This window comes from Helianthus annuus, chromosome 11, assembly GCF_002127325.2.
Source record: "Helianthus annuus cultivar XRQ/B chromosome 11, HanXRQr2.0-SUNRISE, whole genome shotgun sequence".
Taxonomy (NCBI): domain Eukaryota; kingdom Viridiplantae; phylum Streptophyta; class Magnoliopsida; order Asterales; family Asteraceae; genus Helianthus; species Helianthus annuus.
In genome coordinates, this window is record NC_035443.2 from 160,766,138 (window position 1) to 160,838,226 (window position 72,089).

Below are 72,089 nucleotides of genomic sequence, written 5' to 3' on the forward strand. Positions count from 1 at the left end.
AGTTAAGGATCATACCTGAGGATCCAAGTTAGGATCCTAACCTTTAATCGAAATTACCATAGGTAAAACTTTAATGGATAATAAGGATTAAGGATCCTTAATCGTTTAACTTCGAAAACCTGAAAAAATGGAATATAACTTGGGACTAAGCCAATATAAAAGATAAGTTAGTAACTGGGGACAAGCCCAAAGGATAACTGAGAATGATCCCGGAGGATCACTGGGGACAAGCCCAAAGGATAACTGGGGACGATCCCGGAGGATCACTGGGGACAAGCCCAAAGGATAACTGGTGATGATCCCGGAGGATCACTGGGGACAAGCCCAAAGGATAACTGGTGATGATCCCGGAGGATCACTGGGGACAAGCCCAAAGGATAACTGGGGACAAGCCCAAAGGATCGTATGTAAACTGGAGTATGGCCCTTTCTGGCAACTATCCAAACTTAGTGACATGAAAATGTCAAAACCTTAGCTAACGTGAAAACGTTAGAAACCTTAGGAACGGATGTATGGTGCGTCCACCATTATACGTAGGATCCCAAGTATAGCCAGTACGATGAGGTCGCCAGCCCCGAAAATGGGTACTGATCCCAAAGACATGAACTATATCAGGATCATCGTGCGCTGCTGGCGGAAACTGGGGATAATCCCAAGGATAACTGGGGTTGGACCCGAGGATCTGTGATGCTTTTGAAGATCTTTGATGATATGCTGGAGATACCTGAACTATCATAACTCAAATGGTTTGTGAGTAGAGGATGAAGGATACATGATCCTTATCCTTAGGCAAAAGGTAAGAAAATGCAATAGTTTTAGGATAAGCATATTACCTGAGTAGGGATCAACGATATCTCCAGGATCCTTCAAGGATATTTCAATGTAAGGATCACATGCAGGAGGGATCATGTTCACATGAAATATTTCTTTAAGTGAACAGCATTCCAGGCTCTTGGTAACAAGTTTCCTTCCATGGTTAGCAACCTGTATGCCCCCTTTCCTGCTTTAGCTTCAATCAAGTAGGGACCTTCCCATTTTGGTGCTAGCTTCCCGTCAGCAGGATTGATGGTGTTTTGAAATGCTTTTCTCAACACCATATCTCCGACTTGGAACTTCCTTATCCTGACATTCTTGTTGTAGGCACCAGCCATCCTTTGTTGGTAGCTTGCCATCCTTATCCTAGCTAGATCCCTGTTTTCCTCAATAGTATCCAAATCCTGAGCTAGGATTGTAGCGTTTTCTTCAGGATCACGAGCACTTGTTCTAGCGGTTGGGATCACCATCTCTGTTGGGATCACTGCTTCTGCCCCAAATACTAAAGAGAAAGGTGTTTGGCCAGTGGCATTCTTGGGAGTTGTCCTATCAGCCCATAGCACATAAGGTAACTCCTCTGCCCATTTTCCTTTCTTGGATCCTAGCTTCTTCTTCAGATTGTTGATGATGATCTTGTTGGATGATTCTGCTTGACCATTGGCTTGTGGATGAACTGGTGTTGATGTTATCATCTTGATTCCCCAACTGTCACAAAAGTTAGTGGTTCTCCTTCCAATGAATTGAGAACCATTATCACATATAATTTCAGAGGGGATGCCAAATCTGGTTATAATGTTTCTTTTAATGAAGGATATGACTTCCTTTTCTCTGACTTGAGCGAAGGCTTCAGCTTCTATCCACTTGGAAAAATAGTCAGTCATGGCAAGCATAAATACTTTTCCACCAGGTGCTTTAGGGAGCTTGCCAACTATATCCATTCCCCATCTCATGAATGGCCAAGAGGATGGTATGGGGTGTAGTAATTCAGCTGGTTGGTGAAGGATATTGCTATGTCTTTGGCAAGGATCACATTTCTTAGCATACTCTACAGCATCCCTTTTCATGGTTGGCCAGTAGTATCCTGTTCTAAGGATCCTTGAGAATAATGCCCTGCCCCCAGTGTGGTTTCCACAATCTCCTTCATGGAAATCCTTCAACACCTCTTCAATTTCAGGATCCTCGATACATCTCAAATATGGTCCTGCAAGAGATCGCTTATATAATACATTATTCAGAATTGTGAATTGAGATACCTTAATCCTGAAAGCTCTAGGATTTTCTCCCATCGGGATCTCCCCGTGTTGCAAATATCCCATGATCGGTGAGATCCATGATCCTGAATTAGGTTGGGCTTCTTCACTAGGGATCATTGCAGTATCCTCTTCTATTTCCATGGCCACCTGTTTTTCAATAGCAGGAGCCAGGATATGGATGATAGGGATACTTATATCTTCTGGAATCTTCAAAGATGATCCTAGGTTGGCCAATGCGTCAGCTTCCGTGTTATCCTCCCTTGGTACCTGTGTTAAGCTAAAAGAAACAAAAGAGAGTGCCAATTCTTTGACTATCTCTAAATATTTGGTTAGTTTTTCACCTTTAACAGCATAGGATCCATTAAAGTGATTGGTGATCAATAATGAATCTACATATACTTCGAGATACTTTACCCCCATATCCTTAGCAATTTGTAAGCCAGCAATTAAGGCTTCATACTCAGCCTCATTGTTAGTTGCCTGGAACTCACAAGCTATAGAGTGGGGTATTATGTCCCCCTGTGGCGATTTTAGTAGGATCCCTAGCCCTGTGCCTTTGATGTTTGAGGATCCGTCAGTGTGTAGGATCCAAGGATCCTTGGTCTCATCCAGCTGCTGGACCTCCAATTCTGCTTCCTTTTGTAGATCACTACTGAAATCAGCCACAAAGTCAGCTAGTGCTTGAGATTTAATGGCTGTTCTTGGTTCGTATCTTATATCATGGGCACTAAGCTTCACTGCCCACTTAGCCATTCTCCCTGACATATCCGGTTTCCTGAGGACATTCTTAATTGGAAAATTAGTTTTAACAATAATAGTATGAGTTTCAAAATAATGCCTTAACTTCGTGGATGCCATGATTAATGCAAGGATGAGTTTTTCGAGGTGTGAGTACCTGGATTCGGCATCAAGTAGACTTTTACTTACATAGTAGATAGGATATTGTGTACCTTCGTGATCCTTAACGAGGACAGCACTTACAGCGGTTGAGGATACCGCCAGATATAAGGATAACACATCTCCTTTTTCCGGTTTTGCTAATGCTGGTGCTGAGGACATATACTCTTTTAGGGCTTGTAAAGCATTTTCATGCTTCTCAGTCCATTCGAACTTCTTATTCTTCCTTAGGATATCGTAGAATTCTTTGCACTTTTCTGAGGATTTCGATATGAACCTGTTCAAAGCTGCTATCCTGCCTGTTAGTCTTTGAACATCCTTGGCATTGGCAGGAGACTTGATATTTATTAATGCTTTGATTTGTTCCGGGCTTGCTTCAATGCCCCTCTGGGTTACCATGTATCCTAAGAACTTTCCTGCCTTAACACCAAAATGGCATTTTGAAGGATTAAGTTTCATGTTGTAACTATCAAGGATATCGAATGCTTCTTCCATGTCCCTTAGGTGATCCTCAGCTTTCTTTGACTTGACCACCATATCATCTATGTACACCTCCATAGTTTTTCCAATTTGATCTTTGAACATCATATTTACCAGCCTTTGATAGGTTGCACCTGCATTTCTTAGTCCAAAAGGCATGGCAATATAACAATATAAACCGGTTGGGGTCATAAAAGCTGTATCCTCTTGGTCAGATGGTTCCATCTGGATTTGTTGGAATCCAGATGATGCATCCATAAAAGTTAACAGTTCATGCCCCGCTGTTGCATCCACCATGGAGTCAATGTGGGGTAATGGGAAAGGATCCTTGGGACATGCCTTATTCAAATCGGTGAAATCGACACATACCCTCCACTTTCCGTTTTTCTTTTGGACAACAACCACATTGGCTAACCATTTAGGATACTTTACCTCTCTGATCATACCTGCTCGAAGTAGTCTCTCTACTTCTTCTTGGATAATGGCATTCCTTTCTGGTGCAAACTTCCTCCTTTTTTGATGGATTGGCTTGATAGACCTGTCAATGCCAAGTTTGTGAGTAATAATATCCTTAGATATACCTGTCATATCTTCATGTTTCCAAGCAAAGGTAGATTTTCTTCTTTTGAGGAAGGATATCATGTCTTCTTTCATCTTGCCAAGGATCCCTGATCCGATATAGATTTTTGATTCAGGATCACTAGGGTCCAAGAGGATTTCATCTACATCTTGTTCCCTTGCCTCCAAGACGTTCCTCGGAGGATACTGTAATTGCTATTGCTCCCTTGGCTTCGAGGTTGGCTTCATGGATGAGGTATAGCAATCCTTAGCTTCTTGCTGGTCACTGTCGATCTTGATTATCCCCCATGGGCTAGGGAGCTTCACACATTGATGGTAGGTAGATGGAACTGCTTTCATGTCATGTATCCAAGGCCTGCCAAGGATAACGTTGCAACAAGATAAACAGTCAATAACACAAAATTTTTGGTAATTATGTAATCCTTCCACGTAGATTGGGAGTTTGATGTCCCCCAGAGTTTTCTTCGTTTCTCCACTGAATCCTACAAGCACGGAGGATCTTGGTGTGATGTCTGATTCTGGGATTCCCATCTTCTTCAAGACATCAAGCTGGATTATGTTCACTGAGCTCCCTCCATCGATAAGGATCCTGCGGACAAAATGGTTAGAGATAAAGAGAGTGATAACTAAACTATCATGATGAGGATCCTGGATGTTGATGCGATCATCCTCATCAAATGTTATCATCTTTCCTTCTGAGACGCTTGAGGTTCTAATAGGCCTTTCTCCATTATCCATTTTTGATTCTTTTGCATGTCTTTTGGCCGCTGAGAAGGATGTTCCACAAATGTCTGATCCTCCGGATATGAAGTTAATCACTTGTGCATTTGCCGGAGGTGCTGGAGCCTTTTCAGGGATCCTTTCAGGATCCTGGGTCCTTTGCTTTTTTCTTCCCAACAATTCCTTTAGATGCCCCTTGCTTAGCAGGTATCCAATTTCTTTTCTTAAGGCTATGCAATCTTCAGTTAGATGGCCGAAATCCTCATGGTATGCACACCATTTGGACTTGTCTTTAGTCCCGGATGGTTTATCATTCTTCCTGGGCCACCTAGCCTTTTCACCTAGATTCTGCATTGCAAGGATTAGTTCGTGATTGTCAACGGAAAAACAATATTCTGAGATTGGAGGATATTCTTCATCATCCTCTTCTTGGTCGACAGCATGCACATTCTTGTTCTCGTTTCTATGGTAGGATTTGAACTTGTTGTTTTTGAAGGAGGATCCTTGCTTATCTTGTTTTGAGGATCCTACTTGTCTCTCCTGGATCCTCTTGTCATCCTCTAGCCGGATAAACCTGAGTGCTCGAGTTCTTACTTCATCTAAATTCCTGCAAGGTGTCATAACAAGATCATCATAGAATAATGAATCCTTAAGAAGTCCCATTTTGAAGGCTTCAACAGCCGTAGCCATATCCAAGTTGGGAATATCCAAGGATTCTTTACTAAATTTAGTTATATAATCCCTTAATGATTCGTTATTATTTTGAGTTATCCTGTACAAATCACTAGTTAATTTTTCAAATTTTCTACTACAAGAGAATTGGTTATTGAATAAATTAACTAAATTAGCAAATGAAGTAATAGAGTAAGGGGGAAGACTTAGCAGCCACTTAAGAGCTGATCCAGTTAGAGTGGATCCAAATCCTTTACATAGGCATGCTTCCTTTAACTTTTCTGGGATAGGATTGATTTCCATCCTTTCCCTGTATTGTGCTATATGCTCCTCTGGATCCGTCGTGCCATCATACAGCTTCATGGTAGGGATATGGAACCTTTTGGGCACCTCTGCATCACAAATTGGTGGTGCAAAGCGTGATACCTTGTGGCTTCCATCTGCAATCTCTGGGATAGGCTTGACTACCCCTGGAACACTTGAGATCATGTCCTTTAGTTTCTGTAATTCCCTGGCCATAGCGTGATTGGTACCTGTATCCTGCATGAATCCATGGTTAGTGGTAGGATAATTATTTAAAGTGTTACCTCCCATTGGGTTCAAGTTAGGGAATCCGTATTGCTGGGATTCTGGAATAACGGAGGGACCAGTGGAAGCAATGGTCTGCATTGGAATGAAGTCCCCTTGATGGACATCTAGATTCCCTGCTTGCAAACTTTTTAGGGATCCTGGCATCTGTAAGGATCCTGGTATCTGGGATGATCCTGGAACGAAGGAGGATCCTTGAACCTGGGATGATCCTGGAACAAAGGAGGATCCTTGGCCCTGGAACGATCCTGGAATAAAGTAGGATCCTTGAAACTGCTGTGCCCCCGGATAGGCTCCCGGATTCATGAAGGATCCCATATACTGAGGATAGGATCCTGCTGGCTGAAAATACGAGCCCGATGTCTGAGTCATTGCTGCTGACTTGAGATGTAATCCTCTCGTCTCCCCTGTGATCTGTACGTCTGGGATCCCTGATGGCTGAGAGGTGACCATTGGAGTCTCAAAACTCAAGGATTTTGGCATCAGTGGGGAATGATCCTCTGCCGCTTTCTTTTGTCTTTTGAGATCTCCAATCTCCCTGAGGATCCTGTCATTAGTTTCATCCTGCCGCTGCATACGATCCTTCATCTGCAAAATTAAAGCAAACACATCACTAGTACTGGGAATAGAAGAATTCATAGCAGAAGAAGATGGAGGTTTAGAGAAAGAAGGGGTTGGTCTCTTCTCAGCATTTCTCTGGGATCCTGCCGGTGGAGGAGGTAGAGTGGTTTGTGCTGAGGTGACTGCAGACATCGCCGTGGAAGTGTTCTTCAATGATGAAGCCATGTAACTCTTTGAAATGATTTTGAACAAAAGATTTTCTTTATGAATGAAGCACCAATTGCCCCACGGTGGGCGCCAAACTGTTTTGGTCAAAAATCACACAAGGATAATGTAACCAAACTTTATGTAAACGGGGTATGATGCTTGGTTAGCTATGAAAGTAAAGGATCACTTCCGTGATAAAGATACAAAGACACAGTGATTTATACGAGGAAAAAGCCCTTGATCAATGTATGATCTCCGGCATAAAAAACCTCGGGTGATGGCAACTACCGATCACCAACTTCAATATAATAAAAATGTAGTTACAACTTCGGATGATAATGAGCTGAGTACAAGGATCACTGAGTGTCTAAGTGTTGAGAGTTGTGTCGTATGTTGTGTGTGTTCTTCCGAATGAGGAAGATGGGTATTTATACATGTGTAGGTAACTTATTTTAGGTAGATAGACCACTAATCAGCTCATTACCCCTTTAGAAATAAAGATAATCTAGCCTAAATTGCTGCCCTTAGATCAAGCCATGTTTCCATATCCGGCACAACGTTCATCTTCAATTCAGCTCTTGCCATATTTAAAAGCGCGTCCCTGGATCATGATATGTAGGGCATATCCTGCTAGATATTCCTGCAAAATAATATTGTAGTAATCGAAAATGACCGTTAGTACTAGGATCACCTCAATGTCCCGTGATCCTGATCCTGAGGTCCGGCTGAGGATCACTGCTGCCAAAGAAATAAGGATCACTGGTTAGGATCACGTATAAGGATCATTCATAGTAAAGTGACCAAGAAATTGAACTTCGCGAATCTAGAAATCGCACTTTGAGGACTTCGCATAAAGTTTCTCTTTCTTCAGTAGTTCCAAAATGGTTCTGAGATGTTGCTCGTGCTTTTCTTTCGTTCACGAGTAGATCAGGATATCATCGATAAATACAATCACGAATTTATCAAGATATGGTTTGCATACGCGGTTCATCAGATCCATAAATACCGCTGGCGCGTTCGTCAGTCCAAATGGCATCACAAGAAACTCGTAATGCCCATAGCGTGTTCTGAATGCAGTCTTTGGTACGCTTTCCTCTTGTATCATCCAGATCGAAGATCGATCTTGGAATAGTAGCTTGATCCTTGCAACTGATCAAATAAGTCATCAATCCTCGGTAGTGGGTACCGATTCTAGATAGTGAGCTTGTTCAGTTCTCTATAATCGATACACATCCGCAGAGTTCCATCCTTTTTCTTCCCGAACAATACTGGAGCTCCCCAGGGCGAGAAGCTTGGCCTTATGAATCCTTTATCCAACAACTCCTGGAGTTGTGTAGATAATTCTTGCATCTCGGATGGTGCAAGTCGATAGGGTGCCTTAGCTACAGGAGCGTGTAATACCCTGAACCTTAATGTGTTGGTTATAAACATGTGAAATATGTAATTTATATTTCATATATTGTTAAACGAGTAAGATGATGGTGTGAAAGGTGAAATATCTTGACAAACCTTGTATAGTATAGGAGACCGTATAATATTAATAATAAAATATATTATTTTTGACCTTACTCCGTTTTTAATGAAACTTAGGTTAAAACGTAGATAAAAATATGCTCGTTCTAATAACATATTCGTCGTTTTATAAAACGTCATATTTTAAAAGTTATACAAGAAAAACAAGTGAAGCAGCTGAATTAATATAACTAAGCTAGCTAGCTAGCACGTCAATTGTCCCACATCGCCCAGAAAGCCATTGAGGTGCTTGCTTGCTTCACATATATATAGGAGTTAAATTGTAGGATTTTAGATACACCAAAATTTTAACGGGAACGCTCTAGTATTGAGAATCCCGAGTATACGATACCCCGTTGGGTGTTGTTAGTAGTCGTTTTTTGGAGCACGAGTAGTGTCACACCCCGAAATTATCAGAGCTGGCGTGACTGGACTGGTATCTTCATTGCACAGCGGAAGTATTTGAGCTAAGAATTCTAAACAGTGAACGACCGCTAAGTACTCGAATTCCCATGGGTTCTTCTATTCCAACCGTTCCGTAGTTTGTAAAATGCACCCTGAGAAAGAACATGCGAAAAATCAACATAAAGTTGAGCGAGTTCATAGTTTGTTTGTTTTGTATCAAATGCGTTTTAAAACACTTGAAATCTTGCATTTGAAAAAAAAAAAAAAACGGTTTATGAGATCTTAATATCTCAAAGCATTTGAAATGTCGTCTTTGTATATCGGTAACGAAATGTTTTCTGTTATGTTTATAAACCGATATATGTAACTGTTGAGTTTGTAAACCAGTAATGAAATATTTTCTGTCATATCTGTAAGCTGGTATTGAAACGATTTCTGTTATCTTTGTAAACCGGTATTGAAATGTTTTCTGTTATCTTTGTAAACCGGTATTGAAATCATAGTATGTAGGATACCTATGGAATCTAAGGATCAATCAGTGTGTAGCTAATACACTGACCTATGCCATAAGTAAGTAACCAAACCGAGACAACTTTGTTATCAATTGGGATCACAAAAGCACTCATAAAGGGTTAACAAACCCGGAGTGGAGCGCGCCTCAAACTCGATAGATCTATACCTTTTGCACCTTGGTCACTACGTGATTAATGGTTACTAATGTCATCCTCCTACTTACGCACAGTGATCTGTTATCATCTAATTCCATAGCTACACACCTAGTGTTATTGGGCCTTTGCCCATGTCATTGGGCCTTTGCCCATGTCCTTGGGCCTTTGCCCATTTCATTGAAACTCATGCATGTTTCGAAAACCTTGTATTGTTGTAAGAACCGGTAAGTTTGGATTAAACCTTTTGGTAAACCATTTGAGTTCGTTGAAATCCTGTTACGAAATGGTTTAGAAACATGTGATTTTTGTTTATCGAAACATTGTGTTTTTGCAAAACTTGCATGTCTTTCCACCCCCGAAAACATTTATAAAAATGTAAAACAGAAAAAGTGGGGGTTATGAACTCACCTTGACATTCCTGTGCAATGCTAGCCTAGCGTGACTCCGAAGTGTTGTTCCAAGAACATGAATTAGCTAGCGTGCACCTATGACATTCCTACGAAGGAATACTTATGAGTTTCTACATAAGACAACGTAGATAAACTACGTGTCCGAGCTCTACCGAATCGTTAACTCAACGGTTATAAGGTAGTGTTAGTATTTTGATTTGAAATAAACCAAATTATGGTTATTCGATCCCATTTATAATTGGGATAAACGCTAAGTCTCGGAAACAACTTAGTTTCCGAGTGAAGTAGGATATATATATATATATATATATTTATATATATATATAGATATAAATATAATTACCAAGTCGTGTTAGTCGTCGTGAATTTGAAGTACGTATGTGAATATATATAAAGCTTGTGGTTATCGAATCGAGTCGGTTAATGATATCATTTGTTATGAATCTTATGGCAAGGTGTCGTACTTCGAGTAAAGACGTTTAAAATAAATATAAATAATTATATTTATTTTATAAAAGTATAAGAATTTCGTAAGCTAGCCGCTCGTGTTTTGTCGAGACGTTATAACTTTGTTTTGTAATTCATAAAACGTCGCAAAAATAAATATACTATCATATTTATTTCATAAACGTCATTTGAGTCGCGATACGTTTTTATTAGCGTTGCGACTATAAAATATATATTTATTTTAACGAAAAGCGGGCAGAGTTTCCTCTGTTTTTGGATTAACCCCGACAACACAAGTTGTCATTATTTTGTCAAAATTCAACAATCAAATAGTATTTCAACGCAATGTAATAACGTTATATATATATAGTTTTCGTCAGAAGAATCAAAACACGACTAATATCTAGTCGAAGCGGTTCAAGCTCGGTCGCGTATCTATATATGAGATCTATAACTATATGATTAGAAATTTCGCGTCGATTAAATTTTTACCGGATCCTCGTGCCACTTCGTCGAACCGCGTAGGCACTGACCAAACCCGAATTGAACAAAAATCTGGCCCGTCGAACAGCACCCGAACCGCGGCTGACCAGTTGACTATAGTTGACCCAAACCGCTGACTAGAATCCATAACACCCGAAACTGACGTTTGACCAGCTGTTGACCCGAGTTGACTCGGGTTTGACCGAGTTGACCGGGTTTGACCCGAACCTTCTCGTTGACTGCCTTTGACCAAGACCCGAAACCGAGCCGAAAACCCGCAACTGACCGTTGACTGTGTTGACTCGCGCTAACCCGAACCGAATCTGACTTTGTTGACCGCGGTTTGACTTGTCAAAAACTGAATCAAGATTCGAGCCGAGACCCGAACCGTGACGCACCAAGTCTTGCCGTTGACCACCGCTGACCCGCTTTGACCAGTCAACCTGATGTGTTGACTGGTTTTGACTGAACCCGCACCCGAGAATGATCGACACGTACTTAGAGTTTTACATATATAGTGGCATGTTGATCAGTATCCATCCTATGATTAAAGCTTTGGAGTAAAGTTACTGTGTCCCAAAGACCTTGCCAACATGATTCTACAAGAATGATAGTGGTAGCTAGCAATCATTATCTTTTAACAAAAATCAAATAGAAGGAATTGATTAGACAAGACACATGAACGTGCATACAATATATTAGGGACAGCTTCCATACGAGTATACGACAGCTAAACCCGAAACCTGGACCGAAGACCCCAGTCAAATATTACCACCATCCCTGTCACCGGCAGCCATCATCATCTAGGACATCATCATCAATATCCTGAATCGACATCAAAACAGGCCGGAAGATGTGGATCGAACAGGATCAAATAGAAAATGAAAAGAAGTCGAGGAGCTTACCGGAAAAGGAACCGCGGTTACCGGAGCTTGCCGTTAGTCGCCGCTGCTCGCCGGCCAGCCCTCATCATCATCCTCATCATCGATATCAGCTACGGAGATTGCCGCCGCCGGAGACCCCTGTCGCTCGTCTGCCCCTCTCTCTTCGTTCTCGTCGCCATATGCCACCACCGGTTGGTGGTGGCCGGTTTGTTTTAGAGCGAATGGGGGCTGGGGTGCATGGTTGTGAGAGAGGGAGGAGGAGGAAAGATGTTTGGTGGGTGTGATTTACTGGTAACTGGCCGAAAAATCGGTCGGTGTTTACTCCGGTGACCGGTGTGCAGAGAGCGAGATGAGATGGAGCGTATGAGTGCAGGTGAGCTTGTCTAGGGTTCCCAATTAAAATGGCAGGAGGAGAAAAAGAAATGCTTATATATGTAAACTTTTTTTTTTGTATATAAGATATGAAACGTGTACATGTTTAGATATTTTGTAAGGAGTCAAAATCAAATGATGGAATTTGGTAAATAATGGAGGCATGGACGTTGGAAAGATGGGGAAGCAAGATATGTTGTCTTTGACTTAACACATTTTAGTACTCAAGTATATTTGGTATGGTTCCAAGATTAAAATAAAGCATTCCTCAAATTTACATGTGATGAAATAGGAATATGGAAACTACATATATAGAGGTGTATGGTCGATGGTAAGGATCAATAAGCAAGATCATGTTTTGGACTTGTGGGTTCATACAATTAAGTATGTAGGATGTGTTACTTAATTTGGTTGAATGTAAGGTTGGGTTTCATTATGTGTATAACATACTCACTTATTTATACCCATTAGTTACTCGTTTTTAATAGAAATATTAAATATAATCTCCATAAAAATATGAATGTGTCGGTTGTATAAAAATTACTATGTTTGTATTCGTGTCGTGCTAATCAGCATAACGCAAATATAACTCTTAATTTACGCGATAGATACTTCAAATAATAACACATATATATTTAAATATATGTTTATAGTGTTACTCACTTAATAATACAATAGAGTGGGTTCCCAGTATTTAAACATTTATCACCAAAGTTCATGCTTGTCGGTTTAATTCGTTCCCGTTTGCGCTTTGTACCGTTCGAAATCATGTTGGTTCCTAAAACCACATTCATAAGTATAAGTTTTATGTATAAACTTCGTATTTGTTGTCGTTATCAGTATTTTGTCCGGCGTCAGTTCGTTACTACTTATCGTTCCGCAGTTTTTCCGAAAATCACCATACGCGCACTGTAGCGTCATATAAGCGCCCCTAGGCATTCTAATAGCCTAATTAAGTTAATTCGTGCCTTGATCACTATTTATTACCACCTGAAATGTTTGCTATTCACGTAATTAGCAGCCGTTAATTACCGGTTGTCACATTCTCCCCCTGTTGCAGAAATTTCGTCCTCGAAATTTAGACTACGTTATCTCCTTAGACTTGTGTCGTTTCGCAGGTAAGTCCAAAAAATTCCAAAGTGAATGACAACTTGATTGAATCAAGACTTATTCAAATTACGTGAATGTAAAGACATTTTGTATCAATAAGAACCCAATGGTTCAACTGACTTTGTTCTAGAAATCAGTGTCAAGTGAACGAAGTGTTGTGATACTATCACCAATGTGACTATGTTTACGAGGTTCAACAAAAGAGGAATTTCAACCAATAGAATTCCAAATGAACGTTCGTAATATGCAAACCAATTTTGGAACAATCGAATTTTCTACCAACGGAAACTTGCGTTGGTTGTTGAATGATTGAAAACTTGAATCAACAAGCTCAAATAAATAGAATCATGAAATGATTTGTCAACTATTGGACCAATAACTGAATAAGATAAAATTAATGTGTTGACATTGTTGAGTTGCAAGGATACACCGAAATGAAATACAACCGAATTTAGTGTACCATCGTCTTAATACATAGTTGCATTAAGACTATTTGTGTGATTAGTCAAACAAAGAGCATACGTAGTTTCGCATGAAGCGATTGATCATGATTAGCACAAGCTACAAGTTTATAGCAACACCACAAGGTGCCGTAGTGATTGAAATAATTCAATAATAGCGGTGAGCAAACAAGTTCACCGTGTTTGAAGTCAAATGAAAGGTTCATCGGAGTAAATCTGAATATTTATTTCAAACGAATCTCGTAGGATTTTCACTGAAAATGAAACAAATAAACAATGTTTTCGAGTAAAGATGAAAAGCAATGAATATCACCAAAATGTCCGCTCAATGATGAAAGATCCGTTAAGAGGCACACCGAAATATGACATGAACTTGTGTACCATTATCTTAACACACGATTGTGTTAAGATTGCTTTAATATCATAAACCAATAAAGCGGATTTAATATCAATAAACAAATAAATAAATAATTAAATCCGTACATGATGTGAGCAACGAGATTAGCGCAAGCTTCAAACTTGTGAATTACGCCACCACAAGGTGATCGTGATCAAGGAAACGATTCAATGAAGTCAAAGACCAAACAAGCCTGTTATGGTTCAAAGCAAATGAAGTGCTTGTTTGGATTATTTCGAATATGATGGCTTCAATCCATCATATGGAATCTTGAATCGAATATATATAACGAGCAAGTTCAATCAATTGAACTTGGGTTAAGCGTAATCCAACAATGATTACATGTATCAACAAGAAAGTTTTGCCATGGTTACAACGAAAAACCATGTATGTAGCTTGAAAAGAAAGGAGTTTCAACAAGTTTCGTTAACTCGATATCAAAGAGTCAACATTATGCAATAATGTGGTTTAGCTAGATCACAATGTAAGGAGTGAAGATAGCGAAATAATATTTGAACTTGATAAAGCAACAATTTCAAGTGAAGCCACATGCTTAACAAACAACGCATGTGTAACATATGAATTCGTCAAGAATGACGCAAATGAGTATTCGCTATTATGAAAGAAAATTTTCGTGATGCAAGGATCATTAGGGGGAGTAGAAATATGAAAGTCTACTCGCTATATGCAAAAGTCAGAATTTCAATAAAGAGTAAATTGCTAAAATCGTCCCTGACGTTTATTCACATTTGCTAGATCCATCCAAAAAAGGTTTTTTTCTCATAGGAACCACTGAGGTTTCAAAAAAGTTGCTAAATTCATCCAAAATGACTAACACTCTAACAAAACTAACTTGATTGAGGGGTAATTTAGTCATTGTCTTAATATATTTAATTTACTTTTTTTAACAATTATATCTTGAGCTTAAAACTTCATAAATAAAGTAAAATAACAACCAAATACAAGTGACAATCAAGCAGAATACTTGCTTGGAAATGAAGATGAAAACGTTCAAGACCTGTTTGTTTGACAATTACGGCACCACGCGATCCAGATAGTCTCGACTAGGTTGGGCCGTGCCGAGCCACCGCTGAGGAGAGAGGTGGTTGAGTACATGCTAGACGTTTCTTCGCACTTATGGAATGTACGAAGAAGCAAAGCGAACTTTTTTCGAATAGTAAATGTGGCTAGTGGTTTCGTAGGGTTGATCAAATGGTTCGACTCGATATGCCACTGGACCAACCCGCTCACGACGCTTCTAATACTTTTCGTGATACTAATACTGTCGCTGAAACTAATCCTACCTACAGCTTTCCTATACTTATTTGTGGCTGGGATCTGGCGGTACCGACGGAAACCGAGGTACCCTCCTCACATGGACATCTGATTATCACACGCGGATGCAGTGAACTTCGACGAGTAAGACGGGAGTTCGACACGTTTCCAACTTCTAAAGAGCCACATGTGGTCCGAATGCGATATGATCGGTTAAGAAGTATTGGTGGTAGGATCCAGAACGTGGCGGGTGACTTGGCGAATCAAGGCGAGAGGTTCCACTCGTTGTTGAGTTGGCGTGACCCAAGAGCGTCCGCATTGTTTGTGACATTTTGTTTGGTCACTGCGATCGTGTTGTATGTGATACCGTTTCAAGTGGTCGCACTTCTTTTCGTGTTTTATGTGTTTAGACATCCGCGGTTTCGAACCAAACTGCCTTCGATACCTGCAAGTTTCTTTCGAAGGCTCCCATCTGGTGCAGATAGCATGTTGTATTTCACTATTATTTGTATTTCACTATTTCCTTTATTAGTGTTATTGATTTGGAATGAGAAACATGATAAGTCAAGTTGTAATATTTGTTAATCTAATCTGATGTGTAGAAATTAAATTATTTCAAATTCTTCTTTTTGGTTTTGAAAAAACTTAAGTTGCTCGACTCTCCTGATGACAATAATTGTTCAAATATTCGGTTCCCATCAGTTCAAAAAAGATTTTGCATTTTCAATTACATAATCAGCTTGAGGAGAAAACGAAAAAAAAAAAAGTTAACCAAATACAAGTGACAATCAAGAAGTGAGGGGGCAAGATATAACTGTTAAAAAAAGGGTAAATTAAATATATTAAGACAATGACTAAATTACCCCTCTATCAAGTTAGTTTTGTTAGAGTGTTAATTATTTTGGATGGATTTAGCAACATTTTTGAAACCTCAGTGCTTCCTATGAGAAAAAAACCTTTTTTGGATGGATCTAGCAAATGTGAATAAACGTCAGGGACGATTTTAGCAATTTACTCTTCAATAAAAGAAGTTTAAGGACTTTACCTGGAACTTCGTGTGATGGTCGGTTGTTAGGTGACATTACCATGGAATGTCGAACATAGCATATCCGCCATAAATGAAATAGGGGGAATGCGAAGACGTGTGACTTCCTTTGCAGCGCCAACCATTGTGAGTCCCTTCAGACTAAGAATCGATTGTCATGAAATCTCGTTTTAACGTACCTCAGCGTGACTCGTGTCATTTGCAGGATCACGTTGCAAAGTGTTGCATTTCGGTTGGTAGCTCTCCCGCTGACAGGATTAGCATCGTTGTTGTCGTGCCCAATCATGTTTTCCCAAGGCCTTGTCTCGAAAGTCGTGTGTGATATACTCTGGCGTCCGCTGACGTATAGTTTAAGTTTCATGTATACTTGTGCACTAGCATTTCGTTCCGCATAGGATGTGATGTGCTCCGACATCCGTTGACGTATAATTTGAGTTTCATGTATTCTTGTGCACTAGCGTTTCGTTCCGCGTAGGTTACCTGCTCGGGTAAGTAAGATAGCATAGACGACATAATATAATGGCGCTTTCCCGAGTTGTTAGTCGCGGTTTCGAAGTGATGACCTTTAACGAATTTTGACATAAGCTCTCATCAAGAGTTTTCCAAAGGTCCTATATGCATGTTATCAAAACTCTCAAGGTTTTGCTTAATGTATGAATATGTTTCATGAACCGTGTATCAAAACAACACTTATGCATGTTTAGAATCAAAAATGTTGACTCATTGTTCTTGGCAACGGTTGGAACCCATATTCGAGTCTTAGGCGCTCTGTATGTATTCAAGTCTTAATGATCTAAGTTCCCAGAGGATAGTGAGGTTAAAGCCTAGGTATCTCTACAGAAACCTAATTCGCTGAAACCTATAGCTCTGATACCAATCTGTCACACCCCGAAATTATCAGAGCTGGCGTGACTGGACTGGTATCTTCATTGCACAGCGGAAGTATTTGAGCTAAGAATTCTAAACAGTGAACGACCGCTAAGTACTCGAATTCCCATGGGTTCTTCTATTCCAACCGTTCCGTAGTTTGTAAAATGCACCCTGAGAAAGAACATGCGAAAAATCAACATAAAGTTGAGCGAGTTCATAGTTTGTTTGTTTTGTATCAAATGCGTTTTAAAACACTTGAAATCTTGCATTTGAAAAAAAAACCGGTTTATGAGATCTTAATATCTCAAAGCATTTGAAATGTCGTCTTTGTATATCGGTAACGAAATGTTTTCTGTTATGTTTATAAACCGATATATGTAACTGTTGAGTTTGTAAACCAGTAATGAAATATTTTTTGTCATATCTGTAAGCTGGTATTGAAACGATTTCTGTTATCTTTGTAAACCGGTATTGAAATGTTTTTTGTTATCTTTGTAAACCGGTATTGAAATCATAGTATGTAGGATACCTATGGAATCTAAGGATCAATCAGTGTGTAGCTAATACACTGACCTATGCCATAAGTAAGTAACCAAACCGAGACAACTTTGTTATCAATTGGGATCACAAAAGCACTCATAAAGGGTTAACAAACCCGGAGTGGAGCGCGCCTCAAACTCGATAGATCTATACCTTTTGCACCTTGGTCACTACGTGATTAATGGTTACTAATGTCATCCTCCTACTTACGCACAGTGATCTGTTATCATCTAATTCCATAGCTACACACCTAGTGTTATTGGGCCTTTGCCCATGTCATTGGGCCTTTGCCCATGTCCTTGGGCCTTTGCCCACGTCATTGAAACTCATGCATGTTTCGAAAACCTTGTATTGTTGTAAGAACCGGTAAGTTTGGATTAAACCTTTTGGTAAACCATTTGAGTTCGTTGAAATCCTGTTACGAAATGGTTTAGAAACATGTGATTTTTGTTTATCGAAACATTGTGTTTTTGCAAAACTTGCATGTCTTTCCACCCCCGAAAACATTTATAAAAATGTAAAACAGAAAAAGTGGGGGTTATGAACTCACCTTGACATTCCTGTGCAATGCTAGCCTAGCGTGACTCCGAAGTGTTGTTCCAAGAACATGAATTAGCTAGCGTGCACCTATGACATTCCTACGAAGGAATACTTATGAGTTTCTACATAAGACAACGTAGATAAACTACGTGTCCGAGCTCTACCGAATCGTTAACTCAACGATTATAAGGTAGTGTTAGTATTTTGATTTGAAATAAACCAAATTATGGTTATTCGATCCCATTTATAATTGGGATAAACGCTAAGTCTCGGAAACAACTTAGTTTCCGAGTGAAGTAGGATATATATATATATATATATATATTTATATATATATATAGATATAAATATAATTACCAAGTCGTGTTAGTCGTCGTGAATTTGAAGTACGTATGTGAATATATATAAAGCTTGTGGTTATCGAATCGAGTCGGTTAATGATATCATTTGTTATGAATCTTATGGCAAGGTGTCGTACTTCGAGTAAAGACGTTTAAAATAAATATAAATAATTATATTTATTTTATAAAAGTATAAGAATTTCGTAAGCTAGCCGCTCGTGTTTTGTCGAGACGTTATAACTTTGTTTTGTAATTCATAAAACGTCGCAAAAATAAATATACTATCATATTTATTTCATAAACGTCATTTGAGTCGCGATACGTTTTTATTAGCGTTGCGACTATAAAATATATATTTATTTTAACGAAAAGCGGGCAGAGTTTCCTCTGTTTTTGGATTAACCCCGACAACACAAGTTGTCATTATTTTGTCAAAATTCAACAATCAAATAGTATTTCAACGCAATGTAATAACGTTATATATATAGTTTTCGTCAGAAGAATCAAAACACGACTAATATCTAGTCGAAGCGGTTCAAGCTCGGTCGCGTATCTATATATGAGATCTATAACTATATGATTAGAAATTTCGCGTCGATTAAATTTTTACCGGATCCTCGTGCCGCTTCGTCGAACCGCGTAGGCACTGACCAAACCCGAATTGAACAAAAATATGGCCCGTCGAACAGCACCCGAACCGCGGCTGACCAGTTGACTATTGTTCACCCGAACCGCTGACTAGAATCCATAACACCCGAAACTGACGTTTGACCAGCTGTTGACCCGAGTTGACTCGGGTTTGACCGAGTTGACCGGGTTTGACCCGAACCTTCTCGTTGACTGCCTTTGACCAAGACCCGAAACCGAGCCGAAAACCCGCAACTGACCGTTGACTGTGTTGACTCGCGCTAACCCGAACCGAATCTGACTTTGTTGACCGCGGTTTGACTTGTCGAAAACTGAATCAAGATTCAAGCCGAGACCCGAACCGTGACGCACCAAGTCTTGCCGTTGACCACCGCTGACCCGCTTTGACCAGTCAACCTGATGTGTTGACTGGTTTTGACTGAACCCGCACCCGAGAATGATCGACACGTACTTAGAGTTTTATATATATAGTGGCATGTTGATCAGTATCCATCCTATGATTAAAGCTTTGGAGTAAAGTTACTGTGTCCCAAAGACCTTGCCAACATGATTCTACAAGAATGATAGTGGTAGCTCAGCAATCATTATCTTTTAACAAAAATCAAATAGAAGGAATTGGTTAGACAAGACACATGAACGTGCATACAATATATTAGGGACAGCTTCCATACGAGTATACGACAGCTAAACCCGAAACCTGGACCGAAGACCCCAGTCAAATATTACCACCATCCCTGTTACCGGCAGCCATCATCATCTAAGACATCATCATCAATATCCTGAATCGACATCAAAACAGGCCGGAAGACGTGGATCGAACAGGATCAAATAGAAAATGAAAAGAAGTCGAGGAGCTTACCGGAAAAGGAACCGCGGTTACCGGAGCTCGCCGTTAGTCGCCGCTGCTCGCCGGTCAGCCCTCATCATCATCCTCATCATCGATATCAGCTACGGAGATTGCCGCCGCCGGAGACCCCTGTCGCTCGTCTGCCCCTCTCTCTTCGTTCTCGTCGCCATATGCCACCACCGGTTGGTGGTGGCCGGTTTGTTTTAGAGCGAATGGGGGCTGGGGTGCATGGTTGTGAGAGAGGGAGGAGGAGGAAAGATGTTTGGTGGGTGTGATTTACTGGTAACTGGCCGAAAAATCGGTCGGTGTTTACTCCGGTGACCGGTGTGCAGAGAGCGAGATGAGATGGAGCGTATGAGTGCAGGTGAGCTTGTCTAGGGTTCCCAATTAAAATGGCATGAGGAGAAAAAGAAATGCTTATATATGTAAACTTTTTTTTTTTATATATAAGATATGAAACGTGTACATGTTTAGATATTTTGTAAGGAGTCAAAATCAAATGATGGAATTTGGTAAATAATGGAGGCATGGACGTTGGAAAGATGGGGAAGCAAGATATGTTGTCTTTGACTTAACATATTTTAGTACTCAAGTATATTTGGTATGGTTCCAAGATTAAAATAAAGCATTCCTCAAATTTACATGTGATGAAATAGGAATATGGAAAATACATATATAGAGGTGTATGGTCGATGGTAAGGATCAATAAGCAAGATCATGTTTTGGACTTGTGGGTTCATACAATTAAGTATGTAGGATGTGTTACTTAATTTGGTTGAATGTAAGGTTGGGTTTCATTATGTGTATAACATACTCACTTATTTATACCCATTAGTTACTCTTTTTTAATAGAAATATTAAATATAATCTCCATAAAAATATGAATGTGTCGGTTGTATAAAAATTACTATGTTTGTATTCGTGTCGTGCTAATCAGCATAATGCAAATATAACTCTTAATTTACGCAATAGAAACTTCAAATAATAACACATATATATTTAAATATATGTTTATAGTGTTACTCACTTAATAATACAATAGAGTGGGTTCCCAGTATTTAAACATTTATCACCAAAGTTCGTGCTTGTCGGTTTAATTCGTTCCCGTTTGCGCTTTGTACCGTTCGAAATCATGTTGGTTCCTAAAACCACATTCATAAGTATAAGTTTTATGTATAAACTTCGTATTTGTTGTCGTTATCAGTATTTTGTCCGGCGTCAGTTCGTTACTACTTATCCTTCCGCAGTTTTTCCGAAAATCACCATACGCGCACTGTAGCGTCAGATAAGCGCCCCTAGGCATTCTAATAGCCTAATTAAGTTAATTCGTGCCTTGATCACTATTTATTACCACCTGAAACGTTTGCTAATCATGTAATTAGCAGCCGTTAATTACCGGTTGTCACAAGTAGGAGCAGGAGTAGGGAACTCTACATCAACGTGCCGTAGATAGTCTTGAGGTATACTCTCGTTTAAGTTTATGTTAGTTATTTATTTTTATTTTTAGTAGTTAATATTAGTTTTATTATTAGTAATAATATATTAGTAGTAGTAGTGTTAGTATTATTTATAGGTACTAGGGTTATTGTCAGGGGCGGGTATTGGGTAGCCTAGCCTTAGTTAGGCATGGACTGATCACCCATGCTTAAACAAGGTAGGGTTAACCAATATCCAACCATGATAATGACTAGTTAGGTGTACCATTACCTAACCTAGGATTATGTAATTGTGTCAGGACCTTGAGACATAACCCAGTCGTACTAGCGGCAGTTAAGCAATTGCTAATCTGGTGAGTCATCATACTTATCTTTTAAACTGTGATAGTATACTCGTCCATAACTGGTAATAATGAGAATGTTGCAGTATGCATGTGTCAGTAGGGGTATATGGGATCCTATTATGCTTAATGAGGTGTGTCACTCTGGGAAGGGTAATAAGGTGTTTTACCCACAGGCACTTCGTGCTTATAAGGTCCAGCGACACACACTCATACCTATGTGACGACCGTATGGGGACACAGCTGGAGGACAAGTATGTCTCTTGTACGGTGGTTTGTGACAAGTCAAATGTGACTTATAAGGTTCAATGAGGCCTAACCTGACTATAATGTGGTCACATGCCCATATTGTGTATGCATAGAATGTAAACTATGGTCTGTCTTTATAAAAATTGTATAGTGTGAGCTCACCAGTATATATCTGATGACGTTTTGAGTATACTTATCTCAGGTGAGTCATGAGGAAAGCTATAGGAACTACTTGACAGTTGTGGAGTTTTAGAAGATTAAGGAGTTCTTAGTTGCCAAAAGTTTATAAATAAATAAAGTGTTGTACTCAGACTATTATAAGTTTTAATAAAAGTTTAGTTTGTTTTCGCTGTAAGTGTATCAATTGTGCACAATCACCCGGGTTACGGGGTGGGTGTTACAGTTGGTATCAGAGCCCGAGGTTTTAGCGAATTAGGTATTGCAGGAATGCCTAAGCTTTAACCAGTAGTTCTCTAAAGATTAAATAGCACACTCAGACTAGGCCAAATAACATGTTCTCAGGAAAAGTACTTGCATAGTCAATTGAGTGACGCTAGAAGAAGTAAACTATGTTGTGCCTTTTTATGTGCTATATATATATGTATATATATATATATATATATCTATGTGACGTATATAGTTGTTATATTATAATGATGTATCATATATACTAGTAACTCTTTATACTCATATTCCTATAGGAAGGAGACAATGTCTGAACATAGAGATGAACAAGGGTCTAGAAATAATCAGAATAACAGAAGGGGAGAGGAAAGTTCTTATAGGACTCGAACTCCCTCTCACAGTGTCAGGTCCCGGTCTAGTACAAGCATGCGTCTAAATACTGAGGATATCCACAATATAGCTGTGGAAGTGGCTAAGGTAATGAAGAATGCACAAACCGGTAATGTTAACCAATCTGGAGAACAACATGAAGAAAGCTTAGCAGCCTCCACGCCAGTACAAAGGGAAGGAATGGGCGAAAGGAAAAACACTATTGCAACCATGCCACTAGAAGGAAAAGGTGAATATTCTAAATCAAAGGAATGTGCTTATAAGCACTTCATGTCCTGTAAACCTCAGTCCTTTGACGGAAGAAAGGGAGCACTAGAAGCTTAAGACTGGCTCAACAGAATGGAGTCAGTATTAGACATATGTGAGTGTGATGACCGCAACAAAGTACGGTTCGCCGTATATATGTTTGAAGCTGAAGCCCTTCACTGGTGGAACATTGTGGTCCGAACAGAGGGAAAAGAAAAGGTTAAGGAGATGAAGTGGGAGGAGTTTATTCATAAGTTTCTTACTAAGTATTGTCCTCCCAATGAGACTGAGCAACTGGAAGTGGAATTCTTTCAGTTAAAAATGGGACGTAAAACCTATCGAGAGTATGTTTCTCGTTTCAACGACATACCTAGACTGGTTTCTTATTTAGCATTGACTGAGGAACAACTGATCAATAGGTTTATTTGGGGTCTACCCTCTGAAATGAGGGTGTTTATCAAATCCAAATCCCGCAAGACTTTTGCAGAAACTGTTGAGGCTGGCGCCGTCATGGCTACCGAGATGATTTTGCGGTAGGCTGAATCTCCCGCACCAAAAAGGAAGTGGGAAGAAAGAAAGGGGGACACCCGGAATAACAACTTTAAAAGGCCTAAAACATTTCCTCAATGTCAAAATTGCAAACGCTTTCATACGGGGGAATGTCGTTTTCCATGTCCAAATTGTAAAAAGACGGGTCATGCTCTTCAAGAATGCAAGGAAAAAAAAGAAGTGTTTCAAATGTGGAGACCCTAACCACATGAGATCTGAATGTCCCGAACTCAAAAGAAATGATAGGACACAACCAAATCAGCCAAAAGGGCGGGCATTTGTACTCACCACGGAAGAAGCCAAGACCAATACAGACGTTATCACGGGTACGTATCTCGTAAATGATGTATATGCGCGTGTGTTATTTGATACCGGTGCAAATAGAAGTCTAGTGTCGACTACCTTTAGACCTTACTTGAACCAGGTGTCCCAAAACCTAGATCATGCCTTTACAGTAGAAATGGCTGATGGAAGTCAAAGAGAGATAGTTGACATTGTTAAGAATTGTAAAATAAGCTTAAACAACCATGTTATCCCTATAGACCTAATGCCTATGGAACTTGAAGAATTCGACATAGTCATAGGAATGGACTAGTTGACACCATATCATGCGGAAGTTATATGTGAGAAAAGGATCGTCCGACTCCGATTACCCAACGGCAAACAACTAACTGTATCGGGAGACCGCACTGACAAGACTAAGAACCTCATCACGATAGCAAAGCACATAAATGCCTAAGGAAAGGGTATGTTGCCTTTTTAGCATATGTCGTAAACACTACAAAAAAGCAGAAGGTCGAGGACGTGCCAGTAGTACGAGAATACCCCAAAGTCTTTCCTGATGAGCTCCCGGGACTACCATCGGATAGACAGGTTGAGTTTCGCATTGACCTAGTTCCCGGTACATCACCGATTGCTAAGTCGCCGTACAAACTAGCCCCAACAGAAATGCAAGAACTCAAGAAGCAACTACAAGAGTTGCTTGACAAGGGGTTTATCCAACCTAGTTCGTCGCCATGGGGAGTACCCATCTTGTTTTTCAAGAAGAAAGATGGGACGATGCGCATGTGCGTCGATTATAGAGACTTGAATAAAGCCACTATAAAGAATAAATACCCTTTGCCTAGGATCGACGACTTGTTTGATCAATTATAAGGGGCAAGCTATTTCTCTAAAATAGACTTGAGGTCTGGATACCACCAAGTGAAAGTTGCACTAGAAGACATACCTAAGACCGCCTTCAGGACTAGGTATGGTCATTTTGAATTTTTGGTAATGCCATTTGGATTAACCAACGCACCTGCAGTGTTCATGGACCTCATGAACAGGGTTTGTAAGCCTTACCTCGATAAGTTTGTGATCGTTTTTATTGAAGATATCCTTATCTACTCTAAGAATGAGGCAGAACATGAACAACACCTGAGAGCAGTCCTTGAATTGCTCAAGAAAGAAAAACTCTATGCAAAGTTCTCTAAGTGTGAATTTTGGATATGTGAGGTGCAATTCCTAGGCCACGTGATAAATGAACATGGAATACAAGTTGACCCTGCAAAGATCGAGGCCATCAAGAGATGGGAAGTACCGAAAAATCCCACTGAAATCAGAAGATTTCTGGGGTTAGCGGGATACTATAGAAGGTTTATTCAAGACTTCTCAAAGATTGCAACACCATTAACCACACTAACCCAGAAAGCCTCTAAGTTTAATTGGGGACCTAAACAAGAAGAAGCCTTTAACATGTTAAAGCATAAGTTATGTAGCGCCCCAATACTGTCACTTCCTGAGGGAATAAAAGATTTTGCCGTCTACTGTGATGCATCTCACTATGGCATGGGATGTGTACTCATGCAAAGAGGCAAAGTGATTGCCTACGCCTCTAGACAGTTGAATATTCATGAACGGAACTACACAACCCATGATTTGGAACTTGGTGCCATAGTGTTCGCGTTGAAAATTTGGAGGCACTATCTTTACGGTACAAAGTGCACTATCTATAGTGACCATAAAAGTTTAAAACACATATTTGAGCAAAAGGAGCTCAATATGCGTCAGAGACGATGGATGGAGTTATTAAGTGATTACGACAGTGAGATCCAATACCATCCAGGTAAGGCAAACATAGTAGCAGATGCTCTAAGAAGAAAAGAGAAACCTCAACAAATAAGAATTCGTGCAACCAGAATAGAGGTTAAAACTAGTCTCTTAGATCAAGTTAAGAATATACAACAAGAAGCCTTAAAAGAGAATCATATTGTAAAAGAAAGAATGATTGGGAGACTGAAGCTACTGACAATGGGAACTGATAATATCCTTAGGTTCAACAATAGGATTTGGGTTCCTAATTTTGGAGGACTGCAGGATACAATCTTAGAGGAAGCTCATAAGTCTAAGTATTCCATTCACCCTGGCAGTGACAAGATGTATAAGGATTTAAGGAGAGATTATTGGTGGCCAGGAATGAAGCGATCTGTTGCCCATTATGTGGAAAAGTGCCTTACATGCCTTAAGGTGAAGGCAGAACATCAAAAACTCTCTGGATACTTGCAACAACCAGAGATTCCAGAATGGAAATGGGAGAAAATCACCATGGATTTTATCACGAAGCTCCCAAGGTCAAGTCACGGTTATGATACTATTTGGGTAATAGTGGACAGACTGACTAAGTCTGCAAACTTCGTGCCAATTCGTGAGGACTATAAGATGAACAAGCTAGCTCAAACTTATATCAAAGAAATAGTCTCACGACATGGGTTGCCTGTATCAATCATATCAGACAGAGATAGTCGTTTCACATCTAAATTCTGGCAAAGTTTCCACCAAGAGTTGGGAACCAAGCTTAATCTAAGCACTGCATATCATCCTCAGACGGATGGGCAAAGTGAACGGACTATTCAGACATTAGAAGATATGCTTCGGGCTTGTGTAATTGATTTTGGTGGAAGTTGGGACACTCATCTACCACTTATCGAATTCGCCTACAATAATAGCTATCACGCCAGCATCAAAGCTGCATCTTATGAAGCTTTATACGGAAGAAGGTGCCGAACTCCTATCTGTTGGACGGAAGTAGGGGAAAGTCAACTATCAGGACCAGAAATCATTGTGGAGACCATAGAAAAGATCCAGCAAATAAAAGAAAAGATGAAAAGTGCTCAAGATCGACAAAAGAGTTATACAGATCAGAGGCGTAAACCCCTAGAGTTCCAACTAGGGGATAAAGTAATGCTTAAGGTATCACCTCTGAAAGGAGTGATTCGGTTTGGAAAGAAGGGAAAGTTGAAACCCCGATACATTGGGTCGTTTGAAGTAACAAGCAAAGTAGGACCAATGGCTTATCGGCTAAAACTTCCTAAGCAGTTGGCAGGAATACATAATACTTTTCATGTATCAAATTTAAGGAAGTGCCTAGTGGACGAAGCCCATCAAATACCCCTGGAAGACGTACAGGTTGACGACAAACTTAACTTCATTGAAGAACCACTACAAATCGAAGATAGGAAGGTTAAAAAGTTACGCAAGAAGGAAATCCCGTTAGTCAAAGTCAAGTGGAACGCACGTCATGGACCTAACTTTACATGGGAATTAGAAAACCTAATGAAAGATAGGTACCCTCATCTTTTTTTAAGTGATGACAAATTTCGAGGACGAAATTTTTGTAAGGAGGGAAGGATGTAATACCCTGAACCTTAATGTGCTGGTTATAAACGTGTGAAATATGTAATTTATATTTCATATATTGTTAAACGAGTAAGATGATGGTGTGAAAGGTGAAATATCTTGACAAGCCTTGGCTAGTATAGGAGACCGTTTAATATTAATAATTAAATATATTATTTTTGACCTTACTCTGTTTTTAATGAAACTTAGGTTAAAACGTAGATAAAAATATGCTCGTTCTAATGACATATTCGTCGTTTTATAAAACGTCATATTTTAAAAGTTATACAAGAAAAACGAGTGAAGCAGCTGAATTAATATAACTAAGCTAGCTAGCTAGCACGTCAATTGTCCCACATCGCCCAGAAAGCCATTGAGGTGCTTGCTTGCTTCACATATATATAGGAGTTAAATTGTAGGATTTTAGATACACCAAAATTTTAACGGGAACGCTCTAGTATTGAGAATCCCGAGTACACAATACCCCGTTGGGTGTTGTTAGTAGTCGTTTTTGGAGCACGAGTAGGAGCAGGAGTAGGGAAACTCTACATCAACGTGCTGTAGATAGTCTTGAGGTATACTCTCGTTTAAGTTTATGTTAGTTATTTATTTTTTATTTTTAGTAGTTAATATTAGTTTTATTATTAGTAATAATATATTAGTAGTAGTAGTGTTAGTATTATTTTTAGGTACTAGGGTTATTGTCAGAGGCGGGTATTGGGTAGCCTAGCCTTAGTTAGGCATGGACTGATCACCCATGCTTAAACAAGGTAGGGTTAACCAATATCCAACCATGATAATGACTAGTTAGGTGTACCATTACCTAACCTAGGATTATGTAATTGTGTCAGGACCTTGAGACATAACCCAGTCGTACTAGCGGCAGTTAAGCAATTGCTAATCAGGTGAGTCATCATACTTGTCTTTTAAACTGTGATAATATACTCGTCCATAACTGGTAATAATGAGAATGCTGCAGTATGCATGTGTCAGTAGGGGTATATGGGATCCTATTATGCTTAATGAGGTGTGTCACTCTGGGAAGGGTAATAAGATGTTGTACCCACAGGCACTTCGTGCTTATAAGGTCCAGCGACACACACTCATACCTATGTGACGGCCGTAGGGGGACACAGCTGGAGGACCAGTATGTCTCTTGTACGGTGGTTTGTGACAAGTCAAATGTGACCTATAAGGTTTAATGAGGCCCAACCTGACTATAATGTGGTCACATGCCCACATTATGTATGCATATAATGTAAACTGTGGTCTGTCTTTATAAAAATTGTATAGTATGAGCTCACCAGTATATATCTGACGTCGTTTTGAGTATACTTATCTCAGGTGAGTCATGAGGAAAGCTATAGGAACTACTTGACAGTTGTGGAGTTTTAGAAGATCAAGGAGTTCTTAGTTGCGAAAAGTTTGTAAATAAATAAAGTGTTGTACTCAGACTATTATAAGTTTTAATGAAAGTTTAGTTTGTTTTCGCTGTAAGTGTATCAATTGTGCACAATCACCTGAGTTACGGGGTGGGTGTTACAAGCGGCTCCTGGAACCAAGTCTATACGGAATTCAACTTGTGGTTGCGGAGGTAATCCTGGCAGATCTTCGGGAAAAACATCAGGGAATTCCTTTACCACAGGGATGTCTTCGAGTTTCGGCTCCTCAGCCTTCTTATCTACAACGTGAGATAGGAAAGCAACACATCCTTTCCTTAGGCATTTATGTGCCTTCATGCAACTGATGATTCGTAGAGGCGCGTCTCGTTTTTCTCCATGTACGATGAGTGTTTCACCATTCGCCAAAGGGATGCGAATGGTCTTCTCATGACAAATAACTTCAGCTTTGTTCTTGGAGAACCAGTCCATTCCGACTACTACATCGAAGCTATCCAATTGAATAGGTAAGAGGTCGATGCTAAATCTTTGTTCGCCAAGTTCTAGTGTGCAGCCTCTAACAACTTCGCCCGATTCAACAAGTTTACCATTGGCTAGTTCTATGGAGTAAGGAATATCCAATCTACTAGACTCTATCCCAAGCATACGTTTAAATTCCACCGACATGAAACTATAATCGGCACCAATGTCAAATAATATGGATGCAAAGTGATTGTTAATGAGAAACGTACCGGTGACCACGTTAGGGTCCTCGCGTGCGTCCCTTGCTCCAATCACAAATGCTCGAGCCTGAGCATTGTTTCTCTTTGGGCAGTCTTTCATGAAATGTTCATTGCTTCCACAACTGAAGCATCCTTGGTTTCGCCCAGCTTCATTTCCAACTCGGTTACCATTGCCATTTCCATTTCCCCCATTGTTTCCAGCACCGTTGCGGTTTCCACTCCCGTTCCTGTTTCCCTTACCCCATCAGTCTTCAGTGCGGTGACCCAACTTTCCACACTTGTCACACTATGAAATGCGGCAAACTCCCTCGTGATAACTCTTGCACCGATTGCATTTGGGCAAGGTGCCCAGGTTTCCCTTAGCTGGAGCGTCATTCATGGCTGCAAGAGATTTCGCCTCCTGAGGCGGGTTGGGGTCACGCTTCTTGTTGGAAGCCTTGTTGTTACGAGTTGCTTGATTCAGGTTTGCATGTTTCCTTTTCTTGTCCCCAGACGACTCAGCATGCGTTTCAGACTTTTCTGTTGGGTTCAGGGATAGCTTCTTCATACGAACACAATCTTCAGTAAGGCTGACAGCCAGAGTTACAGCCTCGGTGATTGTTTGGGTTTGGCTGAAGTTACCATGCCGCGAAACTCTAGGGCCAGTCCCCAAATGTAGCGTTCAACGCGCTTAAATTCGGGAGTCACCATGTAGGGAATCACCCTAGACAAATCATGGAACCTTCGAGTATACCCAGTGATGTCAGCACCTACCATAGTCAAGTGCCAGAACTCCGTCTCCAACCTTTGGAGTTCGGCACGAGAGCAGTACTTCTCTCTCATTTTCTCTTTCAGTTCATCCCAAGACATGCCATACGCGGCATCATCACCCAAAGTTTGAACTTGTAAGTTCCACCAAGTCAGAGCTTCATCGATAAACAACCTAGTAGCAAAAGTGACTTGTTGATCCGCTGCACACTTGCTCATGCGGTTAGTGGCTTCAGTCTTTTCCGTCCAGCGTACAAACGCCACTACTCCTCCAGTGCCATCGTAGTTCAGGGGTTTGCAATCGAGGAACTGCTTGAAGGTGCAGCCTGTAATTGATCCAACCCATTCACTTGTGAGCAATCGAAGAAATAATGAAACAAGGACCGTTCATAAATTTCTCCATGCTTAGCAAATTGTCTTAAGGTTACCTTGAGCTGCGTTTCCTCCAGACGAATCTCCATGTCCGTTACGCCTAGCATTGCTTGGTCCTCCACTATCTTCGGTGCGGTTCACCTCGTACTGGGCGATAGCTGCGGAGATCCTTTCTTCCAGTAGAGCGTTCAGCTCTTCAGCAGTCTTTGGCAGTGGGGGAGGAGGAGGTTGATCATGAGCGTTCACAGCTCTTCTGGGTGCCATGTTCTGACAGAACATAACACAATAAGGTTAGACATTTGTTTGATATCGTCATACGAGACAGTAGCAGTATATATATATATATATATATATATATATATATATATATATATATATATATATATATATATATATATATATATATATATATATATATATATATATATATATATATATATATATATATGCAGGCATATACCACATAAGTGACATCAAACAATCTGCGCAATCATTTCATACAGCAACAAGCATGTATAATTAGGTAAACACCTTACTTTACATTGGCGGTTCTTGTCTTTATACCCTAAGTCATTACTCCAAAGAGTATACATTTGACCTTTTTCTTTCACTGAGGGAATGTATACGCGACAAGACTTGCTGTGGTTTCTGTGCACTGAGTTCCATAATTATGTATGCATCCATAATTACGTAACTCCTTGCACAGTCCGCACAGTTCGTTTCATCCTCGTATCTCTTCCTTCAGTTAGGCCATTGTTTCCATGTAAAGTCATGTATACTAGTGGTATTCTACTTCTAGTATATGTATATGCTAATTATCACACATAATTGCAAGTCATTTCTTAGTTAAATACAAGTGCTACTCCTGTGCACCCTAAGTCTCGTAGTGCCTCTTCTTGACTCATGTAAACAGTTTCAGGTAGTGGATGTCGTGGGAAGTTTTATGCAATGAAAACTTTTTGAAAATTGTTTTCGTGAAAGGATCCTAGAGATTGTAGTCTAGACTCGAGAAGGAATCCTGGTTCACTACAATCGCAGCTCTGATAACAATCTGTCACACCCCTTTCTACGGCGGAAGCACGAGGTGTGATCATGAAAGGTTCTCATTGCATACGAAAGGTAAACATACTACATGCTCGTAAAAATAACTTCAAATACCAAATATTTCATAATTTGAAAACATAAGTTAGCGTTTACATCGCGAGATAGCATAAAACATTGTCTTAAAAAGTTTACAACTTTATTTAAAGATAAACATAAGCGACATCCACAAGCATGAGTAAGGCCGCGCGCACATCCACTTCTAGTTACCTGAAATATATGTGAGTTTTGGAAAAAAAAAACGTCAACATAATGTTGGTGTGAATTCATGCAGTTCTTGTATTAAACGTTTGTATACTTTGTATGAAAAACATGGTATGTATTTTGTGTAAATCCAGTATTCATGTATAAGTATTCATGTATGTATCAAGTTGTTAATGGTTTGCAAGGCCATTAACATGTGACATGACATAGGAAGTCACCAAACCATAGGCATTTTTCTAGTTGTCGATTCACGACGGAGACACAAAAACACTACTCGGTACTAGTTGTCACCAAGAGTGGGGCTGCCCTGAAACCCATTAGATCTAACCTTTTTTTCTGTGGTCTAAGTATGTACACGATTAATGGTGCTTATGGTACCCTATTCGTGACACAATTTCTCGTATCAATTCTTGGCACTTGTTTTCGCCAAGAGTGCTTCTTGTTTTAGTACACATCATACCATTTTGTAAATATTGAAGTATTTGTAACATGTATTTCACCCCCGAAGTTATAAAACTGAAAACAGTTAAAAGAAAAGGGGGAGCATGAACTCACAACTTTGCGTTCCTTGCGTCGTAAACTTCACCGGATTTGCTTATAGTGCGTCGTGACCTAAACGTGTTTTATTATCGTTAGTCACTAGACTTGTATCGTACAAGCACAAGTCACTATCTTTTGTATATGTATTGTTGTGTTAAAATATTTTATATTTTTAACTATGTATCTTACTTATATTATTTTCTCAAAAATTAATATAAGTATTTTGTATTTTGCACCCGAGTTATGTATCTTGCATGTTGTATGTGTATTTTTGTGTTTTTACTTCTCAAGAGTATTTAGTGTATTTTTAAGTCCTAATACACTAGCACGTATAATACATACTACATACACTTAGCACAAAGTTTGGTGATCAAATAATATATATATTTTTCTCAAAAATATACATACTTAATGTCAAATTTTTAGCCTTGACGAAATCATCGTTTCTTAACTCAAAAATTAGGGAAACCTTGGTAAATACCTTGGTATACATTTTTAGGGAATAAGTTTCTCAAAACTTACATATTTTTCTAAGTCTCAGAATTTATAAAAATTCTGACAGAGTTTCCCCTAAAAATGGAGGTTTCCCATGTTTTCAAAACTTGTGTTTATTTTCTTTTAAAAATCGTCATCAATCAATTTCACAGCAATCATCAACAACATACACTAATTTCTCTATTTCATGAACTGGAAAAATTTGTAAAAATGTGTAGTAACTTACTAGGGTATTTAGTAATAAGTCTTGTTACTCTTTAAAGTGTGATTGTTTCTTTGAAAACTTCATTTTTTTAGGAATATGATTCTTTACAACTTATGTTCATGTTTCTAAAAATACTTCTTCTTGTATTTTTCTTGTTACACATGTGTATCTTTACTTTATTAACCACCAAAAATTAGGTTTATTTGTTTAAGAACCAAGATTAAGTAAAACTTGTATTTTTAACTTGGTTCTTTTGAAAAACAACTCATGGATATTTATATCTACAAGATTATAACTCATTTTGATCTTTATTTTACAAGAAAACATTTATTTATTCAAGTTCATAGTTTATGTGTGGATGTTTCCATCATCCAACACATCTCTAACTTTCACATCTTGCTAGATCATGTTTTTAATCATGATCTAGAAAGTCCATATGATGATCCATAACATTTCTACTAACAAATAACATTCAACAAGCATCATAACACAAGAATAACATGATTTCATCATCATTTTAACACTACTTCGTCACAAGGTTAGTTCATGTTCAAGACTTGTTTATGTTTTTAGTGTTTCTTGTGATTTCATCATTCTTTTAGCTATTAACCATCAAAGACATGAAGAGGATGAAGATCTAAGAAACTTACCACTAGCACAAGGCTAGGGGAGTTCAAGAGGGTAAATGAAGTGGGTAAAAGCAGATGAAGAAGGTCCTTCACGATCCGCTTACACCGAGCTTCGTTAGTGACCTCCTTACACCTTAATATCACCTTAGAATGGATGGATGTGGATTGAAAATGAATGTGTGGAGAGGGGGTGCTTGGGCCGTAGCTTGAAGGGAGGAGAATAGGAGGAATGGAGGTGATGGTGGTTGTGAAGTAAGAGAATGAAGAACTCTTGGTTATTTATAAAAATTTTCCAACACTTCTTTACACCATGGGTATTATGTTCTTAATCCTTCCAACATAATCTTACAAAATAATGAAGAAAAATCAAGGGTGTAGGACCCTTATCTAGAACCGATTATTGGGGGGGGGGGGTAGCTAGTTAGGTTTCAATTCTAAGTTACATCCTCTAGTTACATTTCTAGTGTTAATTTTAGTGTTAAGTGTGTTTAGGTGTTTAGGATATAATATGATGTTTAAGGCCCATAACTAGCTTGGTAATGTTAAAATAATGCCTTTAATAATATTTTGATGTTTCGGGTAATGTCCGGTTGTTCAGTTTTATACCGGTTCGTTAAAGTGCTAAATTGCACCTTTTAGTGTCTTTTAAGTATTCTTTTGTGACACCTTCAATTCCCGACACTGAGGGAAATATTCTGGATAATTAAATTGTAAATTCTGCATGATATTCATGTGTTAAAAGCTGATTTGAGCTGAATTTAATGAGATTCTGCACTTAAAGTGCGTTTCGGGTGCTTTTTAGTGCGTATTTTAGCTTCCGGAATGTCTCTATGCTAACCCTTGTATGCACTATTGGGTTTTTAATGTTTTCTTGTCGTTGGACCTACATCTAGGCTCCAATTCTATTGCCTGACTGCTTTCTGCGGAGTTGTTGGCATATTGTGTCTTACCGGTGAGTTTACTAGTATTTCTGACGCAACGCTCTCGTTAATGCATAAAGCAATGTTTTGTAGTATAAAACGTGCATGAATTCACTTGTATAGTATGCTATCAGATAATGTTGACATTAAAGCACATAATTACAGTCATTAAATAGTATTTAAAGTGTACGGAAATTACCGGTTTGGTGCCAGTTGTCACAAAAACGTCCCCGAACAATTTTATATTTATTCTAACACACATGTATGTAAAAAAGATAAATACAAATTTGTAATAAATGGGTAAAATAAGCCAACTCTAGGAGACTAATAAAATCAACAAAACAAAGCATCGAAACACATGTACGTACATGTTAGTTGTGAACCCCCTATAATTTTTATGTGGGGGCTGAGAGTCATTTTGGTATGGACAATCAGAACTAAGATCTAATGTTGCCAAAAAAAAAAAAAACCAAAAACCACCACATGTATCTATTTGTTACAGCATCATAAACCATACCCCTAAATGCCTCAAAACAAGCAGAACCAATTGGTATGTAAAACCTAAAACCAAAATTACACTAACACTACACAACTAGAAAAATCAAGAAAGAAAGTAAAAAATCTTTAATGAATGGGTAAAATAAGCCAACCCAGGTTTAGCTGGAGACAGGGGTCTTCGTTAGTGGAGGTGGCCGGAGTGGTGTGATGAGGGCTGGAATTGGTACGATGAGGTCTGAAGTTGTTCCCAATCTCCAGATCTGGTTTGGGGGTTCTCCACCAGATCTGGTTTTGGTTTAGTGGCGATTAGATCTGAACATAAACAAGGGTTTAGGGGAGATTAGATCTGAACGTAAACAAGGGTTTCCTGCTTGAAATATCAACATGCTTGAAACATCAACCGGCACCACCGTCTACCGCCACCGACCAACCACCTCCCACCATCGTCTTCCGTCGCGGACCAACCACCTCCTCACCACCGGACTACTTCGTCGGTCTCCCTCTCTCTCTCCTCTCTCTCTCTCTCTCTCTTTCTCTTTCTACTCTCTCTCTCTCTCTTTCCTGCTTGAAACATTAACCTGCTTGAAACATCAACTTGGTAGAACCCAGTTTCCTCTTTACAGTAACATGTATGGTGTTGAAATTTGAAGAGAGAGAGAGAGAGAGAGAGGTGAGATGAGGGATTTAAATTTGAAGAGAGATAGAGAGGTGAGATGAGGGATTTAAATTTGAAGAGGGGGAGATGAGAGATGTGATGAAAAGTCTGTGGACATTAAATGCGGTCAGAGAGTGAAAGAGAGATTTGACATATGAGGTAAATGACCAAAATACCCTATAGGTTATAAAATAATATTGTATATGTGGCAAAGTCTAATTGGTGGAAAGTGGTTCTCGCGGTTCTTACAACTAGAGGTGATTTTCATTTTAGCGCTCCCCTATATATATATATATATATATAGGGGGCTGCTAGAATGAAAACCACCCCGAGTTGTAAGAACCGCGAGAACCACACCATCCGGGTCGCCGTTTACCATGATTTTTTTTTTACAACTAGGTGTGTATATTATAAACACATCCGTAAAAAAAAAAATTAAACGCCCCCCCCCCCCCCCCCGAGGGGGTAGTTTTTTACACCACAAGTTTGGTGTTTTTATTATTTTTTTTTTTGTTTTCTTTTTTTTTCACCAAACTTGTGGTGTAAAAAACTACCCCCTCGAGGGGGCGTTTAAATTTTTTTTTTTACGGATGTGTTTATAATATACACATCTAGTTGTAAAAAAAATCATGGTAAACGGCGACCCGGATGGTGTGGTTCTCGCGGTTCTTACAACTCGGGGTGGTTTTCATTCTAACGGCTCCCTATATATATATATATATATATATATATATATATATATATGTATATATATATATGTATATATATATATATATGTATATATATATATATGTGTATATATATCTATATATATATATGTATATATATCTATATATATATATATGTATATATATCTATATATATATGTATATATATATGTATGTATATATATATATATGTATAGGGGACCGCTAAAATGAAAACCACCTCCAGTTGTAAGAACCGAGAGAACCACTTTCTAGTCATTAGATCTTCAAGATCAATGGATGAGATTAAAAGTAAATAAAAATAATATCAAATGTTTTTTTTTTCTTATTATGTCTTTAATATTATAATCCAAGAGGGTAATTTAGTAAAATAACTCTATTTTGTCTTTTTGTCTTTATTGTTTTTTATTAGTTTTTTGTATTATTATATTACTTTTTATTTTTTAAACATAATTTTTTAATTAAAAACATTTTTAAATTCAGATTTTTTTAAAAGATTTTTTATACTTTTTACAATTAAAGTTTTACGTTTTACTTTTTTTGACGCGCCGTTTTTTTAACGCTTTTTTTACGCGCCATTTTTTTAACGCGCCGTTTTTTTAACGCCGTTTTTTTACGCGCCGTTTTTTTAACGCGCCGTTTTACGTTAAAAAGTTTATGTTTTACGTTAAAAACTTTACATTTTACGTTAAAAACTTTACTTTTTGCATTTGACGTTTTACATTTTACGCGTAAAAATTTACGTTTTACGTTAAAAAATTACGCGCCGTTTTTTTAACGCCGTTTTTTATGCGCCATTTTTTTAACGCCGTTTTTGAAGAGCCTTTTTAACGCCGTTTTTTACGTTTTACGTTAAAAACTTTACATTTTACATTTGACGTTTTACGTTTTACGTTCAAAAGTTTACGTTTTACGTTAAAAATTACGTTTTACGTTAAAAAATTTATGTTTTACATTTTACGTTTTACGTTAAATTTAAGTTTACATTTTACGTTTTACGTTTTATATTTAACGCCAAAAAATTTACGTTTTACGTTAAAAAAGTAAGTTTTACGTTTTACGTTAAAAAACTTTACATTTTACGTTAAAAAATTTACGTTTTATGTTTTACACCAAAAAAAATTTACAGGTTAAAAAAAAACTTTTTACGCCAAACAAAAAACTTTTTACGGGTTTTACCAAGCTGTCTCAGATACGATGAAAACTTATCATCAGGGACTAACAAAAAAAAATCAAAAAAGCAAACAACAAGAATCAAAAAACCATCCGTGGGTCTAGAAAAAAACGGGTTTTGGCTCAAAGTTTCCGCTAATCATGGCTGCAAAATGTGGGGTTGCAGGTTCAAAAACCTACCCTCCGCCATCATTGCCACGCCATCGTCATCAGTTGTCGGAAAAAATGTTTTTCGTTCTATCACTGCCAACTCAACCCCACTCGAAAGGTTTCGAATCTAGAACATTCCAGTAAACAAACAATTAAACTCAAAATAAACTATCTAGAACACTCAGGGGACAATCAGAAAAATCCACCCCAAAAATCAAAATTCATCTACTAACCTCAGTTCACTGGGGCATCATCGGTGAGAAAAAGTCACCTCCGCCTCCGCCGGTACCACCGGAGATGAAACAAAGATCACCGGACACTGCCGGCGCCATCGGGACCACTGGCACAAATGTTCAACATCCATGTGCAGATAATTCAGATCTTAAACTCGGAATAGATTCGTAAATCTCATAAGAGTGAACAAACAGAACAGTTAACACCACAGAACAATGAACACCTTGAACCGATGACCACCGGCACCGTCTCCCCACCATCCACCTGCCCCACCACCGGCTTCCGAGCACACCACCTGCCCCACCACCGTATCCCGGCACCGTCTCCCGACAAACCACCGATCATTGCCACAGGTTCAAAAACCTACCCTCCGCCATCATTGCCACGCCATCGTCATCAGTTTTCGGAAAAAATGTTTTTCGTTCTATCACTGCCAACTCAACCCCACTCGAAAGGTTTCGAATCTAGAACATTCCAGTAAACAAACAATTAAACTCAAAATAAACTATCTAGAACACTCAGGGGACAATCAGAAAAATCCACCCCAAAAATCAAAATTCATCTACTAACCTCAGTTCACCGGGGCATCATCGGTGAGAAAAAGTCACCTCCGCCTCCGCCGGTACCACCGGAGATGAAACAAAGATCACCGGACACTGCCGGCGCCATCGGGACCACTGGCACAAATGTTCAACATCCATGTGCAGATAATTCAGATCTTAAACTCGGAATAGATTCGTAAATCTCATAAGAGTGAACAAACAGAACAGTTAACACCACAGAACAATGAACACCTTGAACCGATGACCACCGGCACCGTCTCCCCACCATCCACCTGCCCCACCACCGGCTTCCGAGCACACCACCTGCCCCACCACCGTATCCCGGCACCGTCTCCCGACAAACCACCGATCACCCACCTCTGCCACACACCACCAAAAAAACCCCCACCGCCACCAACCCTAACGCCACTACCACCAACACCGTCGCCTACCTCTACCCCACACCACCACCATCGCCGATCTCTGCCTGCCACCACCACCAGATTTCCGATGGTGAACAAGGAGAGAGAGATCTGTGAAAACATCTGAATTCCTGTAAGTGAGCAAGGAGAGAGAGGGATCTGGTCGGCGGTTGAGAGAGAAAGAAAAATGAACAGAGCAAAGACGGGGGTGGAGCTGTGGCCGACGTCTCCCGGAAAGACGGGGGTGGAGCTGGGGCCGACGTCTCCCGGTGCCTGATATTTTGTGGTGAAGAGAGAGAGAGAGAGATTGAAATGCATATATGATTTTGTGGTGAAGGAGAAGGTGCCTGATATTTTGTTTATGGAGAGAGGAGAGAGGTAATTTAAAAAGTCAAAGATTTAAATGAAGAGAGAGAGAGAGGAGACTTGACATATGGGATAAATGACCAAAATACCCCTTTTTCTGATTGGTTGAGAGTGGTTCTCGCGGTTCTTACAACTGGGGGTGGTTTTCATTTTAGCGGCTCCCTATATGTATATGTGTATATATATATATATAGGTTTAGGATCCTGTACAAAGTGCATAATTTGTAAGAAGTGTAAGAAATATTCTTGGAATGACAAGTGTCCATCCTCTTTATTAATTCAAAAGGGTAGAATTGTAATTGTACATTTTTGTCATTTAATTGAATTTCAACATAACTGATCCAAAAATAACCGTCCATGAGATTGTTTAGGGATTTGAACGAATTTTGTAATTTCCTACAAGATACAATACGATTGTGTTCTACGTATCTTTTAATAATCATTAATTATAAATACAGGTACATAAAGGCTTATCAAATCGATATACACAATACAGTTGTTTAACGTCTGCGACTTTTGTCGATTCTGGTGTTTTATATCAATTTCAATGGAGTCCGGCGATGCAGGTTCATGTGTATCATAGTGTTTTAATCTCTTAATAGTTAGCATGTTTCGATATTTAGTATTATTTGTTCCTCGTTTTGTTGTTTAGTATGTCGTTTTTACAGGACATTACTCTTGTTTGATTTTGTGTGTATGTAGTGTTTTATACATTTAGTTGTTTAGGGTATTGTTCTTTTAATGTTTTTTTCTTGATCACGTTTTGTTTATTATTATTTTAGATTTTTAGTTTTGTAGTGTTATATGCATGATCCGTAGTGTTTTATAGTGTAGTGGTATATGCAAGATCAATTATCTGTTTTATACTTTTTTAGATGGGTAGTGTTATATACATGATCAATATTCTGTTCACACATCTTATTTTCCTTTCATAGTGTTTTATACATTGAATTGTTTACCTTTGTTTTAGTAAGTTTTTTTTGTAGTGTGTTATATTGTCATATGTAAGAACAATAGGGTTAGATTCTATTCACACATCTGAATCCCCATTCATAGTGTTTTACAAATTTAATTGTATGTTCTAGTCCTGTTCTAGTGTTTTATCATTAAGAAAGTTATTTATTTTTTTTATCAGATGCATAGTGTTTGTATCCACAATGTATAGTGTTATATTATGTACAGGAATATTAAGTTATTTTCATAGTGTTTTTCCCGACACAAATACTGTTTTATTCCGTACAGATAGTGTTATTTCTTGATATAGTGTTTATTATCAATGTTTTTATAAAAGACTGATTTGTCGTTTTTTCGTTGTAGATATTCCTACATACCAGCCCGTTGGTAATGTTCAGGTGTCCCCAAATTCTGGAAGGAGGACATTTATTCCAGATGTTGATGATTTGATTAAACCTCAGATGCATATGACGTTTGATTCGCTGGAAAATGCTTTTCTTTTTTACCAAAGATATGCTAAGGCGGGAGGTTTCACAGCTAGGAAGGGTACTCAATACGAGCCTCGAAAGGGTGTAATACTTAATAAATGGTTCGTATGCTCAAAAGAGGGTACTAAACCCTTAAAGGCGATTGACTCGACTCAGGAAGCTGGTAGTTCTAATGTTAACTCGAAGTCTAAGATTACTCCCAGGGTTCCTTCTATAAGGACCGGATGTGAAGCGTGCATTCGGGTTAAGTTAATAACTCCGGATAATCTTTACGTGGTTTATTACTTCGAGGAGTCGCATAATCACTCATTTGTTGCTGAAGATGACAGGTACTTGCTTCCTGAAAACAGATCTATGAATTACGTACAGGAAGAAGCCGTGAATGCTTTGAGTGCCATAAACGTTGGTCCAGTTAGAGCGTTTAACATTATGAGGACTCTTTATGGAGGTTTCGATAAGGTAGGCGCAACTAAAGTTAACTTTAAGAACTTCAAGAGAGACTTAAATAGGTATATAGCTGAGTACGATGCTGACATGGTTATCAAACGCCTAAGAAGGAAGAAAGAATTTATGCCCAATTTCTCTATGGAATACCTTACAACTGCCGAGGGAGTTTTACGTGCGTTGTTCTGGGCCGATGGTGATACAAAGAGAAATTTTAATATTTTTGGGGATGTTGTGTCGTTCGATGCTACTTATCGTCGTAACAAGTTCGTATCCTTCCTTTGTTTCTAGATACATTACATCCATAATAGATATATATCATAGTGTTTTATCAGCATGATAATGTCTTTATAGTGTTTTGGTATATGCATGAAAAGACTCGTAACTTTTATCTCAAACTAATAGTGTTTTAATTTGCAAATATTTAAAAATGTATGTTGTTTCATGTTTTTAAACTTGTATGGATTTTACAATATCAAATCAGTAATCACTCCCGTTTTTTTTTGTGTAGGTACAATATGATGTTTGTACCTTTTACCGGCGTTGACAATCACTATCGTAATGTTACCTTGGGTGCTGCTATTATAGGGGATGAAACTGCCAAAACATATAGCTGGTTGCTCAACGCATTTCGGCAGGCGTTTGGGCGCGCACCACCTGTGATTGTAACTGATCAAGACCCAGCGATGAGGAAAGCTATTCAAAATACTTGGCCTGAAAGTAGGCATAGGCTTTGCATGTGGCATATAATGGAGAAACTCACTACCAAGGTTTATTAAATACCAAAATTATGTTTTACGACGTTATTTGTTTTAATGGAATTGGTTTTTTGATTTTTTGTACCTTTTTATATATGAATATGTCTCTTTTTGCTTATTGATGTCGTTTTACTTTTATATAATGTTTTATCAGGTTATATCATGTATTTTTTGTATATTTAATTTTTTGATTGTTGAATCGTTGTTTTTTAGGTTGGCGCCAACCTATGCAATAGCACTGATTTTAAGAAGAGTTTGTGTGATATTGTTTGGACCGATGCCTTACTGCCAGAACAGTTTGAAAATGAATGGGGTGTTATATTGGCTGATTTTGATTTGCTGAATCATGAATGGTTACAGTCAATGTATCAGTTTAGGGATACATGGATCCCTGCGTATTATCGCGATCAACACATGTCTGGGCTGATGCGTACCTCATCACGTTCGGAGAGTGAGAACCATTTCTTTGGGCAGTTTTGCAACCCGAATTGTACCCTTGTTGAATTCTTGGGGCATTTTGATTCTGCAATCGAAGCCCAAAGACACGAGCACAGGAAGAATGATCACGATACTAGGCACACGAACCCCCAAATATTTGCAAAAGAGTTTGTCTTAGAGCAACAGGCGGCAAACATATACACACGGACAATTTTCTTTGATGCGCAACTTGAAATTCAGACAGCCATTCACAAGTGTGCTGTTGGAAAATGGGAGGATAGAGAGGATAACTTTGTGAACTTCTTTGTGAAGGACTTTTCTCAAGCGTGTACTACATTTTTTCAGGTAACTATAGGATGTAACAATTGTTTGTTTATAATTTTTCTTTGTTCATGGTGTTTTATCTTATAGTTTTGATTGAGTATATATTTTTGTTCTCATTTTTTTTTGTTTTTATGTATTAGGTTATGATGCCGCAGCTAGACATGACCGTTAGTTGCTCATGCAATAGGTATGAACAGTTTGGGCTTCTGTGTGCGCATATTTTTTGCGTTTTGCGGCTTCTTGACATCAGGCAGTTCCCTGAAAGGTACATAATGCGACCGTGGACAAGGGAAGCTGTTCCTAACAGTGCGCCGGGAGCGATATTGGGGATTAGTGAAAGTAATGATCGGTATCAGCAAGTTAATGGTGTTGTAAGGGAGATAACAAGGTCAGCCGAGTCTCTTATTAACAGGTTGGTTTATAACTTTGATGCGTTGTGCGCTTTTAGGGACCATGTTGTCCAGTATCAATCGACCGCTGATCAGGCAGTCGTAAACGCTCCCCCTAGGAGTCGTCGCGATAGGTTTGCTGAAATAACTGGATACACGCAAGAAACACCTGTAACTGTTCGTATGCCGAAAACCGTTAGATTTAAAGGTATGGGCAAACCTTCTAGAATGAAGAGTAATCGTGAAATTTCCATTATTCAATCTGCGAAGAAAAAAAAGGGTCGCGAATGTGGCAATTGCAAACGTCAGGGGCATAATAGACGTACCTGCTCGTTCCCGGCAAGGGAAAATGCCGACGACTCCTCAGAAAGTGATGAAGCGGATCTTGAAGGAGACGACGAAGAGGAGCTAGAAGATGTGGCGGGTGAAGGAGACGACGAAGAGGAGCTAGAAGATGAAGAGCAAGAGTAGTTGATTACTAATTTATGCAAACTTTGAGTTTTATTTCCTTTTTTCTTAATGACGTTTAATTTTTTTGTTGGATTCCTTGTGTTTGACGTTGTTATTTCTTAAGGACCAGGTCGTTTATCATATTTTATAATTATAGTGTTTTATAATTGATTTGTAGTGTTATATTATAGGTTCTATAATTAGTTTAAAGTCTGACATTTACTTATAGTGTTTTATCTATAATTATAGTGTTAAATGCAGTAATAGTGACCTGCAGTATGGTGTTTTTGTCATATACAGTTAGTTTAAAGTCTGTCATTTTCTTATAGTGTTTTAACTATAATTATAGTGTTATATGTTTTTTGAATTTGTACGTTTGTCAATATGAATAGAAATTGTAATTTTTTTTTAAATTGACATACATGAATTCCTTGGTTTATAATATAGTGTTTTATATTTAAATGTAGTGTTTTATCATTGTTTAAACTATGACAACAATAATCAGGTGAATCAAACACTTAATTGCTGTCACATTATTAATGCAGTGTTTTGTAATGATATATAGTGTTTTATAATTGATTTGTAGTGTTTTATTATAGGTTCTATAATTAGTTTAAAGTCTGACATTTACCTATAGTGTTTTATCTATAATTATAGTGTTAAATGCAGTATTAGGGACCTGCAGTATGTTGCTATTGTCATATACAGTTAGTTTAAAGTCCGTTATTTACTTATAAATGCAGTGTTTTGTAATGAAATATAGTGTTATATTAACGAAATAGACCACTACCATCACTTTTTTACAGTGTTTGTACCAGACAAAATGAAACCAGTCTAATTATAACGTGTATCAAAACATTTCAGAACCATGCCATAGGCTAATATCTAAAATAAGACATGTATCAAAACATTATCAGTTGTAACGAAACTATGTGCTATTCTTCTGACAATCGTAACTCGATCCTGTCCTTTGCAGTCTTAGCATTTTCCAGTCTTTCATGTTGACTCTTATTTGCGTACTCATGTACTTCTTTCTCCATTTTAGACCGCATTGAGTTTATGTCACTTAACAAGATTTTTGATAAGTACTTTATTCGCAAGTCACATAGTTCTATCGATTGGTCTTTCAACACCTCCCCCGTGATGTCTCGCTCTGGCGATAGCCCGCAGTTCCATTCGCGCACACTTGTCCCTAGTGAACAGAAATGCAAACCAATTTAGCGTACATGCCAGTGTCAACTTTAATAATAAAACTATAATTACAATAACACCTTTAAAAGTCTCCATATGACGCATGACGAATATTCCACAATCTGTTCCGTTATACAATGTTTGCCACGGGAACTTCAGACTAACCGGTGATGTTGATCGCAGTTTTTTAGCAATTGCAGGAGAGTGGTTTTTCACATACGAGCAGAATGCATTGACCTGTGAATTTTATGACGTCAAATGGGGTTTTTTAAAAGTTATACATATTGTATGTCAACTAATATTTTTAATGGTAGTGTTCTTACAACTTTTTCTACGTAGCCGCTGTATCGTATGTTGATAGGGACATCACCCTCGATATTGTCGATCACCAATATTTGTGATTGTGCTAGATTGAAGAACACTAGTATATAGTGTGTATTATACAACACCGGCACGAATACCATTTGGAAGTTTCTGATGTCCATGCTATCTGCTTGGCCTAGTATTGTTTCCATCCGGCTACCGAACATCGAGCTTCTGTATTCATCGGTCCCTTTAAAATCGCCTGCCACCTGTTTCATAATAAATAACAGATTTTAGTTTATATAAGCTACTTTGTCCGTTTGTTATTTCGACGATATTCCAATAACTGGGTTATAAGCTGGGGGGTGTAGTGTTATAAGTTGTTTTATATGTATAAAGGCATAATATTTAGTTTCATATAAGTTGTTTATATGTATAAGCTGTTTTATATGTTTGATTGCAGCATATAGTGTTATAAGTATTTTTTTTTTAATTTAAGTTTAGTATTGTGGTGTTATAAACTGGTCTACATTATCAACTGGTCTACATTATCAAGTAGTGTTCTATAAGGTGTGAAAAGTGTCTTACCAACATTCCGGCATTGCAAAACAGCCTCGCGGGGGTACCCGGTGCCCGTAACCGCTCCTCGTGGTTAAGGACTGCGACCCATGCTGATATAATATCTGCATCCAAGCACAAGGAAGGGTACATCGTCTCAAACGAGCCTCTCAAAATCGAGACACCTCCTGGGCAATCGAATATAATATCCCTACGTGATAACATGAAACTCAATCGTTAATTAACAAGCAAATTCGTTCAATTATTTAATTTTTTTGTTGTTGTCGATGCCTACCATTTGTTTCCCGTTGCGCTGAGTATACAGCTAGCCAATGCAGATTCCAATTGTTCTCGTTTATCTGTTAACGAAACCACACGCTGCACGTACGGTGACCTGAAAACATCTGGAAGATTGGTGTTTCTTTTTGGCCTTTGGAGTTTATATTGCAGTAAGGCGTTTCCTTCCTGTTCAGTGTCTGGAATACTTGAAGTTGTTGCGACGTTGTCCAGTTCACTTTGCAAGTTTACTGGTTGGATCCCCTCAGCTTTCGATTGTGTGCCTGGGTGTCGTATGGATTGTATTGCAGATATCAGTTCATCTATTTCTGCGCAAACTGATGAAGTCATGGGCGAGAAAGGAGATTGATTACCTTGTGTCAACAGTCCAGTGTTTTTGACAGGTGTGGGGGTTTTTTCTGACACAACATCGCCTTCCTCATTATCCGCAATGTCCTTTAGATGTTTGCGGGCCGTCGCAATCCATGACGTTTTCCTACTCAATATCTTTTCACTGTTGGGGTGCAAACGTAAAGCTTCCCTCATTGCATTTTGTATCTTCTCAACGCAATCTTCAAATTCCTTAAGTGCATCATCCAGATTTGTCGCCATATCCTGCTAACCAAATTATAAAGTGTTATCCAAAACGTTGTCAGATGTATATAAGTATAAATAGGTCTGATATTGCACCAAACGTTAAAAAGGTTACCAAGTCATGTACCTCTTCACTATATTTTTCTTCTTGTGAGTAGACGGGCGGCGTCCCATACTGTGATACCATTGGGATCCGAAACTCGCCGTCTGCCCCAACTTGACATACAAACGGCAGCTCCTGTGTACTTGGCTGTGACAACAGATAATTTTTGCAATGTTTATATATTCCCAGATGGTCGTCGTCCCCTTCATCGTACGGTCCGTATTCTTCGTTGCCCCCATCCTTGTTGTCATCCGCACGTTTTTCTGCTGTCGTTTCAACTATTTTAGCGCTGGTTGATGCTGATTTTTTGTCTTCAGGTATCTTCTTAACCTTTTCACTCGTCGGCTTTTCTTCATCTACATGAATTTTAGGTATCATTGGGGTGTTATGCTTTATGTGAGAATCCCAAAGTATGTCATCAAGCTTTCCGAGCAGTTCGTCGAGCATCCCGTCATCTATCAATTCAATCGGATGACATCCCTTCTTATTACGCTTCAAATCATCCCTTTGGTCGTACGCGAATGCAGCCTGCACATATAAGCATTAAATTATAAGGATTATGTAGACATGTTTAATACTATTTGACTGTAGTGTTTTACGTAGTCAACTGATGCAGTGTCTTATTATGATGGTACTGTTTAATATGATATAGAATATTGTATTCAAAACAGACTTGTTTGTATTATAATACACGTGACTGTAGTGTTATACACTGTAACATAGTGTATTACTGTTTGACTGTAGTGTTTTACTTAGTCAACTGATACAGTCTCTTAATATGATGGTACTGTTTAATATGATATAGAATATTGTATTCAAAACAGACTTGTTTGTACTATAATACATGTGACTGTAGTGTTATACACTGTAACATAGTGCATTACTGTTTTAATAGACTTTAATGGTTTTGTATGAAATGGTAGCTGATGTAACCAATTTTATGTTGTTACATAAATTTTTTGTGGTGTTTATGCACGTAGTGTTTTAACTTTCATATCATAAACAATAGAGTAGAGTCACATACCGCTAGTAACATGATCGGGCCTCTAAAAGCGTCATTCCTCTTCCAGTTCCATGCATTCGTCGTCCGATCTAAACAGGTTATCATGTAGCTGCTCCAATCAAAGCGCGATATTTTTTCATTTGGGTCCACGCACCCCAAGAATCGCTGGTTAACTGTGTTGCATGCGCTTATCTCCCCAAGTATAGTATTATATAACACCAACCAGTTCAATTCAAATGCCCGGCCACTTGAAGTGTCTGTAACCATCATGTCCTTTAGCCCGACTGGCGACACCTTAGTGTTATCATTGAACTGATCCCTCCATTCTTTCACAACCGGATTGCTGTCCCTCGCCCTTTCTTTTTCTACAATCTTTATACCCCCGTTTGGTATTCCGAATATTGTATTCACCAACTTTGATGTGATCCGTAAACGGGTATCTCCAAAGTTCAACACTCCTGCAGCGTCGTCATAGTTGCTTGCCAGCCAATATGCTAGCCGCGTCGGCACATGATGTATGTTGAAATTCAGCAATGCACCGAATCCCATTTCTATGACCTTCTTTTTTTGTGGTTTATTCAAGCTGTTAACCAACATAACAAGATTATCCGGAGACGTCTTCAGTTTAATTTTTGGCCCGGTAAAGGGCTTATATTTTTTCGATGGAAATGATGCTGGTGGTCTCGTCGACTTCCTCCTAGTCGCTGTTGACTTACGTCTTTTTCCATCGCATGGATGTTGGTGGTCAACATTGTCGCGGACTTCCTGTGAATTGGCAGCTGTAACCCATATACAGCTCATCAGTTAGATTATATTCCCAATGAAACGAAAAGTGTTTTTTGGTTACAATTTTTGTGTGCAAAGTTACCTGATTGATCTGTCGTTGGTGGTTGCGTCACGAAGTCGTCGTCCTCGGCCGTGACACGGTGTGTTTTTTCAGCTGCAGTATGGTGTTTATTTGGAACTAATAAAAACGGTTAGATGATGTTACATTATGATCCATATCATACGAAAAACACCAACATTTAATTTGAGTTATTCAAATTCTTACCTTCCGCGAACGGTACCGGAAGCGGCGTTTGGAAGTCGTCATCGCTGTTTGCATCGGGTGCTGCTCTAGCTGCAATCCGAACACATTTTGTTACTTTAAACCAGCAAATTCAATAAAATTAAAGTGTCGTAATTCAATAAAAGTAAAGTGTACACAAATTGTTTTTTACATGTGTAGTTATTTTTTTTTCTTTTACATATACCTTTTTGCATTTCGTTATCATTATCCGAATCGCTCAACTGGATGCTTTGTCCAATTGTGTTATGGAATCCCTTTCCCATTTTGATTTTTGGTATTCGGCCGCTTCTCCGGACTAAAATTAAATCCTTTTTACAATTAGTTATCGAACCAGGAATTTTCAAATTATATGAAATTAATTCACAATCAGACGTGTAGTGTTTTATTCTATACAAATAATAAGACTAGTGGTGTTATATGCAATAAACTACTCAACTTACTCTATCTACATATAACCCTGTCCCAACATTAGAGGTGTAGTGTTTTATGCACTATTGTTATTCAAAACCACCATTTAATTTTAACACTGTGACAGAAACAGAAGTGTTCTATGCAAATAAAGTGTATTTTTGCACTAAAGTATGCACTAAAGTATTCATTAACTTCAGAAGTGTAGTGTGTTATGCAATACTATCACCATCTACAACCATTTCCATATAACACTCTACCAACAACAGAATTGTGGTGTTTTATGGAAAAAATTATTCAGAAGTGTAGTGTGTTTTGCAATACTGTCATCATCTACAACCATTTACATACTTGTAGTGTTTTATGCATTTAAAGTGTTTTATGCAAATTAAGTGTATTTTTGCACTAAGGTATGCACTAAAGCATTCATTAACATCAGAAGTGTAGTGTTTTATGCAATAAAGTGTTTTTATACAATGCAGTGATGAAGACACCGCGATGTTGATATAACACCATGGCAGAATCAACCTTGTAGTGATTTACATTTCTTTCATATGACACTATATTTCTTTCATAAGACACTATATTTCTAAAACCCCCTTTATTCTTTCATAGGACACTATATTTATAAAAACCCCCATTTAAAACTCCCTGCAGTAATCAAAACAGAGAAGACACCCACTAAAACCCCCTTTATTCTTTCATAGTGTTTTATGCAATAAAGTGTTTTTATACAATGCAGTGATGAAAAGCCACCAACTTCATCAGAAATATAGTGTCTTATGCAACATAGTGATTAGAAGACACCGCGATGTTGATATAACACCATGGCAGAATCAGCCTTGTAGTGATTTACATTTCTTTCATATGACACTATATTTCTTTCATAAGACACTATATTTCTAAAACCCCCTTTATTCTTTCATAGGACACTATATTTATAAAAATCCCCATTTAAAACTCCCTGTAGTAATCAAAACAGAGAAGACACCCACTAAAACCCCCTTTATTCTTTCATAGGACACTATATTTCTAAAACCCCATTTTTAAAACACCCTGCAGTAATCAAAACAAAGAAGCCACAGAACAGACCGATTTACAATTCGACCACTTTTAAAACAAACTGAAGTCTACTGATTATACTACACTATTAACTCATTTACATAACATATTACACCCAATAAATCCTTTATAAAACCCTAAAGTACTAAACCGTTTTTTACCAACATCAAACACTTCAATAAACACCATTTGACAACCATGCCATTTACCGAACATCAAATCGCTAATAAAACACTAACCTGGTTTCGATAGGGATAATTCTCGCTTCCTCTTCAAACCTGCTGGCTTCATAGTTCCTTTTTTTGGTCCATAGAACACTCGTTGATCCTTGATTCTCCTGTTAATAGAACACCATTGTCATCTGATTAGTGAAAAATAAAACACTTTACGTTCAACTGGATTTTGACGACGAGCCCTTCTCCGTTTACCTATAAAACCCTTCTATGCTTCTTGCAATGTAGTTTGTTAGACGGAAAATATCCGGAAAGTATAAAACTATTGCTTTGACGGGAACGTCGCTTGTTTTTAGGAGATTGATAGGGGGTTTTGGTTGTGTTGGATACAGTTACCATATTTGAAAGAATGGAAAAGACACTATTGCCCTTCAATTTTACATCAGTCCCTTCTAATTAAAACACAATTTACATTTTAATACCCTATTGATCTCAACCATTAGATCAAAAATCCAATGGTTTAAAACACTTCTTACACTTCTTACACTTTAGACACTTTTTACCATATCCCTACCCTATATATATATATAGTGGGGAACCCGCGCGTTGCAGCGGGGTCGTCAATACGGGACGAGAACATAATTCAAACCTTAAAGCGATTAAAAAAATCGTATACAAGTGTGTATATAAATAAAAGCACATGCGCTTCGCTGCGGGGTGCTATTAATAAATACACTGTTTACGAATGCTTTGATTAAACTACCAAGCTTCGGATTGGCGATTTGAACGCATCGAGTAAGCTTACCGAGTTCTTCACGAGGCGTTTGTGTTATCACGTTGAGAAGACAGCCACACGTCCGCTCATCCGGAGTTATACCAAGTGCGATGATTCGGTCAAACGTTGTCACCACATCGTCTGTCCGGTCGGCTTTCCCGTAGCATTGTATTAGCGAGATTAAAACGTATATATTTGGCTGAAAACCGGACTCCACCATTTCTTTCAACACGGCCTCTGCCTCTACGACCTTTACGCAACACGAGAATATTGTGATCGTCGATGAATACGTCCAGTTGTTGGGCTTACAATCCGCACACGACTTCATGTCGTCAAGTAACTTAACAGCTTCATCGACGAAGCCGATATCAGCACACATAGACAAAAGGGTGTTGTAAAGAACGTTATTCAAATTCATCCCTTTTGCTCTCATCTCTTTGTACACGATCATTGCGTCATCACCGTACCGCGCTTTACGTATGCGCGAATAAGTGAAGCGTAAGTCGCCCAACCAGGCGTTAATCCACTACTCAGAAGTTACTGATAAATCGACTTAACCTGCCACGGTCTCTTAGCTCTTCCCATAGCGTCTAACAACGTATTATAACACACCAAATTCGGTTTGACACCAAGCGCTTTCATGTCTTCAAAAACTGTCAAACACCCATCGAAATTCCCACTTGTCCCGTTAATTTTTATAATCGTTGTGAACGTTACCGCATCAAGTCGCCACTTCTCAGTCCTCGAACGATCATACAACCTCAACGTCATATCCATATTCCCAACGCGTCCGTAACAATCAATCATCACCTCGTAAGTAACATCATCATTTGGCTCAACCCCAAACGCCGCCATTTTCTCAAACCACTCCACAGCCTTCCCGGGCAACAAGCTCCCGAGTAACATTCTCCTTCGGAACTGGCTTTCCTACTCGCAAACAAGCACCATGAACAACAGATCGAAACATGCATCTTCCATCTCCAGTTATACCTGTTCATAGAAACAAATTTCAAACAAAAAATCATTCAGCTATGCTGCTTGAAGACGTATAAATCTCATGATATCAATCCATAACCAATCACTCGCACAGATCAGATAGAACCAAACATACTAATCACATCTGAATTGCTAGTTTCGTCCCTCGAGGTTGGCCCTCAAGGACGAAAATGACAAGATTTTGAAACCACGAAGACACAGATGTGATAAAACAAACCTTTAGATGAAAGTTGCAAAATGGCCAAACCTCAGGGATGAAAATAACTTTTTAATCTACATTAAAAGTACTACAGTTTACATGAATAAATTATTTTCAACATGAAAGGCTGGATATTTTTTTACATAAAAACTGAAAAAAGCAAACTGGTTTTGGCTGGTTTGACCCGTCCAACCAAGTTCGTTAAACTGGCCAAATTAAGTCATGCCGAATGCGAGTAAATACCTGACAGTTGCCAATGTCATGAATGACCACAAACATGTTCAGTGGCGGATCTAGGATTCCGACCAAGGGGTAACGTTTTATAAATAAGCCGTAACGAAATCGAAAAAACGTCAAATTTTTCCAAAATTTACACTAATTTTTCCAATTTTTTTCCGATCAAGGGGTCGCGGACGCCACCCCTTAATAAGCTATAGGTCCGCCCCTGAACATGTTAGCAGCTGCAATAAGCCATTTAGGCTTCTGTAATGAAATAAGAACATTATCTGCCACATCATTTCCAAACATATAGTATCAAATTAAAGCAACCAGAATATAAGCCACAACCACCCTTCTCCACATGGGTCCCTTGGAAGGCTTCTAGGGTGTCGAGGGGATCGTTTCTCTAGCACAATGTCGATCTTGTTAAGTTCTTTAAGTTTAGTTAATAAACTTTGCTACTGTAGTTAGTGCCCTGAATGTAGTCTGTAGATATATAAAACATTGGGCTAGTATTGTAAGTAGTTAAATATGTAAACGGTGTGTCGCGTTCATTACTGAAACGCTGCGACGGTTCCCCGGTGGTATTCCGGCGTGTATAAATAGCACTAATAGGGATCAGTTGTATTCATTCGTTCATACAGAAAATAATAATACGAATCAGTTGTTTATTGTCAATATGATCGGTGTGTATCTTGATTTCGTTTATTTATGTTAATCAATTCGTTTAAAGGGCCATCAAATCTAACCAATGAACTGAAGCTATTAGCCTAAAAAGAACAGTAGGTACTACGTTATGAGAAAAACTCACAATTTTTAAATTTAAAGGGGAATTACCTCAAGGGGTACAGGAGCTTTTGGGATAACCCTGCATGTGAGTAAACAACAATGATTTACATTGATCAGCAAGCAGTAACCTCAAGAAGAAGAATTGTTGTTAGTGTATTGTGTATATTACCCAAGAACTCGGCAACCTCCATCGGAAACTCTCTGAGCTATCATACCCATTATACCAATACTGCCACCACCATACAGCAAACTTATCTTTCTATTAACCTGCAATCAACAAAAGAATCAAAATAATCGCAAATTTTAAACATTAGCTAACAGTTTCATTATTTATCTAAAAACCAACAATTAGGTTAAACAATAGACTCACAGATCTCAAACTGCATATCAAATCAAATTAGTAAATTACATCAACCAAAAGTGTTAAAATCACAACAAACCAACACAGAACAACGAAATCTCAAACCACAAACAATAAAACATCAAATCATCATGATACAGTTGAATCGAATAACCGCAAAAAACAAATCGAACCTGTTTGACGGATTCAGCAATCGCTGGACCGATGCCGTTGCAGGGAAAGAGAGTGGCGCGAATCAGATCGGAAGAGGTAGAGGAAAAGCTCCGATCAACGGCTGAGAAAAGCGTGACAGTATCGAATTGTTTTGTAGAAATCTTGTTGTTGAGAATGATGTTCCATTGAAGGGTTGTATGGGTGTTATATACCCTAATACAAAGAAAGAGAGGAATAGAAACTGTAGGGAGAAACGGAAGGGCTATTAGGTTTCTTCCGATTAAATGTGAAGATCATCCTCGCCTTATCAATTTCTACGTTCAGGAACGACAATGGGAAACATCATTGAATCGAGGGCAAAATTGGGAGGCAGGGATAAAAAAAATTAGGGAAAAAGCCATGACTCTTGGTCTGCCATCTTAAAATTTCAATGAAAATTACCTTTTTGTACATGGGAAATGCTTATATATAGTATATAGATATATATATTCTTCAAATGATTGAAATTACGTATTACATTACATATAGTAAGAGCATCTCCAACAATTGGTTTGTTGGAGTAGTCCGCTCCTTGAATCAAGACAATTCCGGATGACCAGCATTGGAGCATGGTGACTATAAAGGTTTGGTGGTTTGGAAGAGTTAAATGCCCGGATAGTCCCTGTGGTTTGCCATTTTTTTACCTTTAGTCCCTAACTTTCTAAAATTACAGCTATAGTCCCCAACTTTTCAATTTTCGTTCCCGGATAGTCCCTGTGCCTAACATCAGTTAGTTTTCTCAGTTAAAAGGGTGTGAAATGACAAAAATACCCTTTTGTTAAAACATTAAAAGAAATATATTATTTATTTATTTAAACAAGTGGGACCCACCATCCTTATCTTTATCAACCCAACCCATCCCACCCCACCCCACCCCACCCACTTCATCTTCCCCACTCCTCACCATCTCCACCTTTCACCACCACCATCCACATTCCACCACCATACCACCACTTGATTAAATAAAACAACCTGCATATACAGGCCAGAAAGCTTCATAATTCAGTACATTAAGCATCAATTTTATAAGGATTAAAAAGACCTGTTTGGCTCCATCACCGCCCTTCGTTGCACTAAGCAGCAACTGATCATCGATAAATCTAGTACCAACGCAGTAATGGTACAGCTTCTGATTCAAGTTTTCATCTAACTCAAGGTCAGGACTCAGGAGGTGCAAAGGAGCCAGCATAGGGATCGACAAATAAAGGCTCTACATTAGAAATCCAAAACTTAAACGAGTTGAAACAAGGAGTTCGATAAAATGATTGTTCACAACAGTGGCGGAACTAGAACATTAACTCAGGGGCATCACAAATTTTTTTTTACCGTGTAATCATACAATATTAAAAAAACAACGAGAAATAAATAAATTAAAACAAATACCTAATAGATTTGTCCTGTTATTTTTTTCATAGCTTAAAATCGTTCCATCACATCGTCGTCTTTTACTTCATGTAAAAAATCTTTTTCGACCGCACAAACCATAGCATTGGTGAAAAATTCCGGGCCCATTCGATTGTGTAAATCCGTCTTGACAAACTTCAATTTCGAAAAACATCTTTCAATGGTTGCGGTTGCAATCGGTAAAACATATAACATTATAACTGGTTTGGGCTAACATATAACATTATAACTGGTTGGGCTTTAATAACAATTGGTTGGGCTTATTATATACAATCTTCATTATTGAATGCTTACTCTTCATAACTGGGCTTTAATAAACTGATTTGGGCTTATTATTTACAACTGCAATTTGGGATTACAATTTATTTCAGGGGTGTCCTCGTAGTTGTTTTGGGTTGTCCTTTGTATAAAAATCAGAAAAATAAAATAAAATTTACACTACCGGTACAAAGTTGAGCCGTAGCCCGTGCTACGGCTAATTACTCTCTAGGTCCGCCCCTGGTTCACAAGGTTTTCGATGAAATGACTGAAAGTGTTACAAGATCGAAGGGATTCTTGGAAACGAAAGGAGGCGCGAGTGATAGCAGATTGGAAGTAACGATGGTCATGGCTATTGTCTTGGTGGAAGTTGGTTTTAGCTGTAATTTTGAAGCGGTAATTTCTGCTCTTTCTATGATTTGAACGATGAGATGAATTGCTGGTGCTTGTACCAGAAACGATTTAATTTCCATGAGAGCTTGTTAAAGAAGTTCTGTTATCTGTTTGTACTAATTGGAAGTAACCAGAATGATAGTAACAAGTGGTGAAAGGTGGTGGTGGTGGTGGTGGTGAGGAGTGGGGAAGATGAAGTGGGTGGAGTGAGGTGGATTAGGTTGATGAAGATAAGGATGGTGGGCCTCACTTGATTAAATAAATAAATAATATATTTCTTTTAATGTTTTTAAGGAAAGGGCATTTATGTCATTTCACACCTTCTTAACTAAGAAAACTAACTGATGTTAGGCACAGGGACTATCCGAGAACAAAAATTGAAAAGTTGGGGACTATTGCTGTAATTTTAGAAAGTTAGGGAATAAAGGTGAAAAAATGACAAATCACAGGGACAATCTGGGCATTTAACTCGGTTTGGAATGGTTTATTGTTGGAGGAAAAAGTGAGGTTTTAGAATGGTAGTGGTTTGGAATGATGTGGCTTTTAACTAGAAGTGTGGACCAAGTTTATTGTTGTTATTTATCTTTTGGATATAATTTTATTTAAAGCAAATGAAAATAATTTTATTGGTATGTAATAAATTATATTTGTTAAATGGGTCGTGTTAGCGGGTTCAATCCGACCGAACCCGAAAATTTTAGACGGAAAGAGCATGAACCGAACATGAAAACCATGTCATACATATGAACCCGAACATGGCCCGAATATTCGCAGGTTGGCTCGAACACGACCTGGTTCAACCCGAATTTTTTATTTTTAATGGTTTTTCCGCAAATTAATATTTTAAAATTAGAATTTACTAAAAAGAACGCAAATTTATATAATACAATTACAATTAAATTATAAAATCTTATATCAATTTTTTAAGTTATAATTATGACGTAAAACACACACTTAATATAATTTACGGCATAAAACATATTGCAAAAATATAATATAATATAAATTGGTTAAACGGGTCAACTTACTAACCCGACCAGATTGACCCGTACCTGATCCGTTTAGCTAAACAGGTTCATGGTTTAACGTGAAATTAACTCAAACCCATTTAGGTTAAATCCAAACCTGTAAATTTTGTGTCAGTTTGGAATCTAGAAATTTACATCCCTAGGTTCACCCTTCTGTGGGCTTGTTGACGTTTGTGTTTTTAAAATTTATATATTAGATATATTATCGTAGTTGGTGACTTGGTGATCCTCTTAAATAAAAAGGATTCCAAATTTTTATACGGTGTCTTGATAATACACCAAAACATCTTATTTATAATGGACGTAAATGACAAAAATTAAAGATGGCATATGACCATAACTTTCAACTTTTTAAAGATGGCTTGTTATGACCATAACTTTGACTCTTTAAAGATGGCTTGTTGACAATTGTCTATTTTAAAATTTGTGTTAGACATAATATCATAGTTTGTGGTCCTCTTATTTCATCAACTTTGTATGGTGTCGTGATAATACACCTAAACATCATATTATAATATACCGGACGTAAATGAAGAAAATTAAAAATGACTATTAAATGTATTTTTCAAATCAATGGTTAAGATGAAAGTGTAGGGGAAGGAGGAGTGCAATGTTATCTTGGGAAAATCTAATTTATGAACTTTCTCTCTCCACATGCAAGGCACATGTATAGTTCACCCCCATTTTTTAAACGTTCATAACTTTTTATACCAAATTATTTTTTCATAAAAATTTCACCATAAAATCGAGCGTATTTTTATCTTTAATTTGAGTACCATATTGCTATATAAAATAAGAAGACTAAAAAACCCACTAAAATGTGTTGTAATCTATGTTGTATAACATTTTTTTTTGTGCTGGATTTTTGTACTATATTTTTGTACTAATTTTTTTGTGCTGAATTTTTTTGTCTTAAATTTTTTTTCTCAATTTTTTGTACTGGATTTTTTTTACTACATTTTTTTGCTGAATTTTTTTGTGCTATATTTTTTGTACTAGATTTTTTTGTGCTATATTTTTTTTGTACTACATTTTTTATGCTATATTTTTGTACTAGATTTTTTGTGCTATATTTTTTTGTACTAGATTTTTTGTGCTAGATTGTTTTGTACTAGATTTTTTTTTTATTTTTAAAAAACAAAAGGGGTGCCACATGTCATTTTCACTCCTATTTATAAGGACCAAAATACCCTTGATTCCTACTTATTAGGAGTGCCACATGTCATCATCACAATCCTTCTTAGGCTATTTAGGCAAAATCCACTTTTTAGTGGATCCTTCCCCTAAATGCACATGTCAAATTGGGCTGATATAATGGGTCAACCTGATCTGTTAAGACACGAACATGATAAGACATGAATCTGAAATACGTAAACACAAACATGATACGAAATCTTATTGTGTCAGATTTTTGAAACATGAACACGGACCTATTAATAAACATGTTACACGAAACGACATGTTAAAACACGAAAAAATTACCAACGTGTCATACGACCTGTTAAGACACGAACACGACCTGTTTAAAACACGAACATGACCGAATTAGGGAAGCTGTAAACCGAATTGGGAATGGTGGTGTTTGTGAGAGGGAATTAAAAATTAGGGTTTGGATTGTTGAAAAAGAACCGCGTGTGTTTATATATAATTCATCCCAGGTCCCACAACTGATAACCCCATGTCCACACTCTCATATAATATTTTTTAATTTTTAATTATTAATATGTACTTAACTGGTCTTAACAGGTTAACGGGTTTTAACATGTTTAGACACGAAACCTATTAAGGTCTTAATGTCTTATCGTGTTGATCTGTTTTAGATACGAAACCTGTTAAAGTCAAACACGAAACATGATAACTTCGTGTAGGTTCTTGTCGTGTATTGGTATCCGTGTCAGAATTGTCAGCCCTAATGTCAATAATTGAAATAGTATGTTTTATATTTGTCTCCAAGCTTAATAATCAAGATTCCCTCATGCTACGTGGTGGAAATTTAGTCGGTATGAGTTCGGTACTGATAGAATACCAATACATGTTAAAAGCAACCGAAAGAGAAAACTCAAAAAATAAAGCTTTGATATGACCAAAAGGATATCAACACGAATTTTACATCGATTATAATTATTAAAACAAATCTCATTACCGGTACCCAGAATTGTTTGTTTTAAATTGTTAGATGTTGATTTCGTTTAGTTTTAAATTGGTATACTATTTTGATTTGACTTTGACAATGCCTCATATTTGAATTTGGTCAAAGTAACTATTTTGGTTGTTCATATATGGGTCAGTTTATATAAACCTTAGGAGTTGGCCTTGAATTCATAAGAGTTATGGATATCCAGTTTCCATTTTCTCCCCTTTTCCTCTCAATAGGCCTCCTCCTCTTGTTTGTACTAATCAGTGTGTTCAAAAGCTTCAACTCACGTGATTCAAACAAAAACCTTCCTCCACAGCCATGGAAGCTCCCTCTAGTTGGCCACATTCACCATCTCCTAGGAGCACCACCACATCAAGCTCTAAGAAACATAGCCCGAAAACTAGGACCAATTGTTCGTCTACAACTCGGCCAAGTCTCTGCTATCATAATCTCATCTCCTACTTTGGCAAAAGAGATTATGAAAAATCATGATCTCTCTTTTGCAAATAGGGCCAAGGTTTTTACTGTTGAGATCGTGTCGTACAACTACAAGGACATAGCATTCACTCCTTACGGTGATTACTGGAGACAAATGCGCAAGATATGTGTCTTAGAACTTCTAAGTGCAAGAAAAGTTCAATCATTTCGATCTATCCGTGAACAAGAGTCATGGGACCTGGTTGATTCCATTGCTACACAAAGATCTCAAACAATCAACCTCTCTGACAAGATTTTTACCATGATTAACACCATTGTAACCAGGCTTAGTGTTGGGAGTCGATGCAAGGATCAAGCCGTGCTTCTTGCATTGATTCAAGAGGCTATCGAGTTGTCTGGTGGTTTTGATGTTTCTGATCTCTTTCCGTCTATCACAATACTGCCTCTAATTACTGGCACAAGGAAAAAGATATTGAATATACACAACAGGATCGATGTGATTTTGGAAAGCATCATATCGGAGCACAGAGAAAGTCGTGTCAACAGAACTAGTGACCATGCGAACGAAGAAGATCTTGTTGATGTTCTATTGAGGCTCAAAGATGAAGGTGGTCTTGAGTTTCCATTAAGTTTTGACAACATCAAAGGCGTCATCCTGGTCAGTTTAATTTTTTTTTTCCTTACTTTACAGTTTTAACATATAATGACTACTGACTAGTTATAAAAACAATTTCAAGAAATATGATCTTTCCCATGGGTTAAGTTAAATTAAAAAGCCTATATACGTTTAAATATAAATAAGGTTAAATTCCTGACATTAGTAAATTCCTCAAAGTTCATTTTTATGGTTAAACATATAAAAAGGTAGAATTCTAGGAACACAATTGAGTAAAACTTTAAGGAATTAATCACTTACACTTGCATATTAAAAAACCGAACTATGACTCGTGTAACCCGTTTATATAAACGGGCGAATGAGTTAGGGAGTTGGGAATGTGTTCTTGCAATGACATTGAAAACTATGGTACAGAATATGTTTGTAGCAGGCTCCGACACTTCTTCAGTGACAATCGAATGGGCGATGTCAGAGCTAATAAAGAATCCAAGGGTGATGAAGAAAGCACAAGATGAACTCAGACACGTACTTAAAGGAAAGACTAAAATCCACGAATCAGATATTGAAGAACTAGACTACCTTAAACTAGTCATTAAGGAAACTTTAAGGTTGCATCCTCCTCTTCCTTTTTTGTTACCTAGAGAGTGTCGGGAAAGTTGTGAGATCGGAGGATTCCATATACCAGTCAAAACTAAAGTTCTAATCAACACATGGATGATTGGACGAGATCCAGATTATTGGATTGACCCTCAAAGTTTCATTCCTGAGAGGTTTAGTGAGAATTCTGTTAACATGATGGGAACAAATTTTGAATATCTCCCGTTTGGGGCCGGAAGAAGAATGTGTCCGGCCATGCTCCTAGGCTTGGCGAATGTGGAGCTTCCGCTCGCGATGCTATTGTACCACTTCGATTGGGAACTTCCAAATGGACAAACATATGAAAATTTTGATATGTTCGAGTCCTCTGGAGCTACTTTAAAGCGGAAGAATGACTTGCTTTTAGTTTCACATCCTTACAACACCAAATATTAGCATTTTGTATTGTAATCGATTTTTACTTTTCAATTTAGGCTCTTTATATGTAAAATATTTGTGCATCAAGGAATAATTTAAACCTTTTATCAATTTTTGTAGCAATTTAATTACGACATATTATTCATTACATTGAAAGCTCGACAGAACGAAATAAATCCATCTCGGTTACCATCATTACAGATATAACAAAAAAAAAAAAAAAAAAAAAAAAAAAAAAAAAAAAAAACAAACTCCCTACATCCATTGTTATGGGATATTATATCTAGTTAAATTAAACAAACCATGATCTGGCATCTACACCAAGAATTCAAGTATTGTATATGCATGTAAAGATTCTAAAATTAATATAATTATGAAGTTACAAGAAATGAGCCTAATGTAACCCTGATAAAATGTTGCATTAGGCCTTGAAAACATTGCATTAGCTATAGTTTAAGCCGTTAGTAGAAAACCGAAATAACTAGTTACGATAGGCATCAAGGAGCTAAAAGAAATATGTTCTTTTTATACATATGTTTATAAAAAAGCACTTACCTAAGTTTCCTTTTTTAGTTAGAACAAATGCAACCTTTTTTTACTATCAAATGCAACTCTATCGTATCACTGTTTAAAGTACTAAAACTTTTGTTAATATGCCATAGTATCTCAATTACATCAACACAATATCATAAATATAATAGATATCTTGTGTTATAATTTAACATATGCCCAAACTAAAATAACAATGGAATAAAAATAAAGTTGTCAATTACAATGATAAAAAGTAACGGAAACCTAGTACTTGTCTCAATAGATCCTGAAGTACTCCAATAGATAAGTTTTTCCAAAACACGTCGCATCGTAGCTTCAAACTTTGCTCTTTGGTTGTCAAATCTTTTTACAAGGTAAATAATAACGTGTAAACTATAATATGTAATTAACTCATTAAAAGGTCTAAAATCTATATCTATATCTATTCTATATAATATAATAAATGAGATGGATTTGGGACACTTGGCATGTTGCGGTGGAACCTTAAGGTGATTTGGGAGGGAAAACATATGAGCAACTCTATAGAAGGTTTATTTTTTAAAAATTTATTTTTGGCAACCCTAATTTATTTATGTATTCATTCTCCATCTCTTTCTCTAGAATTGAAAACCTTAACTTATTTTCTTTAGCAATTCCTTACACATCGATACTCTCTGCTCTTCTTCTCTATGTTCAGAGGTGAGGTTAGGTATGTGTCATCGTATCATTTGCAATTCAATGTTAGCCTAACCTTAATTTTCTTCTTTTCTTCAAACCCTAAAAGTGAATGTTCTTTGTTGAAGATTGAAGATCGACACTTTGTGTTCAATCGATTTCAACAGGTTTGTTTGGATTTTGTTTTATTTTATTGATACATGTGACATTTAATTTTTTTATTTTTAATCTGAATTGCAATTGAGTTATGTTAGAAGAGGACGATTTCAATTTGGAGGCTTGTAAATTGAAGCAAGGAGCTCCTCGAACCAGAACCACGTATACGTTATACAACCTTCAGGTCTTTGTAATTAAAGTACTAATTCAGTCATATGAGTCTATTAGGGGAAATTATTTATTTTACTTTATTATGGTGGTTATCGAAAAAAGTAGATATGTTATTTTTTAAGTGTTGATATTGGATCTTTGTGAGTTTCTATCTCATGTAGTTTATGATTTACGGCTAATGTTTTTTGTTGTGTTGTTTAAAACTTGAATGTTTAAAGACGCACATCAACTGTTTGATGAAATGCTTAAACCAAAATTTCAGGATGCAAATTACTGGCCTGTGAGTTTTGCCATGGACATCATCTAGAAATAAAATGGTTGTAGGTTATTGCCTCCCATTTGGACTTCTTTCTTTTTCAAATTAAATGCCTGTGATCTATAACAAGGTTTCAATATATTAGTTTCGAAATCTGTTTATGGTGTTGGTAGATTCATCTGCGTTTGATATGCTGGTAGATGAATCTGCATTTGTCGTGATGTTTTGTAGATAATTAGTTTGTCAAATATAATTACAAAATCTATACTATTTAAATGATCATTTATTTTTTAAGGCAAATTGGATTTAAATATTCTCAGCTTTCTCAATATGCCTGATAATAATCTCAACTCAGTTATTGGCCGATAATAATCCGAACTGGTCCACTTTTGGCCGATAATAGTCTGTGTTAAATATAGCTTAACAGAGTTAAGTTTTTTTTTTTTCCGATTTACAAACTGATGTTTTAGGGCTTTTGATTAGAACGAGGATACGAGTTGGTCGATGTAAAATTTTGTCACACCCCGATATTTCCACGTATTACTAGTGGGCCCGGTGGGGAGTATCGTGACGTAGTTGATATCATCATAGCCAATAATCACAATTTAATGCACAGCGGAAGTCTAAAAGTAAAATATTATAAACCGAATCGAAAGTAACAAAGTATTACAAACGGAATGTAAAGGATCCACATGCGGATCAAAATAAAAGAAGATAATTGTTCAACAGATTTTCAAGTGACAATGCTTGCAAGACTCTTATTTATTCACTCAGGAGTAGCCAGCCTATTCCGCCTACTACCTGTACTTTAGCCTTTTGGAAAATACGCCAGTTTACACTTGTAAATATAATTAACCGACACTTTTGAAAAAATGTTTTAAGAAAATTGATTTAAATGCATAAGGCACAAATAATCTTTTATAACTTGGGATAGTTATTTTAAAAATAATCTTGTATACAGATTTATATGTTTGCCGTCCGTTAGGGCCGGTTAGAAGAGCCGGACAAGATTAACTGACACACCACAGGTATAATTGTCACACCCCCAAAATACCACCTAGGGAGTGTCCCTGATAGGCGTGTGATGTACCAGCGATGAGCCACTAATTACATAGAACCCATACATGTTTCTAAAATAAAGTTCTTGATTATTAATAAAACATCATCCAAGTTCAAAAGAAACCAAAGTATTCAGCGGAAGCAAAACCAAACGAAGTTAAATAGTTTAAAACCAATATAAGGTATCAACAAATCAGAACACAAATCCCTCCAATCGACCCATGAGACTCCAGCCACTCCAGACAGCAAGTTCCAATACAAACAGCTAACGACCTACAAGCATGCAAACAAGTGTGTCAGACAACGCTGGTGAGTTCAAGGTTTTGGTACCGAGTTTAGTTTACCAGATGTATATACAAAACAGTTTACAAGTTGATTTGATGTTATCTACTAACACATACTTCAACCCAACTATTAAATATGTAAGACCCAAAGATAAAACATGTATGTAACACAACGACTAGCACATCTAAAACGTTCAATGTTCAGTCAAACTTCATCATGTACGGCCCAATACCAATCAACTAAACTAAGTGGATGTGTGTATGTGTTCAATAAGCGTGTGCGGCCCACCATCCCCATCCAAAGTTCCATTCAATCAACACAGCCGCCCACGTGATTTCTGTTCGGCCCAAATATCAATACCCCCAATGCAATAAATGAACTTTGGTAATTGCGTGTGACATCTCAGCCCACCATTACACGTTTCATGAGTATTTTGACTTAAATCCACAATTCATGTGCACGTGACAATGGGCCGAAAGGAGTTTGGTATCCAGTTTAAAGGTCCAACAGTGATTAAGCTAGGTGTGAGTTTGTCAGGCAATTGCATGTACAATAAGTTCAATTACTATTTATGAGTTTGAAAATTTATTCAGTCATCATTAATCATCACATTACATCGATTAGTTTACTAATTACATGTCATCATACAAAGCCTCACAACATCATATACTACAACGATCTATCGAACAGTTTCTGATCATGCAAAGCCTCACATTACATCGATTATATCAACTAAGCACGCACTCGGATTAATTTATAAACAACACTAAACAGGTTCTGATCATGCAGATTACTAGTGCGTATCACGATTATTTTCGCATGAAATCAAACATCCAGACAACTATGTTAATCCAAGTTACCAAAACAATCAACTCAAACAAGAGATTTAGTATACTAACCAAGATGTTCGACTAAACAAGTTGATGTCCTCAGACTACAAGATCGCTTCGAGAGGGGGGGGGGTTTCTTCAGTCGTGCGTGATCTAGGGGAAAGGCTGTAGGGTTTATTATTTAAGTTTGTGCCCTACTAAAACTAATGTGATACCAATACGAATTGTAATGTGATACGAATTAAAGTGTTGTGGCGGTTTGGCTTCTCAACCGATCTGGGCCTATGATCACTGACTTGGGCTTTAATCAATTTATATATTAATAACCGATCTGGGCCTATGATCACTTACTTGGGCTTTAATCAATATATATATATATTAATGGGTTGGCGGGTTTCATAAAATTGAGGTGCGGCCCAATTAAAACGACTATTATAATACGAACACGAGGACATAGCCCAATCATATACACGACACAAGATTCGGGACCGATTTACACACATTACACACATATTTACTCAAACACCTAATGTGTTTAGCTATTATGCTACAGTCACAAACGTTAACCAATTTATCGTCGCAGGGAACATACGAAAGAGAAATACGAGAAACAAGATCACGTGACGAAGAGATACTGACCTTGAAAGTTAGGGTTGTCACATCATCCCCAACTTGGAAGAAATTTCATCCCGAAATTTGACAAGTAAGCATAGAGGAGTGAAGTGAGAAATCAAGATTGTTGCGGATTTTGCTCAGGTGCCACATCATCCCCAACTTGAAGAGGAATTTCGTCCCGAAATTCACCAGCTGCATTAGAGTCAGGTTCACCAGGCTTGGACTTGTCCTTAGGGAATAAATGTGGATACTTGAGCTTCATCTGATCCTCGCGCTCCCACGTGAACTCCGGTCCACGCCTTGAGTTCCAGCGAACTCTCACGATTGGGATGCGGCTATGTTTACGCACTTTGACCTCCCGATCCATGATCTCTATCGGCTCTTCGACAAACTGCAACTTATCGTCGATCTTGAGTTCTTGAAATGGCACCACTAGCGTCTCATCAGCCAAACACTTCTTCAATTGCGACACGTGGAAGACATCATGAACATTACCCAGCTCAGCAGGTAACTCAAGCTTGTAGGCCACCTTACCGATACGCTCCAAGATTTTAAATGGCCCAACGTAACGTGGATTAAGCTTACCGCGCTTCCCAAAGCGTACGACACCCTTCCACGGCGAAACTTTCAACATAACCCGGTCATTAACTTCGAACTCCAACGGTTTTCTACGCTTGTCTGCATAGCTTTTCTGTCGATCACGCGCTGCTGCCATACGATTCCTGATCTGAACAATCATTTCTGACGTTTCAAGAACAAGCTCAGGACCTGTGATCTGGCTATCACCCACTTCAGCCCAATAGAGGGGAGAACGGCATTTCCGCCCGTACAATGCTTCGAACGGAGCTACCTGAATACTAGTGTGGTAGCTGTTGTTGTAGGAGAACTCGATCAGTGGCAGATGTTTCTCCCAGCCCTTACCAAAATCAATCACACATGCTCGCAGCATGTCCTCAAGTGTCTGGATGGTCCGTTCACTCTGACCGTCCGTTTGTGGGTGATAGGCGGTACTCATATCGAGTTGCGAACCGAACGATTTATGCATTGACTGCCACAATTCAGAGGTGAAACGCGGGTCTCGATCCGAGATGATAGAAGTTGGCACCCCGTGCCTAGAAACTACTTCGTTAAGATAAACTGCTGCAAGCTGCGAGAACTTATCTGTTTCCTTGATTGCTAGAAAATGCGCTGACTTCGTGAGACGGTCAACAATCACCCAAATAGTATCGTTTCCAGCCTGAGTCCTTGGTAAACCAGTGACGAAATCCATAGCAATCTGCTCCCATTTCCACATGGGTATCTTTGGCTGCTGAAGTAGACCCGAGGGTTTCTGATATTCCACCTTGACTTTAGCACAAGTCAAACACTTACTCACGTATGTCGCTATGATAGCTTTCATATTCGGCCACCAATACAAGACTTTGAGGTCCTGATACATCTTATCAGACCCCGGATGAATAGAGTATCGTGACTTGTGCGCTTCATCCATCACAAGTTCTCTGAGATCACCAAACAAAGGAATCCACACTCTTTCCATAATATAAATGATGCCATCAGATCTCTGCTCAAGCTGCTTTTTCATACCCCGCAAACCCTCAGCTTTAATGTTTTCTTCCTTTAATGCCTCAGCTTGAGCCGTACGAATCTTATCAGGAAGATTTGAATGAATAGTGAGTTGTAATGCGCGAACACGTTTAGGCTTTGTCTCTTTTCGGCTAAGCGCATCAGCTACCACATTAGCTTTACCCGGATGATACTTGATAGCGGACTCATAATCGTTCAAAAGCTCTATCCAACGACGCTGCCGCATATTCAATTCCTTCTGGTCGAAGATATGCTGAAGGCTTCTGTGATCGGTGTAAATGGTGCATTTGGTACCGTACAGATAGTGCCTCCAGATCTTCAACGCAAATACCACAGCTCCTAACTCCAAGTCGTGAGTCGTATAATTCTTCTCGTGCACCTTCAACTGTCGAGAAGCATATGCTATCACCTTGTCGCGTTGCATCAACACACAACCGAGACCCTGAATCAAAGCATCACAGTAAACCACAAAATCTTCCGTACTCTCTGGTAGAGACAAGATCGGTGCGCTGCACAATTTCTGTTTCAAAAGTTGGAAAGCATCCTCCTGCTTCGCTCCCCAAGAATAAACTACGTTCTTCTGCGTCAAGGAGGTAAGAGGTTGAGCGATTTTTGAGAAATCCTGAATGAACCGACGATAGTACCCTGCAAGTCCAAGAAATTGTCGCACCTCCGAAGGATTCTTTGGTGCCGCCCAATTCCTAATAGCGTCGATTTTAGCAGGATCCACGTGTATCCCCTTTTCATTAACAATATGCCCAAGGAAGTGTACCTCTCGAATCCAGAAGTCACACTTAGAAAACTTCGCGTAAAGTTGCTCCTTCCTCAGGAGCTCCAAGATAAGACGCAGATGTCGCTCATGGTCCTCCTCGCTCTTGGAGTAGATCAAGATGTCGTCGATGAAAACGATAACGAAGTCATCGAGGTACGGTTTGCACACGCGGTTCATGAGATCCATGAAGACCGCTGGCGCATTAGTCATCCCAAATGGCATAACCAAAAACTCGTAGTGACCATACTGCGTTCGAAAAGCTGTCTTTGGTACATCCTCCTCCCTAACTCGTACCTGATGATAGCCCGATCTTAAGTCGATCTTAGAATAAAAACTTGACCCTTGCAGCTGGTCAAACAAGTCGTCAATACGGGGTAACGGATAACGATTCTTGATTGTCACCTTGTTGAGCTCACGATAATCTATGCACATCCGAAAGGATCCATCCTTCTTCTTCACAAACAGTACTGGGGCTCCCGAAGGCGAAGAGCTAGGTCGGATAAAACCCCTATCCAACAGCTCTTGGAGTTGATTCGACAACTCCTGTAACTCTCCTGGCGCAAGACGATAGGGAGCACGAGCAATCGGGGCTGCTCCTGGCGCTAGGTCGATCTGAAATTCCACCTGACGATGTGGAGGTAAACCAGGGAGTTATTCAGGAAATACATCGGGAAATTCACGAACCACTGGAAGATCCTCGATCCTTCTCTCATCAGACTGCGAGTCAGAAACGAGAGCTAAAAGAGCAGGGTAGCCCTTACGTAAACACTTCTGAGCCTTCATGGCCGAGATAATACCAACCATGGCACCACTATGATGACCCTGAACCGATAAGGATTCTCCGCTAGGGAGAGGAATACGCACGATTTTCTCCTTGCAAAGAATTTCCGCCTGGTGCTTGGACAACCAATCCATGCCAACGACTACGTCAAAACTTCCAAGAGTAACAATGATTAGGTCAATGTTGAACACTTGACCCATGAGATCGAGTTTACAACCAAACAGAACATGAGAAGCCTCTATCGATTTACCATTAGCTAGTTCTACTATATGGTTAGTGACAAGAGGTGTAGGACTCAATCCTAAACGACTACTGAACTCCAACGATACGTAACTGAGATCGGCACCATAGTCGAATAAAACAGAAGCAAATATGTCGTTTATTGAAAACGTACCAGTCACTACGTTGCCATCATTCCTAGCTTCCCCAGCTCCAATCGTGAACACCCTCCCGTGTGCACCATTGCCTCCATTGCCCCCATTGTTGTTGTTCCTGTTGTTATTGTTCCCAACATTGTTGTTGTTATTGGCATTCTGATTCAGCTGAGGGCAATCTCGCTTGAAGTGACCCTCGTCCCCGCACTGAAAACACCCTTTCTTAACACCCTGATTCTGCTGAGGTTGTTGCCTTTGCTGTCGCTGGTGTTGCTGGTTCTGCTGTTGCTGCTGTTTTGGCTGTGGGGCTCTACAGTCTTTGGCCTCATGGCCCACTTTCTCACATCTACGACAAGTTCAGAGGCACTGTCCATAGTGATGATAGCCACACTTGTTGCACTGTGGCTTCTTTCCAACATAGGAACCCTGATTCTGATTGCTACCCTGGCCTTGATTAACTGAAGAAGACTGAATGAAACTGCGGTTGTGGTTGTTATCGGACCTTTTCTGGGATTGACCTACACTGGTTGCTTTATCAGTATCGTTCCACTTGCTTTATTATCACTAGCAGGTGTGGTGGCGGTAGCAGTCGAAGTAGTAACAGAAACACGTGGCGGCAAATTGCCACGTTCGACCTCTTGGTCAGTAATCTTATGTGCTAAACGAACAATACGGGCCAGATTGTCTAGGTTTGCAGCAGTAACGTACCCCTTAACAGCTGGTGCTAAGCCCTTGAGATACAACTCTATTCGCCGGGGTGGGGGTCGAGACAGGTTCGGGCACAAGGTTGCTAAATCACTGGACCTCCTCGTGTATGCTTCAATCTCAGATCCCTCCATTTTCAGATTATAATACTCGTTCTCTAGTTTCTGAACCTCATCACGAGGACAATACTCCTCCCTCATCAACTCCTTTAAGTCATCCCAAGTGGTGGCATTCGCCATTTCAATACCCAACATCTGAACCTGGGTATTCCACCACGTCAGGGCACCATCCTCAAGCGTGCCCGTAGGATACTTCACTCTGTCCCCAGCAGGACAGTTACACATCGCGAACACCGATTCTGATTTCTCAAACCATCGCAAGAGTCCTACAGCCCCTTCAGTCCCACTGAAGGTCTGTGGCTTACAATCCATAAACATCTTAAACATACAAGCAGGTGGAGCAGGTGGATTGTTTTGATTCGCAGGTTGACCAGCCTGATAAGCCGCTAGGGCTTCAGCTACACGAGTGTTGATTAAGTTGGTTAATTCGGCCTGCGTCATAGCAATGTGGCCACGTCCACCACCTCGGCCTCCTGCACGTCCACTCATGGTTCTTTATAAGAGAAGGGAACTATCTTAAGGGTCGAAACGAGGTAAAAGTCAAATTTCACATTAAAATCTACAACTATCAAGTTTTCACATAATAGGGCAGAATCCTTCTCACGTTTGTTAAGCCTCACTGGGACTTACATGCACCTCACGTTATTATTATGTGTGCACCCATAGTAATAAGGTAATTTGCATGCTCATCTCAGTGCCTCTTAACTTGCGCTAAAAGTTTCCCCCGCATTCAAATAGCCAAGCAGTGAGTACTACAGGATTATGATTCACAAAAGCCGAAAAGTAGTGTTACACTATCAAATCACCCAAAATATCTGATATGTTGTTTTCATGTAAGTTGTGGGTGTGTGACCGCTAAACAAGTAATGCATAAAGTAACAGAAGACGAACCTTGCAATCTGGAGCTGAGTGTCAAGGTCGATTTTTGAAGTTGTTCGGTTATAGTCTGGTTTTATAAAAACGCTTTTAAAACCAAGTTCACTATAACCAGTGGCTCTGATACCAAACTGTCACACCCCCAAAATACCACCTAGGGAATGTCCCTGATAGGCGTGTGACATACCAGCAATGAGCCACTAATTACATAGAACCCATACATGTTTCTAAAATAAAGTTCTTGATTATTAATAAAACATCATCCAAGTTCAAAAGAAACCAAAGTATTCAGCGGAAGCAAAACCAAACGAAGTTAAATAGTTTAAAACCAATATAAGGTATCAACAAATCAGAACACAAATCCCTCCAATCGACCCATGAGACTCCAGCCACTCCAGACAGCAAGTTCCAATACAAACAGCTAACGACCTACAAGCATGCAAACAAGTGTGTCAGACAACGCTGGTGAGTTCAAGGTTTTGTTACCGAGTTTAGTTTACCAGATGTATATACAAAACAGTTTACAAGTTGATTTTATGTTGTTATTAACTCGATTACCGAAATGGCTACAAGATGTGTTTGCCCAACCCCAATGTCTCTATAAAAACATTGGTCATGCTTTAAGGAAATTAGTTCACGCCCGACCATCCTGGTACGGTGTGAGGGTGCCAAACCTAATAGCGCTATCAACTAATAACCTCGTTGCCTCCTCGGCAACTGTCGGTAGATGTAAGGGGTCTTATGTGATAGAAACTGAGTAATAATAACAAACATCCCAATAACTAGCATTCCTCCCTGGAACGTTACCCGATATCCCTCCCGGGATGCATGCTTGGAAAAAGAGCAGTGAACTCACCTTGGTTTGCTCGGTTTGACTAATTACTTGTTAACAGTTGAACAAAGACGTCCTAAAAGGGTTACCGATAACAATCAGTTTTACATGCCTTTGCGTACAACTAATTCACGTATTCAAGGTTCACATCAAACATATTCATGGCTCACGTAACGCACACACGCAATCCAAACTGAACAAATGCTTAACATGTAATCGACATATACATACATAATCTACTAACACATACTTCAACCCAACTATTAAATATGTACGACCCAAAG

The 72,089-nt window shown here is 38.5% G+C and overlaps 3 protein-coding genes and 1 pseudogene across 3 annotated transcripts; all 4 read left to right on the forward strand.

Moving 5' to 3' along the window:
- The first annotated feature begins 14,958 nt into the window (after positions 1-14,958).
- LOC110924604 lies at positions 14,959-20,300 on the forward strand (annotated as a pseudogene).
- Positions 20,301-23,789: 3,489 nt separating this feature from the next.
- LOC110924605 lies at positions 23,790-24,236 on the forward strand. Its single transcript, XM_022168597.1, has one exon. The coding sequence runs from the start codon at positions 23,790-23,792 to the stop codon at positions 24,234-24,236; it is 447 nt and encodes a 148-aa protein (XP_022024289.1).
- Positions 24,237-42,015: 17,779 nt separating this feature from the next.
- Positions 42,016-43,646, forward strand: LOC110924606 (protein FAR-RED IMPAIRED RESPONSE 1-like). Its single transcript, XM_022168599.1, has 3 exons — positions 42,016-42,036; positions 42,238-42,807; positions 42,927-43,646. Exons 1-3 carry the CDS (start codon positions 42,016-42,018, stop codon positions 43,644-43,646), a joined length of 1,311 nt encoding a protein of 436 aa, XP_022024291.1.
- A 15,663-nt stretch (positions 43,647-59,309) lies between these two features.
- On the forward strand, positions 59,310-61,295 carry LOC110890868 (cytochrome P450 71AV8). The gene is made up of 2 exons (XM_022138520.2): positions 59,310-60,212; positions 60,585-61,295. Exons 1-2 carry the CDS (start codon positions 59,310-59,312, stop codon positions 61,200-61,202), a joined length of 1,521 nt encoding a protein of 506 aa, XP_021994212.1. The 3' UTR covers positions 61,203-61,295.
- Positions 61,296-72,089: the final 10,794 nt, after the last annotated feature.

Excerpts from the sequence above, each read along its gene's own strand:
- LOC110924605 (XM_022168597.1), top strand. The coding sequence starts at position 23,790 with ATGCTCTTCAAGAATGCAAGGAAAAAAAAGAAGTGTTTCAAATGTGGA.
- LOC110924606 (XM_022168599.1), top strand. The coding sequence starts at position 42,016 with ATGGAGAAACTCACTACCAAG. Across the intron at positions 42,037-42,237 it reads TGGAGAAACTCACTACCAAG|GTTGGCGCCAACCTATGCAA; the intron begins GTTTATTAAATA and ends GTTGTTTTTTAG. Across the intron at positions 42,808-42,926 it reads CGTGTACTACATTTTTTCAG|GTTATGATGCCGCAGCTAGA; the intron begins GTAACTATAGGA and ends TTTATGTATTAG.
- LOC110890868 (XM_022138520.2), top strand. The coding sequence starts at position 59,310 with ATGGATATCCAGTTTCCATTTTCTCCCCTTTTCCTCTCAATAGGCCTC. Across the intron at positions 60,213-60,584 it reads ACATCAAAGGCGTCATCCTG|AATATGTTTGTAGCAGGCTC; the intron begins GTCAGTTTAATT and ends ACTATGGTACAG.